Genomic DNA, 72,089 nt, shown 5'->3' with positions numbered 1-72,089 from the left:
CTTGATTCTGTGGGGAGCCAACCTATTTAGAGAACCCCGGAATCAGTTGAATCAAAAATCGAATTGAATCATAAATAAAGAGACTTAACAAGAATTTTCATATTGATAGGAACATGGATCGAGGTCATCATGGTAGAAATGTTAACCCCCAACTCGATGAAGAAGAGCTCGACCTGGATGCTCGTAAAACTCTTCATTTTCATAGTTCGCAGCCTGGACCTTTCAAGGGTGAAGGGGAAAACTTGGGCGAGGCTGTGGAGAAGTAGATCGAATCAATGGAAGAATACTTCGATGTCACCGGGTACAATGAGAAGAGCAAAATGGCTCTTGCAAGGCTGAAGATAGTGGAGACAGCTAGAGTGGCATGGAGAAACCACTACAAGACAAACCGTCTCGATCGAAATACCCAAACTTGGACTGATCTCAAAATTTATCTACGGACGAGGTTCTGTCCTCCTGGCTTTTTAGAAACAAAGATGAACAAATTCTTAGAGTTTACCCAGGGGAGTAGAACTATTGAAGCATATCACCAAGCATTTGCTACTTATCATAGCACCACATTTGAAGACAGTCAGGATTAATACATCTGAGATCTTCATTTTTTTAGAATTACACATTTGGTGCCTTGGGATTGAAACATCCAAAGATTATCAGGATTGACACATCTGAGAGATGATTAGTTTTGTGAAAATTACACATCTAGTATCTTGGGATTAACACATCTAAGAGCATGATCCTCTAGGAATTACACGTCTGAGACCCATGTTTGTCTGAGAGATGGGTTCAAGATCTTGGATGACTGTTCTAATGTAAAGCATCCAATGGATGGCATTCACACGTCAACTATTCAAACCTTAATGGAGTTATAATCTTAATAATTTATAATATGCAAACTAATGAGATATATCCTGAAAATGTCTCTAAACAAAGTTTCGGTCTATCCTTCTATTCAGTCTCTCACTAGTTTCTTAATTTGATCACCCTATGTTTTTCCTCAAAAGGTTTCCTCCCCACTCTTATTTCTTAAATTTAGTGTACAAATATCTTGCGTGTGCACCTCCAAGATACAAGCACAATTTCATAGGATGATTGTCTCAACATGTGAGGATATTCAAATCACTTCTATGGCCAGTAGAGATGATTGATTCGTCCTCATATGATAAACAATCACTTGTTTTAATCCCTTGACAGTTTACCTTTGAAAAATAAATCCTAAGAACTAACTTGGCTCTGATACCACTTGTAAGGTTTTCCCCTTCCAAAAATAGGGAAAACACTTAAGATAGTCCACTAAGTCTTATCTTGGAGAAAATTTCCTACTCATCGACACATGACCATGCAGAGATTCAAGGATACGATTCATAGGTAAGACCTAGTTCTATCCCGCAGGGGGAGCGTGGTCTTCTAAAAATCAAATCACCCATAGGGTAATTGATCATAATTTGGGCAACTACTAGTCTTGATTCCTAATAGAGACAACGCTTTTTTCCTCATCCATGTAAGGCATAGTTGCTCTGCTGGCCTAGTCTTCTAGAATAGAATTGCCCAAGAACATATTTATCTAACGTAGGGCTTTCACTTACTATGTTGGAAAGCTACCCGACTAATCGAGTCCACCCATCTGTAGGATGGTGCCATCGCGCCGGGGCATCCCATCCTCCCACTTTCCACCCTACTCATGCATCAATTTGTTTTCTAATTAATCCTACCACACTGTTTGACATAAATAAACGTGTTCCCTAATTACAAGGTTTGTTAAAACAGCCTTTTTACACAATACAATAATACCAAGATAAGATTTATAAAAAAAAAAGTTTATACATGAATCAATTTCATACAAGCCAAACCGGCTCTCTTTTTCTTTTCCTTTATACCGCCGATGATCTAGAATTCGGCCTTCCAGCCTCTATATGCTGGGAAAAACCCTACAGGACCATACAGCTCATCGTTCGACGGCCGGTGGTGAGAGGACTCAAGCTGGCCTGTCACCCTCTCAAGCTCCATCGCTTGATCCTCCCACCCCTCAAAGAGATGTCTGCGCACTAGGGTGGGCTAATTCACCACACTAGCTTGGGCCCTCAGAACTAGGCAGCATCACAATCACTCGCCTCAATCGGCGAACCTCATTCTCCCAATGATATGAGATATACCATAGGCCAACTCCGGGCCTTACTAACGTCTCCACCATCTGGCTATACAAGAACAAGAACGGGCAGCATCAAGGCAGGGAGAGTTGTACTTGTATCTTAATTTAACCAAGATAACAATCCATTTACTCACTAAACCATAGGACTGGAATCCATGTTACCTTCTTAAGAAAATAATCCTTTTCACAAAGATTTTAGCATTTCAACTTGAGATTGCGATAAGACATTCTTTATTAAGGCATATGCAGTTGTTTAAAAGAATACAAAATTTTAAATAGTAAATCAATCAAATAGATCACTATTAACAATTAATAGAGAAGCCGGGGCCATACCTCGACCCCTAAGAATGATATATAATTGAAAAACAAAATATGTATATACCTTATAGAAATTTATCGTTTATCGTTGCCTTTGCTCGTTAACAAGAGCTTTAGAACTTGACATATGAGAATAGAGTCTTCTAATACCTTGTCTTACGATTGAAATCATCCAATCATCCCCAAGCTTTATCTCCTCTTACTCGTACTGTGACTCTTCTCTCTTTCTAAGGTCTATGGCAAAATAGCCTTCTCTTACAAGGCTACGCCATACTATTCTTTCTCTAAAAGAAAAGCTATGGAGTTTTGGTCTCTTCCTCCGAAAGACCATAGCAATCTAACCTTCTCTTCTAAGATATTAGATAAGAATGAAGGGATATATACATCTCAAGCTCTAGGATTACCTTGAGGCTACTTGCTGCCTTCTTACAGTTTTCCCTGTGTAGACACCCTGATAGAATCAGCAAATTATTTCGGCTATAACTCTCTGATAAAAACTCAGAATATGGTCATATAACCAATCAAAAGAACCGGAAGCCATCTATTCTACAAGCTCACGTTGATAGAATAGGCAAAAATGTCTATATATAGCCACAAACGTGCCATCTTTAGAAACGTGTTGCTTTTCCACATTTTTAGTATGCATGGAGTCTAAATATGTAAAAGTACTCTAAATATGACCTCTTATCACCTAAATTTGAATTTCTATTTTTGGAGATACTTATCTCTTATAATAGAATTATTCTTGTCTTCTTATTTCTTTTAGGATTTTTAGAGCTAATATTTTTATTCTAACACTTTCCTAATGTTTCTAGTCTTATTGTCTCACTCTTCTCTAAGTACACTCTCTTTCCTTATTGAAACCTATATTAAAAGAGACACATACATACATGGCTTGGGAGGGACCTTACAAAGGGCCAAAGACATGAATACAATGGCAAAACGACCACCTATGTGGTGCTATCATTGTGCAGGACCTCACTAAGTGGTTGAGTGTCCTATCAAGAAGGGGACGGCGAGTACCTCTGTAGGCACTCTCGCATTAACTCCCTTATGCGTTGGGTGTGGAATTGACCATATATATGAAGATTGTCCGCTAAGACCTGGAACAATGGGGAAGGTTCATGAAGCTAATTGGAGCACCACCATTAACCTGCTGAGTGTGAGAGATGGCTTTATCCACATGGTCCCTCTCAACGTCGTAAACTAGACTACAAAACAGACAAAGATTCACAGCTCATCTGTTGCAGCAAAGGCATCTACCTCACGAGACCAAGGGCAAGCCAAGGTCTTATCCTCAAAGAATGTCCCTGAGCAAACACGAGCAACTAGATGCTCAAAGAAGAAAACCACAAAGATCGGCAAGGGAGATTGCCGAGTAGTTATCCAAAGTGGTTCAAAAGATGGCATGACAACACATGCATCAACCTTCATTAGAAGATGAAGATCTGCTATGCTCAACCACCCAAGCCAAGGAACCTATTGACTCTATCCAGCTCCCAAAAATCTTACCGAATATCCTAACCCCATCGAAGAGAAAGAAAGATTACTGGCAGCCCAAGCATTGGTCAGGGATTGCCAAGCCTAAATAGAAGATGAGCCTTCTACTGCCTACCTTGAGCCTTGTCCATCAGTCTCCAATGTGAGACCTACAGATGAAGCTCAGGTATAATCTAGAGCCCTCCCATACATGTCACCCCCATAGAGGCCAACAGAAGCAATAGAACCCACTACAGCTACCCCCCACTAGGGAGACCAGATAGTTGAATATCTCAAAGATCTAGGGGATGACCACCTTAAGAGAACGGATACAGAAATTCCTATCCATATTTCGTACAGACATAAGAGCTTAAGATTAAGTCAAAGCAACCTTCCTCACAGATCAACCTCCACCCCTAGAGACATTGCTGGTCTCTCTTCCTTCCTTTCCTCTCAGATCTAGATCCTTATCGGCACCTTACTTAAAGGAAGCCCAAGCATATAGAAAGATCTGAAAGATTGGATGGAGAAACGCCTAGGGGTAGGCATGCAAGAATCCATGGAGTTAGATAGCTCTAATGAATCTAAGGAAGATGAACTAGCACCCCCACCATCTAAGTTAATAAGCTTGGACCATATTTTGAAGGAGACAAATTGAATGCAGCTTTGTCAATAACCTTTGATGGCCTCCAGGTCACAGCAATCCTGGATGGGGGAGCAGGAGAAAGCTGTTGAAATATACAAGTGAATGGGTGTGTGCGGGAACAAGCCCTTAGCAGGAGGCTATAAAAGAGAGTTTGTAAATGAGTGAGTAACAGTGAAAAGGTGAGAGGTATCTATTGGGAGAGAATAAAGGGTAGCATGAGAAGTTCTAGGATGTGGAGATATTGTGGGAAAAGTGAAGAGGTGGAGAGAATCAAGCAAAAGAGGTGGAGTGAATCAAGGATGAGCAGATGGGGAGGTGGCACAAATCAAGGAACAAATCAATGGAGCAGATCATGGAAAAACTTGTATAAATTGAGGCATTGGCCTAATGAGTAATTTTGCTAGTTTTTGAGTATTCATGCCTACATTAAGCTATAAGTTAATTGCTCACTAATCTTATCTTAATCATCATCTAATCACTTGCTAATGATGTTGATTCTTGCATTTGATCCACCATAGCTCATCACTTTTCTTGCATTTTAACAAGCATTATTACAAAACAATCTTGGGAAAAATGGGGAGCACCTGCTATGGATAACACCACATTGTTAGTCAAACTCGCCTACGAAGCCACTTGATCTACTTAAGGATTTGACGATAAAGATCCTTGGAACTACGTATCGCCACACTTTTGTTGTGATGAACTTTGGACATCAGCCTGTTTCTTACAATTTCATCCTTGGACGACCATTCATGATGAGAGAATCTAAGATGATCCATAATGTAAGATTCCTCCCTCCAGCTTTTGAGGTGTAAAGGTGTAAGAACCTCCCCTTCTGTTCCTGTAATTATTCCCCTCTCTACAATAGAAGAAAGATCCTCTTTTGGCTTGGAGAGAGAAAATGTCTAGAGAGAGGTAATCCAAAATTGAGATATTTTTAGATATAAAATTCCTCCTAGTGTCTAAAATGGTTTCCCCTGAAATAGAAATTCAAAAAGAACTTTCCAATGTGCAATTGGAATTAATTGAGAATGTGTATAAAGGACCTTAGCCTAAGGATCAAGATTTTCAGAAATTTTTAGATTATGGTCCAATTAAGGTTCCTATGGACCAATACGATTAATCCAAGTGTGGAGATGAGATAAATCCAAAAAATAAAAGAAAATACCCAAAAATGAGTAAATGCTCACATAAGATGAAGAGTTGACTGAGTACAAGGTTTATTAGTTAAAAACTATGAGATATTACTAAAAAAAATGAGATATTTTGGTATAATAATACATTTTTGACACCTTGGTAAGGAGGGAGGGAGACTTTAAGGAGGCACCTATTTCACACATGTGAATGAGTTTTTAATTCCAAAATATTAAGATATTTTTATCTCTCCTCTCTCCTGGATCAAACCAAATCAAAAAGGGAGCCAAACTGATCCAAATCTTGTCCAAATTCAGCCAACAACTGAAGCTAGAAAATTCTAGAACTTATTTGGACTCAGTTAGTGGCCTCCCTCACCTATAAATAGACCCTAATTCTTTTGTATTTTCATCTTTGAGCTATACCATGCCAATATTACATTAAAATATTCATATTTTCTATTATCCCTTAAAAATCCTCTACTTGTGGAGGGAGTGGAGCTTCTCTCTCTCTTTAACCATCCTTGGAGCTTTCCTCTCAACACACTAACCAATTGATTGGTTGGGGGCTTCTTCTAAGATAGAGAAGCAAGCAAAATCAAGAGGTAAGGTGTAATTTTATGGTTTTTCTCTACTATTCTACTTCTCAACCCCTCTCAAGCTTGAGAAGTTTCTAAATTAAGTGTAAATCAAGATTTTCTTAAGAGTTGTAATGAATAATTAAGAAAAGTTTACATTTATGCTTAATTAGGATGCTTTTTATGTTTATCTCTCTCTCCCCAAAAGAATGGTCATTCCTATGACAAATTCTCTATTCAAATGATGCTTCTCATTGATAAATGCTCAATTCACAAATCAAACTCTATGCTTGTGAAGCTAGAGGTTAAGAAAGTGGCTTTTATACTTTTATGCTTCTAAAATTATGATAATTTTATGATTTGAATCCATAAATTAGATTTAAGTTTAGAAGATAGTTATACTATCATAATTATATTACTAAGTTTATTCTTTTCAAAAATATTATAATTATCAGTAATGGCAGCGGAGCTATGGCAAAAATTTTAAGAAATTGACACATAATTCATTCTTATGCATAACGTGAAAAGAGGACTTCCTACCATATTCTAGGATTGAATATCCTAGGTTAAAAGAATGATTTTCATCACATTCAATGAAAAACTAATTTTTAAAGTTTATGCATAATTAAATAATTAAGAAAAGAGAAAACTATGGTAATTTTATTTAAATAATAAAAGATAAATTCCCATGATATTTGGAATTCAATCATTTAAATGGAAAAAGTGAAATTCTTAGTATATTGGAATTAATGGATATTTTATTTTAGATAAATTTATTTTATGCATGAAAAATTTTAAATGATAAAAGAAGAATTTCCATGACATTTGGAATTCAATCATTTAAATGGGAAAAATGGAATTCTTAGCATATTGAAATTAATGGATATTTTATTTAAATTTAAAGAGAAATTTTAGATAAATTTATTTTATGATAAAAGAGGAATTCCCATGACATTTGGAATGTAATTAATTAAATGCAAAAAGAGGAATTCCCATGATAATTGAGATCCAAGAAATTAAACGGAAAAAGAAAAATTTTTAGTATAATTCAATTTATGAATTTATCAAAAGTGGAATTTTGAGCACTATTGAGAAATATGGGAGAATTGATTTTTGTAAATCCCATGAATTCTTTTACTCAAAAGTAGAATATTGAATATATTCACTTGAGAAATTTGTGAAAGAATATGAAAATATCCATCGAGAAAAAGTACCTTTACCGAGGCCAAGCAATTGTCTAAGATTTAGAAAAAGTCTCATCATCGGTATCAAAGTAGAAAAAGCTACTAAAAATAAATGAGATGTGATAGGATGTGAATGGATGTGATAAGATGTGAATGAAATGTGATACGATGTGAATGGATGTGATAAGATATGAATGAGATGTGATAGGATGTGAATGGATGTGATAAGATGAGAATGAGATGTGAGGATATGTGAAAGGATGAGATGTGAGGATATGTGAAAGGATGTGGATGATGTGAATGTAGAGATGAGAATGAGATGTAAGGATATGTGAAAGGACGTGATATAAATGGATGTGGATGTGAATGAAGAGGTGAGAATTAGATGTGAGGATATGTGAAATGATGTGATGTGATGTAAATAGATGTGAATGTGGATGTGAAAGGATGTGATGTAATGTAAATAGATGTGGATGCGGATGTGAAAGGATGTGATGTGATGTAAATAGATGTGGATGTGGATGTGAAAGGATGTGATGTGATGTAAAGGGATGTGGATGTGAATGTGATGAGATGTGGATGAAATGTGATGTGATGTGAATATATGTGGATGTGAATGTGAATGTATGGATGGATGTGGATAGACGTGCATGTGGATGACTGGATGGATGTGGATGAATGAGATGGAATGTGTATGGATGTGATGAGATATGGATGTGATGTAATGTGGATAGAATGTATGTGATAGGATGGGAATGCAATGAATGTGATTGATGTGAATAGATGCAATGAGATGTGATATGGATGTGATGTGATGTAATGTGAGTCGGGATAGATGTGAATGGATGAGATGTGGATGTGGATGTGATGTGATGTGATGTGAATGGGATAAATGTGAATGGATGAGATGTGATGTGAATGTGAAGTGAAGTGATGTGAATCGGGATAAATGTGAATGGATGAGATGTGAGTGAATGTGATGTAATGTGATGTGAATCGGGATAAATGTGAATGGATGAGATGTGATATGAATGTGATGTGATGTGATGTGAATCGGGATAGATGTGAATGGATGAGATGTGGTGTGAATGGATGTGATGTGATGTGAATCGGGATAAATGTGAATGGAAGTGATGTGATGTGATGTGGATTGGGGTAGATGTGAATGGATGAGATGAGATGTGAATGGATGTGATATGACATGATATGGATATGGGTAGATGAGAATGGATGAGATGAGATGTGAATGGATGTGATGTGATGTGATGTGGATATGGGTAGATGGAAATGGATGAGATGTGATGAGGATAGATATGGATAGATGTGATGAGATGTAATATGATGTGATTGGATGTAATATGATGTGATTGGATGAGAATGGATGAAGGACGATGGGAATACATATGATTGGAGCAATGTGAATTGATGTAGAAGAATGTGGAATAACGGGAAATGATGTGGAACGATGTGAAAAGATGAGAGTTCATTAGAAACTGTATTTATGACCTGTTTTTAAATGACTGTTTTATGTCAAGAATGCTGGGGAAGCATTTTGACCATCTTGTGAATGCGGTCATGGAGACCTGAGTGATAAAGTTGCAATAGCTAACGGAGAGTCAATGGAGGATGTCTCAGTGTAGCAAGGTCAGCCGAGGTCTTGACCAGCCTCGGTTCGATTTAAATGGTGAGCTTCAGGTATAGTGGATGAGGGACCAAGGAAGCGGCCTATGAGTGAAGCGCTAGGTGACCTGCGAAGGATCCTAGAGGGTGCTGACCATACGGTGCTCGGGCTTTGGGTCGCCGAAGATACCCACGCATGCATCGAGGAAGAAAAATGGAACAAGGAGTTAGAATTGTTTTCTGAACTCGGGCATGGATCTGGTTGATTGACCTTGCTGGATATGTTAGTTGATCTTGCTGATCTTCAACGGAGAGTCCATCTGGATTTTTATAAGTGAATATATTTCAGGGTACTATGAGCTAGGAACTATTGAAAAGGCCCCTGAGTAGACAGGTGGTGAGCGTTCTGGTTGCCAATGATGCCATAGGTACACCAATGAAGGAATGATTGGAAATTAGAATTCAACTGGATATTTTGGAGGATTATGATCAGTGATACTATGGTTTCATTAAAAGATTATTTTAGAGACAGCTGAATCTGTGAAAAAGGCAATTTCATATTGGGTGTGTAAGTGGTGTGACTATCTTGAACTTTGCTTGAAGCGCCGGCTAGGGGGCCTGGGAACTCTTTTCCCTGGTACCCGAGATAAAACATAAACAAATTCCTAAATGGATTCCATCACTACAGTGATTGGGTGGTTGGCTAACCCATGGGACTAGATGGGGTTAGGCTGGACTGATGGATCCCTAAAATGAGACTCAATTCTGTTATGGTGTATGATAGATGAATTAAATCCCGGATAGTCCTTGTTCTACGGCTGTGCCTCTCGATAAGGAAAAAAGCATTGGTCTCTATGATCCAAGTGCAAGTCTTTTCCTTGATCTGACCATGTGACTTATGGGTTCGGTCGGATCAGTTTGGTTAGTTAAGGCTCTTGACTACGTTAGAATAAAAAAGTATCCTGGAGAAATTGCCCGTGCTTTCCGAGAGCGGGGGAAGTTTTTTCGGGTTCGGTTTTGGAAGAACCGAGGGATTAGTGTCTTGTCCGGATATCCGTGGGCAAGGCCCCGAGTGAGAGGCTCTGCCCTGTGCAAGAAGTGCTACTTCCGCTGCTTAGCACCCCCAAATTCGTTGCACGGAGGGGGCAGGGATCTTTCACATGACTGGGATACAGACCACATTTACATTTGAAGAAAGGATCAAACTGTAAAGATCAATCTACGAACATGGAAGGTACACCCAATGAGTGGCAACCATTCGCAGAGGACTCAGTCACAACAACCCGAGCTACTGCAACCCATCTTTGTCAAACATGCCACAAAACACTCGATGATGAAAAGGATAGTGAGGAATGTTCACCTCTTCTGGAGCTAGAAGACTCTAAGAATTAGATGCATATCCTTTCCACCTAGACATTCTACCTAGACGCACTGGCACGAGGTTTGCTATGGCAAACGGGTAGGACTCACATATCTATATATGCTTAGCTTAGCGTACCTACCTAATGTTGCCACCCAAGAACTTGAACAAGCCATTAAAGTGGAACCATCAAGGGACACACGCTCCCACAGGACTCACAAGCCCGATGGATTCCCTGGGCCAGAGCGATATATCTTCCCAAACAATTCAGACACCCATTGGCTGAAGTATGTTGGGGCTTTTGAAGCACATGACCACTTCAACAAAATATGGCAAAAGGAGTTTGCCAATAGCTCCCTTCTGGTTCACAACACGACCACCCCAAAGCCAATGGAACCTGTTGAACCCACAATAACCAGAAAAGCTTTGCCACTTAGCACGCAGAGCTCGCAATAAAAAGTTAGCGCTAGTAGAAAAAGAAGCCAAATGGCTAGTGGAAGAAGAAAGCACTAGGGCAGAAGAGACCAAATAGGTGCCCAAACATTTCAAGACGTTTCAGATAGCCGACAAATTCGTCCAATATGACTCGGCCCAAAGGTCTCACAATGAGGGACCTCTTATGATGGTCCAGCCAAGGTCAAAGAGATAAACCTAGCAGGCCCAGGTGAGGACCTGAGGCCAGTATACATTGGAGAAGACCTCTCTATATAGAGAAAGAGACCAAGCTCATCGCTCTGCTTACAAAATTCTAGGATTGCTTTGCCTGGAAGTACACGGATATGAAAGATGTACCTCCCGAAGTAGTCAAACATGCCATTCTGATGGTTGATGAATCAAGGCCGGTTAAACAAAGGGCATATCCTATGAACCTAAAATATTCCAAGATAGTTTGAGAAGAGATTGACAGGCTCATTGATGCTGGATTCATCTATGAAATAGAACATACGAAATGGGTATCACCCATTGTGATAGTGCCCAAGAATAATAGAAAGGTCAAAGTGTGCGTATACCTCAAAAAGGTCAATGTCACCACCATAAGGGACCATTACCCCTTATCGTTCACAGAACATGTGCTAGAACGAGTGATAGGAAAGGAAGCCTATAGCTTCCTTGATGGATTCTCTAGCTACAACTAGGTGTTGATCGACCCAAAGGATCAACACAAAATTACCACTGAATGGGGCACATATGCATACAGTGTCATGCCCTTCGGTCTGACCAATGCCCCTGGCACCTTCTAGCGTTTACTGTGCACTGCCTACTATAAGGAATATCTTCAAAAATTCCTAGAGGTCTTTATGGATGACCTTTGTGTCGACTCCTCTTGGAAGGCACACCTTGACTGTTTGCATAAGGTGTTAGAAAGATGTAGGCTATATCACATGTCATTAAACCCACTCAAATGTCAATTTTGGGTTAGACATGGAGTGATCCTGGGACACATTGTCTCCAAGTAGGGAATCTTCACAGATGATAGCAAAGTGCAGCTCATCCTTGAGTTGCCCCCCCCAACTTTAAGGGAGTCCAATGTTTCATGGGACATGACGGCTACTATCAGCAATTCATTTTCATGTACGATGATATAGCAAGACCCCTTTATGGACTCTTGATCGTTTTCAAGTGGACAGAGGAATGCCAACATGCTTACAAAATGCTCAAGAAAGCCTTGGCACAAGTGCTCCAATTTTCAGGTCCCCCAACTAGGACATTATCTTTCATGTCCACATTGATGCCTCTACTTTTGTTGTTGGATGTGTGATGGCCCCAATCGGGTGAACATAAGATGGATTTTCCCATCAGCTTTGCCAGCAATGATGCTGAGAGAAATTATACCACAACCGAAAGAGAAGGGTTGGCTATGGTCTACACTATTAAGAAGTTTTGTCATTATCTTTTGGCGACCAAGTTTATTTTCTTTGTGGACCATCAAGCTCTTCTATACTTGGTAAACAAGCCCTGTACAATAGGTAGAATCACCAGGTGGTTGCTTATATTGCTTGAGTTTGACTTCACCATTATAGTGAGGAAAGGGTCACATCATGTTCTCACAGACCACATGTACGGATCCCTAATAGCGAGCTGCCCATGGGAGTAGAAGATGATTTACTAGATGCCACCAACTATGCTTAATTCCTGAATGGGGCAAGGAGGTAGCATACTTTTTAGCCAACGGCTTACGAGTGGACCCCCTCCTAAACAAAGATCGTGCCCGTCACCTAATTAAATAGGCATCTCCCTACCAACTCATTGTAGTAAACTCTAAAGGCAAGGGAAGGACAAGATTCTTAGACGTATTCGTGAAGATGAATATGTCTTTCTTCTAGAATAGGCTCACTCTACCTATGCTGGTGGGCACTTTGTAGCAGATATCATTGCACTCAAGGTCTTAATCGGGTTATGGTGGCCAATCTTAATGGTGGATGCAGTAGAATATGTGAAGCGGTGCGACGAGTGCCAACGTGTGGCAATTTCCCGCTTTAAGGATAGTATGCCCCTGAATCCTGTAGTGTCCTTGGGGCATCGATTTCATTGGACCCATCAGTCCAAGTTGGATACATAACAACAGCTAGATACACCCAAGCTAGATATATAATTGCTGCCACGGACTATTGCACTAAGTGGGTTAAAGCTCGGGCTACTTGTAAAGCTAATGCGCGATCGACTGCCAAATTCCTTTATGAATCAGTCATCACCCGCTTTGGTTGCCCCCTAGAGCTCGCCTCAGCAACAATGGGACACATTTCATTAATGAGGTAATCCAATTCCTCTTACAAGAGTTCCTTGTCACACAACAAGCGACTGGCCAAGCGAAAAGCACGAACAAAGTTTTGTGTGCCATTCTAACCAAGACTGTGGAGGCCATCTGCAATGATTGGGAACAAAAGTTGCTGGCAGCACCTTGGGCTTATAGAATTTCCTACAAGGCAGCAACTAATGCCACCCCCTTCAATTTAACCTATGGTACTGAAGCAGGCATGCCAATGGAGTTCTTGGTCCTCAGCTTATGCATCGCAATACAAGAGAAGCTCATAGGAAATGTCTTAGGATGTTGCCTTATTGAGATTGAAAAGCTCGATGAAACACGCCATCTAGCTATATACAACATGATTGTCGAAAAGCTAAGGCATAAACAATGGTTCGACCACCAGCAGCTAAAAGACAAACAGATGAACAAGGGCGATATGGTCCTCCTCTTTAACATGAAGATGCAAAAAAAGAAGCTCAAGCTCAGAGGCTTAGGACCCTTCCTAGTTACTGAGATAACCCCACAAGGTGTTGTGCACATCGAGACACTTGACGGTGTCAAAATGGCTAGTTATTTCAATGGTAGCAAATTAAAAAGCTACTATGGCCACTTGCACTGAGACCACCTTAAGAGCCATCCATGACAAGAAATAATGCAAAAATAACTAGGAGGATATGAAATAAGCCGCCCAATACTCACACAAACCCTAGAAGAGAACACACAAGGTGAGAGGCTGAAAATTCTTCTTCTTCACACAACAAAAGAGGTCTACAAAGAAGATAAAGTGACTAACACATAGAATAGAGTATATACAAGCGGTCCATAATGTGAACATGCTAAGAGGAGTGGGTAGATGTGGACTAGTCGGTGTAGTCTAGCTATAGAATCTCTTGCAAAGATATGTCGGTGCCAGCTACTAAACCCGCTAGTGATGTGAATATCAAACGGTCATGTAGTGTCAGCTCATGTTGAGCTTGACATCTCAATAGTTTTTGTATATCAATTAGCACCCAGTGTGGAATTTTTAAGTGTCTCAATACTCGAGAGACTCCACGAAGCTCCACCCTGCCCCTCGATTTGATCACCAAACCAAGGGAAAATGCCACAAATGTCAGAGTGTCTCCAACCACTCAAAGATAACCTCAAGGGTAAGCTCACTAGCCAAATGGGCTAATCAATACAAAAACCTCTTTTGGGGTCTTGACCAATAAACACATGTAATTCCTCACCCACATGAGGACCCAAAAAAGTCTCTAGACGATTAGGAATATCTAGGTGATTAGGACCACATCACACCTTTTGCTCTCGCCCATGCATAACACCTACAATTCTCACTAGGACACACCACACAAAGCTTCATCATCGACAGCCATCCAGGTACATCTCTGGATGGGGGGACCATGAAGGAGGCAAGCGCTCTGACTATCAGTGAAGATGGTAGTGGCTAAGGACTCGCCAATACCCAAATCAGCAAATAAGGCACCTGAGCCAAACACACTCAACCGTAGCTGTAAATGCTGCCTTATACTTAGCTTCACAACTAGACGTGTCCACAGTGGGTTGCCTCTTGCTAAGCTATGATATAAATGAATCACAAAGGTAAAAGTAAAAACCACTCATGGGCACTCGTGTGTCATACCCAGCTTTCATAGCCCCTATGGGGGGCCTTCACAGCGAAAACATAATTGTCTATTTACTTAATTTTTTATGCATAACATCCACCCAGAGTGAGTTTGTAAATGCATATAGTTGTGATTTACCCCCCTTGGGATAAAATAACCCAAAGTGCATAGTGTCCTTTAGGTAATGGAACACTTGTTTGACAGACTACCAATGCTTTGTGCCTAGACTATGCATCAATCTACTCAAAGAGACCACATATTGAATGTCAAGCATAGTGCTACACAAAAAGATACGGCATCCAACAACTTCTTGAGATAAGCCAGCATCAAAAGAGTCACAAGCATCTTTAAGACTTAGTCATAAATTTGGCCCCATAGGTGTAGCGATAGGTTTACAGTCTTCAAGATTGAATCTCTTCAACAATGCATCTAAGGTTTACAGTCTTCAAGATTGAATCTCTTCAACAATGCATCTAAGGTTTACAATCTTCAAGATTGAAGATTGAAGATGCATTGTTGAATCTCTTCAACAATGCATCTAAGGTTTACAGTCTTCAAGATTGAATCTCTTCAACAATGCATCTAAGGTTTACAATCTTCAAGATTGAAGATTGAAGATGCATTGTTGAATCTCTTCAACAATGCATCTAAGGTTTACAATCTTCAAGATTGAACCTCTTCAACAATGCATCTATGTATTTCCTCTGCAGCATAATAATGCTATCATTACACTCCCAAGTAGTGCAATGGTCCAAGATCTGACATCTCAAAAGACTTCTCTAAATCACCTATAAAAGCTAAAATATTATCTTCATTAGGGCTTGTGTGAACAGCATGTCATCAATGTATAGCATGATGGCCAATAAAACATCCTTAGTCCCCTTAATATAGAGGGTACCGTCAGTTGGACTGTTGCAAAAAACCATGTATAACCAAGTATGCATATATCTTTTCATACTATGTTGTGGGAGCATGCTTAAGACCATATAAAGCTTTCTTCAATCTGCATACTTTTGATTCCTAAATTTTCTAAATAGAACCACAAGGCTGAGATACATAGATCTCCTCATGAAAATCTCCATTCAAGAAAGTAGTTTTGATATCCAACTAATGTACATTCCAACTTTTATATGTTGCAAATGCAATGATAGTCCACATGATATGTGGGTGCAAAGGTTTCACCATAGTCAATGCCTTTCTCTTGTGCATAACCCTTTGTAACAAGCCTAGCTTTGTATCGCACAACACTGCCATTCACTTTACGTTTGAGCTTGTAAACCCCATTCATACTAATGGCATTGCTAAGAGGCAAGTCTATCAAATCCCATGTATCATTTTTTAGTATCGAATCATACTCAAATTGCATAGCACTCATCTAATTTTTAGATTCCTTTTCTTCATCAAAGGAGACAAGCTCCTCTTCATCACATAGACTGGCAATAAGAGCATAACCTGCATCAACAAGAGATGTATGATGAGAGCCTACACGTGTTTTGCTAGGCAAAGGTGTGGCCAATTTGTTGTCACGTAGTGTTTGCACCAGCCATTTTGGCATACTTTTAAACTCTACAATTCCCCTTATTTCCTGATCAACTACATCATCCACATTTGCCCCATCAATAGGCTGATCTATGGGTTAAAAAACATACTAATTTGTAACCTGTGTGGGCTGATTTTCAACATTCCTTGGATTACCCAAATACTCTATATCAATGTGTCCTACATTGAACAATGGAAGGAGAGTGTCGAATATGTCTTGCGGGCGAATATACATTTTGCCATTTTTTACATGAAAGAAAGGGATGAATTACATCTTCCATAAATACAACATCTCTACTCACAAGAATCCGCTTAGTAGCAAGATGATAGAGACGGTAACCCTTACTTTTTGAGATGTATCCCACAAAAATACTTTTAACACCCTTATTCATCAAGCTTGTTGGCAATGTTTCTCAGGCACAAGTGCATAAGCAAGACGACCAAAAATGCATAAGTGAGCCACGACTTTCTACCATTCCAAGCTTCAAAAGAGGCGTAAAGCCTTTGTAGAACGCCTGTTCAAAACATATGTTGCACACATGACTGCTTCTAGCCAGAAACCATGAGGTAACTCATGACTTTTAACCATACAACGTGCCATCTCCATGAGAGACCTATTTTTACATTCAGCTACACCATTTTGTTGAGGTGTATAGTGCACATTACATTGGTGTTTTATCCCATTATCAGCCATGTATGCATGAAACTCCTTAGACGTATACTCCTCCCTCAATCAGTGTTATGTAGGTTATCAATCTTACATGTAGAAGCATTTTAAACCATAGAAGCAAAGTGCATAAAGCACATAAAAACCTTTGATTTATGTTTCAATGGATATACCTAGGTATGTCCAGAATAATCATCAATGAATGTCACAAGATAGAGGTAGCCCCCAATAGATGGTGTCCTCTTAGAACCACATACATCATTGTGTATAAGTTGCAATTTTTGACAGCTCTAACTAAACCATCTTTGGGAAATAATGTCCACTGCATTTTTCCAAGAATACAGCCCTCACAAACATGTTTGATAGGGGCTTAAAGATGTGGCAGCTCAGACACCAAGCAAATGCAGTAAACTGCTAAAGTTCAAGTGACCAAAGCATGCATGCCACAACTTAGCATCACCCATTACCTTTGTAGCATAAACTATACATATAGCATGCCTTTGTTTTTCATATGTGTCTAGCCTATGAAGGCCATGAGACAAAGTTCCAGAAACAACAATTGTCTTGCCGTCACTATGAACATGAACAATACATCTGTCATCCTCGAACTGAACCACTAAGCTAGCGTTAGTAATGGCAAAGATAGATAACAAGTTGTTCTTGATCCCTGGTACATATAATACATATAAAAACATGATTGTTCCACCATTTGCAGTAGTGAGAACAATTTTACCAACTCCTTTTACAAGATATGAGGAGTTGTTTGCACATGTTACAATGTTTCCCTGTGAAGCATATTCAAGTCATGAGAGAAAACTGTGATGAGAAGTATTGTGCTTACTAGCACCATTGTCAAAATACCGGACATGTACATTTTTAACAACCATGCATACATCCTTATGCAAAGGGTCATAATTGCATTGCACAATGAAAGCCCAATCATCATGTGTATAGTTTGTAGATTCTTTGTTTTCTACATTGGATATTGATAAATTAGCTAAGCCCCATACTTGAGTCTTTCTTTTTGTCCTTCTCTAGTTGTTTCTTGTACTCATTAATGTAGTGACTAGGTTTCTTGCAATGGTTGCATTTTTCCTTTTTCTTTGGCTTGTCGCCTTCCTTATCTGTAGGCTTGCCTGATGACTCTGATTTTGGCTTGTAACTACCCTGAGGAAAGGATTTACCTTTGCCTCTACTATGGTAGCAAAACCCTGATCTTATGTATGCATGGCATATCTGTTTTTCATGGATTTCTCTCCTTACAAGAGCACAAAAACCAACTTCTCAAACTTCAAGGCATTTGGATTGCCTTTCATCTCATGAGTCTGATGGTAGAAGCAAAACCTTGATACGAGTCTGGCAACGCATTCAAGACAATAGGAACCAATGAATTGTCAGGGTAAATTTCATCAACACTGGTCAACTGCTCCTTAAGATCCTTGGATTTTGTAAGGAAACTGTTATGGAGTCTCCCTCATCCATATGCCCTGACTCTAACCTGCTTACGTATATAGGCAACACGTGCTTCATTATGTACCTGGTACAATGCCGCAAGTGCATCCCAAGCATGTTTAGTAATCCTGCACGATCGAATGTGAGGAATCATACTCTTCTTAACTGACAAAGCAAGCAACGCATGTGCATGCACATCTCTTCCATTCCACTTTGTTTGTTCTTGTGTAGGAGGTATGTTATGCTATGGTAATACACCATATGAAACTAAGTCTATGTTTGTAGATGTGCCTGCTACATCATGTTTATCAAAGGAACCAGGATAATATGACAAAACTACTCCAGAATTCGATGAAGAATAGTGCAAATCCGGTCCTCAAAGATGTCTGCAGAAAACTGAAAACTGCACGAATGGCCTCCAAAATACGCCCAAAACAAAAATTAGACCAAAAAAACATGAACATATGTGACTCATCGTGTAAGGTCCCTCCCAAGCCATGTATGTATGTGTCTCTTTTAATATAGAATTCAATAAGGAAAGAGAGTGTAATTAGAGAAAGTGAGACAACAAGTCTAGAAATATTAGGAAAGTGTTAGAATAAAAATATTAGCTCCAAAAATCTTAAAAGAAATAAGAACATAAGAATAGTTCTATTAAGAGATAAGTATCCCCAAAAAATAGAATTTCGAATTTAGGTGATAAGAGGTCATATTTAGAGTACTTTTACACATTTAGAGTCCATGCATACTAAAAATGTGGAAAAACAACACGTTTCTAAAGATGGCACGTTTGTAGCTATATACAGACGTTTTTGCCTATTCTGCCCACGATAGCTTGCAGACCAGATGCCTTCCCGTTCTTTTGACTGGTTATATGACCATATTCTGAGTTTTTATCAGAGAGTTATAGCCGAAACAATTTGCTGTTTCTGTCAAGGTCTCTACACAAAGAAAACTGTGAGAAGGCAGCAAGTAGCCTCAAGGTAATCCTAGAGTTTGAGATGTATATATCCCTTCATTCTTATCTAATATCTTAGAAAAGAAGCTTAGATTGCTATGGTCTTTCGGAGAAAGAGACCAAAACTCCATAGCTTTTCTTTTAGAGAAAGAATAGTATCCCGTAGCCCTGTAAGAGGAGAAGGCTGTTTTGCCATAGACCTTACAAAGAGAGAAGAGTCACAGTATGAGTAAGAGGAGATAAATCTTGGAGATTATTGGATGATTTTAATCAAAATACAAGGTATTAGAAGACTCTATTCTCATATGTCAAGTTCTAAAGCTCTTGTTAATACGAGCAAAGACAACGATAAACGACAAATTTCTATAAGGTATATACATAATTTGTTTTTCAATTATATATCATTCTTAGGGGTTGAGGTATGGCCCCGGCTTCTCTATTGATTGTTACAGTGATCTATTTGATTGATTTACCATTTAAAGTTTATATTCTTTTAAACAACAGCATATGCCTTAATAAAGAATATCTTATCACAATCTCAAATTGAAATGCTAAAATCTGTGTGAGAAAAGGATTGTTTTCTTAAGAAGGTAACATGGATTCTAGTCCTATAGTTTAGTGAGTAAATGGATTGTTATCTTGGTTAAATTAAGGTACAGGTACAACTTCTCCCTGCCTTGACGCTGCCCCGTTCTTGTGCTTGTATAGCCGGATGGCGGAGACATTAGTAAGGCCCGGAGTTGGCCCATGGTATCCCTCATACCATTGGGATAATGAGGTTTGCCGATTGAGGCGAGTGATTATGATGCTGCCTAGTTCTAAGGGCCTAGGCTAGTGCGGTGAATTAGCCCATCCTAGTGCGCAGACATCCCTCCGAGGGGCGGGAGGATCGAGCGATGGAGCCTGAGAGGGCGACAGGCCGGCTTGAGTCCTCGCCAGCGGCCGATGATGAGGTGTATGGTCCCGTAGGGTTTTGCCCAGCATGTAGAGGCTGGAAGGCCGAATTCTAGATCATCAGCGGTATAAAGGAAAAGAATAAGAGAGCCGGTTTAGCTTGTATGAAATTGATTCATGTTTAAACCTTGTTTTTATAAATCTTGTCTTTGGCATGATTGTATTGTAGAAAAAGGCTGTTTTAACAAACCTTGTGAAAAGGGCCTTAATTAAGGAACATATTTATTTATGTCAAACAGTGTGGTAGGATTAATTAGAAAACAAATTGACGCGTGAGTAGGGTGGAAAGTGGGAGGATGGAATGCCCCGACGGCACCATCCTACGGACGGGTGGACCCGATTAGTCGGGTAGCTTTCCAACAGATTAAGTGAAAGCCCTACGCTAGATAAATAGGTTCTCGAGCAACTCTATTCTAGAAGACTAGGCCAGCCGGGCGGCTGTGCCTTGCATGGATGAGGAAAAAAGTGTTGCCTCTAGAAATCAAGTCTTGTAGTTGCCCAATTTATGTGATCAATTACCCTATGGGTGATTTGATTTTAGAAGACCACGCTCCCTCTGCGGGATAGAACTAGGTCTTACCTATGAATCGTATCCTTGAATCTTTGTATGGACAAGGTGTCGATGAGTAGGAAACAAAGCATATGAATCAGATTATAGAGGATATGCTTCGTGCATATGTCTCTGGAAAAGCATCAAATTGAGAAAAATATCTTCCAATGATGGAATTCGCCTATAACAATTTTAAATATACGGCTATTGGTTTTAGTCCGTTCATGCTTATGTATGGGTATCAACCCAGGGCACCTATTGATGTTAGTCTTAAGGACATCGAGCTTGATGCATCGAGGGATTTCTGACCAAAGCTCGAGATTTTATTAAGAGTGCTCAGGATAGGGCATGGTTCTATGTTGATAGAGGACGCTCAATTTGGTCTTTTGAACTAGGAGCATTGGTTTATTTAAAACTTCCTAAAGATTTTCAGACTTTGTCAAAAGAAAAATGCACGAATTTATCTCCTAGATATTGTGGTCCATTTCGATTTATACATCGGATTGGCACGGTTGCGTATGAACTTAAACTACCTCCACATGTTATCATCCAGTCTTTCATATCAATAGATTGAAGGGAAACTAGGAGGTGAGGATAACACAGTTACTCCTCAAGAACTCGTTGAAGTCGAAGAATTATCCTATGTTCCATATGAATCTGATAAGGTACTTGAATTCAGGGAAAGAAAACTTTGTAGTTGACTAATCACTGAGGTTAAAATTAGGTGAAAAGATAGGGAAATAGAGGATTCGACTTGGGAGTCAATTGAGATTGTTCAACGCAGTTCTCCTTCTTTTCGTTGCAAGAGTGCAATGTTTTGAGAGAGGGAATGTATGTTATATGCACATTATGTGTGCATATACTAGGAGGCTAACCCACATTAGGCTTGTGAGCATGGGAGTATGGGAACAAGCTCTAGTGGAGCATGGGTTAGGACTAACCTTAAGGGTTAAGGTTAGGGTCAGGCATCCAAGGGTCACACATGGGAAATGGAGAGTCAAGAGTCACTTGAGGGCCCTCCTATATAATAGGGGCATGGGGCACACTCAAGGGAGGCTAAGGCTATGTTATGATATGATGTTCTCTTGTATAGAGGATTATATCTACTTACCTACCGTTTCACACTATAGCTACATGCTACTGGATTGGAGTTATACCTCTTGATGGTATGGGACATCAAGGTAAAGGTATGATGTACTTCATTATAATTCATGTGTGCATCCCTTGGGCTCAGGGGTGGTCGGGTGGATAAGTTTATGCCTGATTTATGCATGTTTATGCATAACAATTATCTAGAGAGATCTTAGGGTTTTAACAATATCCTTACTATTACTATACTCCTCCCCCCTAAATACATAGCCATACCTCTTCCTTACAAGCTTATGCCTCATTTCAAACCCCCCCCCTCTTGTACACTCACATGATATCATAAGTTTTTTAAGAGTGAATCCCCCGAGAGGCAGCAACACAGGGGTGAGGAGCGTATGCTCTGATACCAAATGTTGGAAATAGGGTTGTAGGAATGCACACACATACACACACACACATAGTGGAGAAGCTCAAGGGAGCACACAATGAGATGATAGATAGATAATGAATATATGATGTGCAAAGAATGATAAGTATACCCCAAGATGGGTGTATACTAGCATGGGGGAAAAAACCTCCTAAAGAGGGAATTCCCCAACTGGTCCTAGTGTGTTCACACACATCACTACCAAATATGGCTACAAGAGATGAGGCACCTTGGCCTCCAATAGCCTCCTCATTATGGGAGGTCTCCATGGAGTCCTCGCTACTTGACGTCTCAACAACGGAGTCTTGTTTCCTCGAACTGTACACACTAAAATGAATGCTCATAGATGATTGGATAGATCCAAAGAGGATCCTTAATGATTAGATGCGCTATCGTCTAGGGAGATGTTGTCACCAACAACTACTTGCCTTGATCTCAAGTGCATGTAATTATATATCAGGAAAAATTCACACTGCACCCACATGGTAATTTTACCCCAGCTTTTGATATGACATGCCCCAAGATGGATGTGGTTAAGTAATCAAGGGTAATTATCCCATTTTCCACCACTTCCGCTAAATTTTAATAGGCATGATTATCAATCACGGTCGTGATCACAGAAGGGGATCACGTAATCTCTAGCATGATTGTTAGTAGTCATGGGCGATGATCACAAAACTGGATTATATCTGCCTTATCACACGACATCTTTGGCGTGATTGCCACAACACATGATCACATATTCTGATCACGACCTTATTTAGATAAGATACGATAGTGCTAATAATTAATTGGTCGATTGTGTTAGAAAATTGAAGTTATTTACTAATCAACTCTAACAACCGTGATTTGTGGGAAATCATAGTCGTTTGTGATGATCATGGGTCACACGTGTGATTCTATAGGAAATAGAATCAAGGTCATGATGTGTAGGTTTTAATTTTCAAAGCAAGTTTGGGGGGTGCAAATTTGAGTATTTCTAGTATGGACCCATGCACTTTGAATTTTATGGAGAATTATGTAGTGGGATCTAATGGCTCCTATTTTTCCAAATTTTTAGTTTTTTTAAGTGCAAAATATGGGACATTTCCTGCATGATCATGGCTTATCTGAGTATTTCTAGCTTATCTAAGTGTTTCTAGTATGGACCCATGCACTTTGAATTTTATGGAGAATTATGCAATGGGATCCAATGGCTCCTATTTTTCCTATTTTTAGTTTTTTTAAAGTACAAAATATGGGACATTTCCTGCATGATCGTGGCATGATTTTGTTGGCCTTGCAATGTAGAAATGCAAATGATAATTTTTGGGTAGTTTTCATAGCTTGTTTTGTACATACAAATCAAGAAAAACAGCCAAAAGTGCAAAAAAAACATGGTTTTCTCTTCTCTTTCCCCTTTATTTTCCAACCTTATTCACTTCTCAACCACACACATTGCTTCAAGAAAGCCATGTTTCTGGAAAAGGGGGTTGAGATGGGTAGTGGGACTAAAAAAGGACTAGTTACTTCCCCGATAGCGACACCAACAATGTTATGGCTTGCACCACTCTTTGTGAAATTGCACAAAAATCAAGTCATGCATTATCGTTGTGGGGGCTTCTGATTCCCAAGCTCGTATCTCCTGAAAACTCCAAGCTCCACTAGTTGGTGCTAGATTCTTCTCTTGCAAATCCCACTCCTAGTTGTCACTGTAAGGAGCTTCATATACACCTCCAAGGGCTCTCCTTCCTCTCACTCTTACTCACTCCCACACAATGGATATGAGGCACATGCACCAAGAATCATGCGTATTACTCTTCTCTCTCTCTCTCTCTCTCTCTCTCTCTCTCTCTCTCTCTCTCATACAAGAGCACATAAAAGCAAGTAGACAACAAGACTCAATTGGCATAAAGGGGGATTGCTCTTGATTATGAGAAAAAGTTACTTGTATACATCTGGCCCTTATTCACACTTGGGCATCCAAATTCTTAAAGTGAGCTTAATCATTGGCTAGCTTTTCTCATAATACAACATTTTATAGTGCCATTCATGACACTTCTTATAAGCCATCTCTCATGTAGAGAAGAGATGTTTAGTTAACCCAAACTAGGCTTCTCCTAGGCTTAACAATTGTTGTAGGCTTTCTCTGGATTTTTGTTGGCCCTGTGGGAGGTTTCATTAAGGGGCCCTTCTACTCAAAGGAATGGTGCTACTAGTCCTCTATTTAGGGGCATCTACTTTGGGTTTTAGTGGTTAGTCATGCTACTATAGGTTCTCTCTGGTTTTTTGTTGGCCATGTGGGAGGTTTCATATGGTGTTACTAGTCCTCTCTTTAGGGGATTGTACTCAAGGCTTTTATGGTTGTTGTTGGTGGTCCTCTCTAATGGTGCGTTGACTCCTTTGTGGAGGGACGTGTAGGGATCTTCTTCTACCACCACTAGATTATCTACTATTGTGCCTTTGAAGAGGTTGATGATTTCCTATGGTAATTTCTCATGGGTACCGTGGGGCTGGATTTAGAGCTACCCTATGGTCTTTGTCAATATGGTGTACTATTTAAAGAGGTTGATGATTTACTATGGTATTGGCTCATGGTACTGTGGGGCTAGATCTAGAGGTACCCTATGGTCTTTGTCAATATGGTGTACTATTTGGTTTCAACATCTAGCTTGTAAAACATATTGATATGTATGTAAACACTTGCTAAAAGGGTTATGGATATCTTAATATAATATTGCCTATTGGTTTGGCCAAAAAATCCATCTATGGATCTTGAAAGTGTACATAAAAGCGATTCCTCACTAACCTAGCCAAAGAACTATAGCCTTGCAAAGGCAATCCTTAAGCCAAGTTATGCTTATGCATTCTGCTCCATGAAAAATCATCACCTGACACCCCCTCTCTCCCCCTCTCTCTCCCCCCCACCCCCCCCACCCCACCCCACCCCACTCCCTGCCCTTCCCCTTCTCTTTCTCTTCCCCTCAAAGCTCTTTTTGGTCAAGGGTTGTTAAATGCTTTCATAATCCTTGAGTGTAACCCTAAGTAGAAGACAAAATCAAACCAATATCATCTGCAACATAAAGGTTATGTGCTAGGGTGGATCCAGCTCCACCAATCTATTCAATAAATTTAGCTACCTCATCAATACACAATTCAAAGAGAGTTTGAGAAAGAGGATAAACTTGTTTAACACCAATGATGAGATAAAAAACATCATAATCCCTTGGGGAGTTCAGGCACGTCTAGTAAATAGATTCGTATAACACCATAACAACCCAAAGCATCTTAGGTGAGAAATCGAGATCTTGAAACCTTGTAAAAAGTTTATTGCATAGGAGAATGTTGGAGGGCTTTTGAATACAAAGCAACAATAGACTTTCTCAGTCATAGTACGTGTTTCCTCTATGATGGTTATGATTGTAAAGATATGATCAAATGTATCAAAGCTGCACCAAAAAATCAACATATCCTTTATCCCATTAGCTCTCATATTAGTGGCTTTAGCCATTGTATGTTATTGGCTCCATCAAGTCTCTAGCTTTATGGATAGAAAAGATGGTGCCTTAACACGCACATGCACACGTGTGTGTGTGTGTGTGAGAGAGAGAGAGAGTTCTTTGTTTTCTCTCTCTCAAGAACTCTCTCTCTCTCTCTCTCTCTCTCTCTCTCTCTCTCTCTCACTAAATAACAAATTTAAAACGTTTTCAATTTTAAACTTATTATTTGACATGACTTTTATTTATTTTACAAAATAGAATTGTTGAAATACTCTCTCTCTCTTTTACCAATTAATACGACTTCCAGATAATCACTCTCTCTTTCTCTCTCTCACGCATACTAGTGTTATTTTAATATATTTTTCATGGCTAAGATTTAAAATATTGTTTGTTACCAACAAGTGTTAGCTTGGTTAGATAGGGTGTTTGGTAACCTAGCATGGTGTTGTAAGTTCGAACCCCATTGCGTTGGCGTGGTACTTTATAAATGAGATATGTATGGTGGTATATTTGTGGGTGTTTTCTTTTTTGCTTGGTTGGAAATTTGAAAGTACAACAGAGTAAGGAAGGAGTTTGAGAAGCCGTAGGTGGAAATCAAGATGATCCATGATTGGGATACGGATCACGTCTACATTCGGAAAAAAGATCGAACGCTAAAAGTGAACCTACGCACTTGGAAGATCCATACCCCCTCTCCAACAAGCGATGGCATCTAGTGTGTGTAAGTAGTGTACTTTCAACGCTTATAAAAAATGGTTTGCAATTTTAGCTCGCTTTTAAATTTTGGGGGGTGTGTGAAACAAGGGAATGAATTCCGCGACCTGCCCGCCCACGGGTTTTTCAAAAAGCCCTCGGATTTTTAAAAAGAAAACCGGCAAAGGTCTTTCAAATGTCTCTCGCTCTTCTTTCTCTCTCGAGCACACACAAGTCAATACATAAATGAGCGTGGATTAAGAAAAGAAAACAGCGGAAAGGTTTCCCTTGTGCAACACACAACACACACAGGTATACTGAAACTTCCTTTGAATTGCCGGCTGTTGATTGTTGTTATGGATTTGAACACTTTGTATACTGGTTTCTTTCTGAAGTCACACGTAGACCCACCATTGCCATATCAGTGAACTCGCTTCCTGCAGATTCATGGTAAGTTTCAGCTGGATTTGTCTTCATGGATCCTCATCCTAGAAGCCCCCTCACAACCCGTTTTTCCCATATATTTGATGCTCTTGCATGATCTATTTTGGCATTCTGAAGGATGCAGAAAATCCATCCGTATCAAATTCACTCTCATCACTTGCCCATTGATCAATGGTATATGCAACCATAAAGATTAGTGTGTTTAGTTTGAACATATGGCCCCCATGATTAGTCACACATCCATGTCTCTTATGATTACGTCATGGTTGCTATCTCCTTCCCAACCTGAAGAACTTTCTGTTGAAGATCCTGCAGCTTGTTAATGTGCTCCCGTATCGTCGATGACTTTGCAGGATTTAGCACCCGCATCTGTACTTCCAAGGAAATCCTCTTCATGGCGATACCTTGTTATAGAGAGAAGCCAAATGCTACCATATACCTCTGGCCAGCGTCATATGCTTGATATGATTGATCACTTGCGGTGTGCAGTTGAGGAAAATGAAAGAACGGACCCTGGCATGGACACGATTTCACAACTGTGCGTGTGTCTCGCGTTCCTTTCGAATCAAGGGTAACTCCCTTTCCTCTAACTCCGGTCGTGGAACCCCAACAACAATGAAATCAGCAAGGTTTTAAGACTGCAGAATAGATTCCATCATTACCTTCCATATGCTGTAGCTGTTCCGGTTCAATTGACGGTCCACTGGGAATGTGGGGAGTGTCGGGATCTTCACGTGCCTCTTAGTCATCTCAAGTAAGTCTGCCATTGCGGGAGGGTGAAAGGGTGGGTGGGTGGGAAATAAGAAGAACTTAAACCTGCAAGTGGTTGTCCAGCAAATCAGCCTGCCTTCCTCTTGCTTCTCCTCTTCCCGAACAGTCCAAAACAGTCCACCAATCAGCAACAAAATAGCCCCCCTCTTGTTCACATAGTTTCCAAGATTTATCAAGAGCCTAGAGCTCTGATACCATGTCAGAATATGCAGCGGAGATGATGACAAAATCTGAGAACACAAGAGCAAGTGCACTGCAGAAAAAATACAGCAATGGAGAAGGAGAGAGAGAGGCGTGTAACTCTGCTATATATACACAAGAAAATCTGGAATACCCAATACAATGAGTGGGGGGCCATGGGGCCATTTTATATGGCCCCACATGTGCAGTCGACCAGCAGTAGTACAACTGACAGCATACTGATGGATACCTGACTACTGCATCTCAAGTAGTCCAGCACATGTGAAGTCGGCCAGTAGCAGAGAGAAGCAGGGAGTAGCACTGGGCAGGAGATGAGGAGAGATAAGAGAGCAGACGTTTGTCGAGCAGACAGAGAGCCTCCTCCTTGCTCACCCAATGCCTGGTAACAGGGATTCTCCAGGCGGAAACATCAGCTACAACAGAAACAATGGTGACCCTTCCTCATCCTCGTAGCAAGCTACGACTGGCACACACTGAGCAGGAGAAAGAAACAGAGGTGCATGTTTGAGATAAGGTGTTCTAAAACCTTTTAGTGTAAATATATTTTTAAAATCTCAAAGGAGTTTTTAGAGGCTGTTCACATGGGTTCTCTAAAATGGGCTTCATCAAACGCTTCCACTCCAATTTGGGTTCTATCCACTTGTGTGATGTCTTCATCAACATACGCTTCTTCAACAACATCAATGAATTTGTCATTAGCAATTTTTTTTTTTGCAAATAATTTACTTGTAACCTTTGTAAATGCAGCCTTTCATGCGCACGCATTAGTGAACAAGTACTATGTGATGTGGAGAGCTAGCTTGGGCTCTCGGACTAACCGAATGAGTGAGTGAAGAGTGAAAGGGCACATGTCTCACCCTGTATATTGCAACCTAACTCCTACCCTAAGTGTAAATTGTCAAACCAAAACCAATATAGTGAGCCTAAGAGAGGCAATTAAGGTAGACTACTTCAGCACATGACTAGGAAGATAGACCTAGTCAATCACATGTATATGGGGGGTAGGGAATCATCACTTGAGGGGGAATGTTGAGAAATAAAAGTGATGAGTGTACATTGTGAGAGCGAGGGGGAGTGTGCACCTCAAAGATATTGAATCAAAGGTTAGATGGTCAAAGGTTAAAGAGAACTGGTGATTGTAAGTGGTGAATGTAAAAGGTGGAAAGGATAGATCCCATATGACTAAGCAATGATGTGTAAAAGGTGCGTCTCTTGGAGATAGATAAGGGTAAGTGTCCCTTGGAAGGTAAAGGCCAAGACGAATCTTGTCTCGTTGGATGTACTTCTCATGGCTATTTAAGAGCCCCAAAGCAATGCAATTGTGTGTGTTTTGGTTAATGCAATATGAGAGCTTGATTAATAATGAGTTGATGACATGATTAGTGTTCTTAATTAAGAGTTAATTGCTCATTAGTTTTCAATCATGATTTTCATTATTCTCTTTGATCCTCCCTAGCTTAGGTAATTTCAAGTAAGGGCCTGTTTTCTCTTCAAAGAGCAAAGAATGTTGTCATGGCTGCTGATTGACATGGCTCAAAGAGCCCTCCCCTTTGTCTTTTTTAAAAGGGAAAGGCTCAATGTCAGATGTTGGGACTGGTGTGGAATTATCCTGACAACCATGTGGCCACTCCCTTGGCTACCTGAGAAATTATTTCTTCGCCCCAGCATGCACCAATGTATTTCTTCATCCCAGCGTACACCAATGTGCACAATTGTGCAAAAGTAATGCACCATAGTGCACATTAGATGACTGTTATGCACATTTGTGCATAATCTGAATGTGAAACTAGGTTTGGAACTTGTTATTGTGGGTTTCAACACAAACAGGCCAACCACAATACTCAGGCCTCCTTTTGAAAAATCTATTAGTTGTTTTCCTCAAGTGGGTGCACAAAAAGTGAGTCAGAGGCTGGCACCTTCTCTGGTATCTGTGCTTGCTAGATGAGATTGTTTTGGGAGGTTCTTTGATCAGGCACTATATTCCAGACAGTTTTTCCTCTCAACTGTTTTCCTTGTGCTGCCTTTGTGTTTCAGGTAGTAGAACTTACACGCCAAGCAGAGCATGGCAAAGAGAGACAAGCAGAAGAGAGAGCCTAGCGTGGTTGGGTATGACTTGGGTTTGCATGCAATCCCCTGTGGCTACTGTAAATCAGACGCAAAGACCAGTGACTCATACTGTAATTGTCTCACTATAAAGCTCTTGGAGGAATTTTCATTTGGTTTGGCTTTGATGACAGTAAATCAACTACTTGAGGCGTTTTGTTTTAAATGCATGTCGTATGACAGATATAATTTTTGTGGCCTTTTGATGGTGGCGGCCCATTACAGATTGTTGTCTAGTCATTGGTGAAATCTAGCCTTAGTTGAATTTGATTCCGATTCTATGATCCATCACCTGCTTCTTAAACACTTGCCATGGTTCTCCCTCCATGCCACTATTTGTGGGCAGATGTGTGCCATCAGGAGTGCTCATGGGCCATGGTCCTGGATCTTAACATCAGTCTGTTCGATGTCTCCTCTCCAGTACGAGAAGGCCTAGACTTCTCCAGTCTAAATACCTGCTTGAGGACCGCGTTTGATTATGAAATGCTCCTCTGTGTGTGCCATGTGGGGTTGGGGGTTTTTCAACCATGAGAGACCACTTCACGGAAATACTTTATGGGTTATTATGTCCTTTCTCTTTCTACAAAGGCTCATTGAGCCACAGGTAGCTCATCCAAAGAGACTCAAAAGGCACTTAGAAATGCTCTCTTGCTCATAAAAGCTAAAGATAAGAGGATTGCCTTACAAGAGTAGAAGTATAGGTGCATGGGAGGAGACTTTAACATGCTTGAGGACCCGGAGCATCGCAGCTAGGGATGCCCGAATCACTGGCGAAGATCCGTTGTGTTAGCTACCAAACACGCCAATGGTGTAATGTGGAAGGGTCACCCAAGCGCATCATGAGTGTCAGCTCATGTTGAGCTTGACATCTCACCACTCCCCTCAAGCTCAATTCCATCTCCAAGACTCCAAGCATGCTGTGGAATTTGCGAAGCTTCTTAGCTCCCAAGGCCTTGGTGAAAATGTCAGCAACTTGCTTCTTTGTGTTGATGTACATGAGATCAATATCTCCTGCCAAGACCCTCTCTCTGATGAAGTGATAGTGAACCTCTGTGTTTGGTCCGCGCTTGAAACACTGAGTTCCTAGCCAACTGTATGCTACTAAGGTTGTCACAATAAATGACAACCTGCTTGTCCACATGCAGGCCCAAATCTCCAAGTTGTGTTAGAAACATGGCGAGCAGAAATTAGACTAAAGCTGAAAACTGAAATCAGAGAAGACAAAAACACGCTGAGATACTTCCATTGATGTGACCCCTTGAATATATAGGGGGAAAGTACAAGAGCTGAGCATGAGTGCATATGGGATAAATCCCTGAGTGCCACATGGCATACACTGAGATGACCAAGACTAAAAAAACCTCCTAGTGAGCATTTAGTAAAAGTACTCCTAGTGAGCACTTAGTTCCAACACCCTCCTTAAGTGATACTAGGAGGACATGAGTGACAAGATGACAGATGACAAAGATAGATAATAAGGCAAGATGAAGAGACTGATGACTGATGACTAAACAGACAGACAAGCCAAGATAAAATGACTAAGACTGAAAGACAGAAACATAAGACAAGATCCTAAGACACCCCTCCTCAAGTGATATCCTCATATGGGTCCACAAGGGTAGGGACAGAAATGGATCATAGACTTAGACATAGACAATCAGCCAGTAGAGTGGTCCCACAGACAAAGAGACTGTCAGATAGACATTAGAGAGTCTGACAACTAGATGATAGATGGGGACATAGACAAAATGCCAAAGACATGTGGGTAACTAATCCACAAAAGATAGGCATATAGACTGATAAACAGAGTGTCAGAGACATGTGACTGTAAGATCACACAAGATAGACACAGAGATAGAGAGACTGACTGATTGTAGATAGACAGAGAGATGGACCTTGATAGATAATCCCTCCTCAAGGGCAATCCTCCTACTAGAGTGGGTAATGCAGGGGTGCCTCTTGGATAGGGACAAAGATAAGTCCATGTAGACAAATAGACATGACATTACCCCATGATCTACATCATTGGTGATCAATGGTGGTAGATAGCATGAAAGCATAGACAAATATGAGAGAGATGGGAAGGTCTTACCATATTTGGTAGTGTCTAATCCCGTACATGAGAGACAGATAGATGAAGGGAAGGTCTTACCTCTTGCATTGACTAACGAGCAAGGGCAGTGTCTATTCCTGTACATTGAAAATGAAAATGACGTTCGAATATGAAAGAAAAATGAAAATTCCTGATTTTGCTGCTTCAGCCTCTGAGCAGGTCTTCCCTCTCTTTCAAAACCATATTTTTGACCGTCTATCTAGAGGGGTAACCCGTGAATGGCTGAGCATGAAGAGGTTGCTGGTCATGAAAGAAAAAAGGGCACTTGGGCCTTGCTGAAAAATTGACAAACCAAGACCACCCATACCTTGAAATCTGAGGGAAATTGAGTAGCCAGCATGAGGACACTTGTTGGGCCTGCTTTCTATAAAGAAGTTGATACAGGGTGACGTGCTTTTGCACCAAAATGTGACCCAAAGAGGAAAACGCAGCAGCAGACTGATTAGATGGGATGTTCCCGGCAGATAATCGATGAGGAAAGGCGTTGCGCAGCCTGAAAACAGTGAAAAACGTGCTGTTGTTGATGAACCGTTTGCAGATTAGGCTTGGCGGGTTGCTTACTGATATGACGAGCTGCAAAAAGATGCGTGGGTTGCTAAGGAAAATCGCCATGAAGAAGAAGGTGCGCACCACCATGTGAACCACGAGCTGCACAAGAAACTGCAGCGTGTCGAAGATGGGGTGCATGGCGAAGATAGGCTAAGAAGGTATGACGAACTGCATGAGAAAAACACTGCCTTGCTGAAGATAAATTGTTGATGCTTGAAGAGATGCCTGAGGGCTACAGAGAAGAAGATGAAGATGAGCTAGGGCTGAAATGGGAGCTAGGTGGAGACTTGCTCTGATACCATGTTAGAAACATGGCGAGCAGAAATTAGACTAAAGCTGAAAACTGAAATCAGAGAAGACAAAAACACGCTGAGATACTTCCATTGATGTGACCCCTTGAATATATAGGGGGAAAGTACAAGAGCTGAGCATGAGTGCATATGGGATAAATCCCTGAGTGCCACATGGCATACACTGAGATGACCAAGACTAAAAAACTCCTAGTGAGCATTTAGTAAAAGTACTCCTAGCATTGCTATTACCTTGGTTGTTTTGGCGATTCAAGTTGTTGGTGTTGGGGTTGTTACCTCTATTTTCCCTAGCTTTAATGCCACACTCATCATCAACATGTCCAAACATTTGAAAATGAGTGCAGCATCTATTCTTTTTGGGAATATTTTGCCAGTAGGGAGTGGGTGTCGAGGCAGGGTTTTTGGGATCAGTGTTGTTGCCTTGGGGTTTGCCTTGATTAGATTACTTGGGTTGTTGTTCTCCTTCCCTTGCTGCCCCTTTTGGGTAGAGGTGGTATTGGAAACAAGGGTCCCCCTCTTGGGTAGAGGAGGAAGAAGATGTCTTCTTGAGGTGAAACTGGTCATGCAACCGAGCGAAGTGTAGGAGTTGGCACTCACACTCATACAAGTTAGGCGTAGGTTCTAAACTAATGGTTTGTGTGACAAAAGTAAAGAAACTGGGTGGCAACTTGTTCAATAAAGTAATAACTTGGTCTTCCTGAGACTTGGCGGAGCCAATGGTGGCATGCTCCGCCTTAAGGTGCCGGTATTCAACAACCTTAACTATCAGGTCATCTCCCTCTTTAATAGAGAATTGTTGGATTTGATGCTCGAGATCAATGCGACGCGTGCGATCACGTGCTGCATCTCTCTGCAAGGTGTGCCCATCTGTCAGATACATAAGCGAACTACTTGTGTTGTGAATGAAACTTCGGTAGAAGGCCTTGCATGAGCTCCACTATGGTAAGGACATTCCTAGCTTCCCAATAGCGGATGACTTCAGAAGGTGCTAGTGAGGGGTGGGGTTTCGGTTCAAATCTCTTGACAAGGTTCCAAGAACCTTGGGAAGTGAAAACCTGTTCCATAAGGTTAGCCCAGGTGGTGTAATTAGACCCATTGAAACGAGTCTTTTTTGTGAAAGCATTTCTGGACATAAAAACATGAAGGAAAGGAGGTGGCGGGTTCCAAGATGGTTGGTATCCATATCCGGAGTGTAGAGGGTTAGGTGGAACTCTAGAATATCCACTAATACCCGGCATAGGTGTAGGACCTGGCGAGGGTACTCCATAAGATGGGATATAAGGTTGGGCACTCGGCACAGGTGGAATACGTGGTTGAGGCACAAATCCTTGAGTAGGCACATAAGCTGGAACTGGGGTAGTGCCTGAGATGGGTTGGTAAACTACCTGATACCCTAGAATGTTGGGTGGCAACACAGTGCCGGGAGGCATAGTGTCTAGAGATCCCTCTGTTGGGTAAAACCCATACACAGGTCCTTGTGGTGGTGCGGTCGATAATGGTTGCATGCCAACACCAGCAGGAAGAAACATGGGTTGGGTGGGAGGGTTTTGTACTTGTGGTTGTGCAATATTCCAAAACACATTAGGAGCAAGAATAAAAGGTGAACCAGAAGAGAAAACAGTGTTACCTCCTTGCACACTAGTAATCTGGGAGCGTACTCTGCTCCTAGACCCTCCTCTATTCAGGTTCACATTACTCTAGGGATCGAGGGTAGTTGTTGATACCATATGCTGAACTTGTGCTGCAGAAGAAGACACCCAGGTAGTATTAGGAACATAAGCACTCAAAGGTACATACAAACTTGACGTGGTCTCCGGTTGAGTTGATGACAATGGATTTCCAGACAACCATGGTGGTACTTGTCCTCCCTGAGAGAAAGTCCCAAACTGAAGTCCAGGTTGTCGGGTGGACTATGCAGCAGGGCTCTCCAGATGAGGCTGGATACTGGGGTCCAGTACTGGCACACTCGCTGTAGGCATGTATCCTAGGCTGATAAGCTTGGACAAGAAGAACGAGATGCCAAAGGTGTAGAGGGTGAGTAGGTATAAACAGGCTGGTCGTCTCCCAATGTAAGACCTCGAACGGGGCTCTCCAATGAGTAAGAAGTCCCATTCTTCGTGTGGTCTAGATCTGAATAAGGAGAATCAACTTCTAGTGAGAAAGGCTGGTCCTCCGGAATCGCGGGTAGACGATCCATGCTGTATACTCTCGAGGTCTTCAATCCCTTTGCTCACAATATCTCTGATACCATGTGAGGGCAAAAGGACTAAAGGACCAGATGTGTGAGAGATAAGAGCAAATCAACACAGCATGAAACGGATGAGTGAGTGTATGTATAATGATGAATGTAATCCAGTACAAGAGGCCCTCTAATGTGAGGTGACTCTGAGTAGTAGACCGACGAAGAAGCAAAGACGAGGTGAAGCACAATCGGTGACGAAGGCCAGAGAAGACAGCAAAGACAGTTTTGAAGATGGACAATGAACTGCAGGAGGTTGCCCAGCTGCTGGTGTTGCAGGGGGTAGAGCTGACAACAGACTTGTATGGCAGAAACGCGGGCTGCTACTGCTGTGTGCAGAGGAAGGAGCCGACGGCAATGAGTTGACGATTCAGGCTGTGCTGCTGATAAGTGATGATGATCAATGAGTTGACGATTCTGGCTGCTGCAGAGGTAGCGCCGGCAGCAGAAGTTTGGTTGATGTTGATTATACGTTGTTTGACCATGTGTGCATAAACGCTGCAGTTGGAGACGACGGGTTGATCCAGTGCCGGCTGGGGGCTTTGGGCATAACACATCACGTGGATTCATTGAGTGAAGGCCATAGAAGCTATCACTCTTGGATCTTGGGCATGTGTGTGTGTGTGCCGGAGCGCTTTGGCTATTTGCTGTGGAGGTTTGAGCTGAAGTTGTAACGGCAGATCAACTTTTGGAATAGAAAGAAATACTGCAAGGGGCGCTAGTGGTTTTGGGGCCAATGTAGTGTCTTGTGTAGGAGTGCTCTAGCTCCATTTCTCTCTCTCTCTTCAAGTTTCAGTTGTTTAAAGTGCTTGTGTGGGGTGAAGTTATTGTTTACCGCCCATCAGTGGTATTGAAGGCCGGTTTCAAGGTTCCGTTGCCGGGACCACGTCAACTTTCTGAAGGGGGCAAGCTCGTGGTTGTTTGCATGCAAGCATGTCAGGCAGAGACGAAGAAGAGATTCGGCAGACATCGATTGATGATGAGTCAAATGAAGCGGTTGGGGAAGAAGACTACCATGTGGAGCAGAGCAAGGAAACTCACATGATGAAGCCCAAGATGAATACTAGGTATTTCAAACTAAGGTGAAAAGCGTAATGGAAGTAATGGCAAAGTTGATCCAGGATCCAAGGTTTACTGATACTTTTAAGGCTTCCACTAAAGCAAAGGAGCGGGAAAACACTCAACCTCACCCGGATCACCCTACTTCTCTTCCACCTCCTTATGGACACCCTTCACACCTTGGTTATTTTGGTGGAAGATCTATGTTCCAATCTATGACGGGACATCCCCCTATGGGTATGTATGGAGGCCATGGGGCACTCTTACAACTAGGTATGATGGGAGGGGCTTATGGAAGCATGAATGGAGGATTTGGAGCTGTGTATGTGATGCAGGGCATGGGAGGTGGAGTGTCCAACATTGGATATGGCATGGGATTTGGTTCCATGGGGAACAACTTTCTTAGACCACACCTGTATGATAATCTTACGTTTCTAGGGAAGGCTAAAGATTATAAGGAAAGAGGAGCCATTGTAAAATTTGATACTTTCAGTGGAGCCAAGGATAGGCTGAGAGCCCTTGCTTTCATTCAGCAGATTGATGCAGTGTTTTCAGGAGGGAACTTCACGGAGGCTTCAAAAGTGCAGAAGGCAGCATCCTTTGAAGGGGAATGCTCTGCAATGGTGGTCAACACTACTACATCAGGGGATAGCTCCTAGTACTTGGGTGTAGTTTAAGTAGATCTTCTCATCTTTATGGTTGACATCGACATTTTAGGTGGATGTTGTAATGCAAGGGCATGTGAAAGTGACAAAATTGAAGAACTACTTGTAACAAACCCACTTAATCAACAATCACAAATAACGAAGGAAAGTAGGATTTAGAGAAAAGAGAAATGAGACCTCACTGAGAGGGGAACAGGCTCCTTCCCCTTTGCAGGAATTTATTGAATCAAACCACGAGCACAAAGTGCCTGAATCTTTACAATAGATGAGAAATGTGTTATCCAAATGAAGGAGTGCTCCAATTTATAGGTTTGAGGCTTCAATGCTCTAGAATGGAAAGAGTGAGCTCCAAATGACAAGTGGCTACTTTAATTGACAAGTGTTGAAGCTAATTTGACAAGTGTAAGGTGAAATGACAAGTGCATGGACACTTATCTCATTCTAGATGCTACATGTCCTATTCTAGATGCCACATGTCTTAATTTAAGAGGTGATTCTTCCATAATCTTCTATGCTAAAAATCAACTCATAAAGAATTTGACAAAGGTGTTTTAGTAACTCTTGATCCTTGTGAAAATCCGAAGGTTTTGACGCGAACAAAATTTCCATCAAAGTTTGCGAAAAATAGCAACTCTTCGAGATTCTAGGAGTTGCATGCTTTAGGTCCAAGAAGGCTTGGTTGTAAAGATTAACCTATTCATAGTTTGTTCAAATGATTTGAGCATTTGGTTTTGCCTTTGAAACCACTCATCACTCATCTGGGCGTTCTAGTCAATTTGACCACTCAAGTGCTAAACCAATCATATGGGCATCTGGTCTATGACCACCCGATTGAAAACTTTGGACGTTCTGGCCAATGGCCACCAATAAATAGAAATGAGCATTCTAGCTTAATTAGCTACTCAAGATATACAAATCATAATTCATGCTCCATGAGCTATCTATTAATTACCAACTCACATATGGAACAGTCTTGAGCAAGACAAATTGTTAGATACCCGTAACGCCGCTACGGGCGTTACCACAGGAGGGGACGGCCTCTGGCTCACCACCCAGCCATAGAGGAAGAATGAGGATTGCCCCTCATCCCCCAGGCTATATAGTGTGTGGCCTGCCGTCCACACTAGCCTGGCCGCCCATGACTCCGCATGGGCGTCCTCTCCCACTGAACCTGAAACCGGCCTGACGAAATCTGACGGGTGGTGAAACAAACACTCGCACATAAAACACTTCAACGCCATTGAAGACCTAGAAAAGGAAAACAAACAGGGGGAGCTAGAGTGCTCCTGCAAACAGTACACGGACACCGATTGGCCCCAAATCGCAGTGGCGCCCCTTGCGGTATTTCTTTAATTGATTATAAGAGCTTTGATTACAATAAGGCTGGGAACTTAGCCGTCATAGTAGAACTCCTGAAGCCTGCAAAGAACCTGCATCATGGCTTCTTGTCCACTCGGCATCCACAAACAAATCCAGCCATTGTTCACATCGAAAGACTCTCTCACATTGAGTCTGCATACAGAAGCTTTCTCCCATGATCAGGACTGCCACAACCATCCATAGCCTCTCACACTATGAACAGCATCACACCCTGACACATCCAGTGCTTCTGCATCACAACACAGACTCCCAAACTATCTCTCAAAAGAGAACTCTCACAGCACAACATACCATACAGTCGACACACCTGTACCAACCTTCTCTACCTTCCAAGGGTACTATCCATCTCTGTCATGGAATTCCCTGTCCCCTGCCCAATCAGTAGCAAGGTTGAACCAAGCATGTGTCCATTCCTGTACCTTCTGCCTGCATGTGACCTATCTCCTGGAGAAACCCAAAAACATGTTTCCTCGAGAAACCTATGACCTGTTTCCACATGAAACCCTTGGGCCTGTTTCCCTTTGAAACTTCTGTCCTGTTTCCATACAGAACCATTCATGGCACCATTCAACAACAGTGCCAACAACAGCATACATCTAGTTACCTGTTCCCTCATGGAACATCTGGCAACATAGAGATGCCCATAACTGTAGGTCCCTCTGTTCCTTTCTAGCAGGAAGAAAACAATCTGCTCCATGAGCATGCAGCCATGCGAGCTTGCATCACTCCCATGCCAAGAAACATAACCAAATGACCGGTACTTGCAGCCAAAAACCCAAGCACATAGCTGAATTTGCAGCCAAACAAAAACAGCCCATAAACAGTCCCCAACCCAAAGCAAAGAGAGACTGAAAGTTCCATCAGTTGAAGGCTATCGACATGATGTCTATGTTCATGGAAAACCAGCCCCTCCTTTCTGTAAAAAACACGGCGTCCTCCAAAAAGCACACACATGGCCTAGCTTTCTATGCGCCGCCTGTACCCTGGTGATGCGCCGCCTGCAACAGTACTCAACCTGCAGCCACGTGTACGAAATAGTGTGCAGCTGCCACCTGAATCAGCTGTCGTACAGCCTCCGTACTGGACTGTACCTGCTGTCTGTACAGGCCTGCAATTACTGCCTGTACCAGCCGCCAGCCCAAAACCTGCACAGTAGGCGCCAGAACCTGCAGCACCCATACCCTGGTCGCCAGCCCCGTCTGTACTTTCAGCCGCCAGTAAACATGCAGCCGCCTATTCCGTACAGTAATCAGCAGCCTGTTCTGTACGACCAGCAGTTCTATAGAGGTACTCTCCACGCAGTGTGGTTCTCTTGTCCTCCACGCAGCCAACATGCACACCCGACTTCTCCTCCCTTCCACGCATGAGAAGTTGCACGCCTCCCAAAAAGCAAGAGAGAGAGGCAAGAGAGAGACGTGGGCCTCCAAAAGTGGAGTAGTCTCTAAAAATTGCCTTGGGGTCTCTCAAGGCTTTAAAACCTTAATATCTTTAATTTTGCCCCACCAAAGGTTATGAAACCTTTTTTTAAATTAAAGTCTCTTTGCCCCCTTCACACTTGGGGTTGTCCACACATGGGCTTACTTTTTGACTCCAACCTGATGCCATTCACACTGTCCACCATGTCCCCGTGCACACCTGCATACTGTCCAGAGAAAAACACAGGGTCGTGACATACCCCCCTCTTGAAAAATAGCAAGCGTCCTCGATTGCACTCAATGGCACAGTAAGGCATCTTATGAGCAAAGACGCCCCATATGGCAAAAACAATGGCCCTCCAATGAATCTGGGTGATAAAACAATCATCCTGCACAATAGGCCACACTATCACACCAAAGTGACAAACACCTCTTGCTTGTTCCTGCAGAACCTGTAGCAAAAGTCTAAAATCAAATGGAAACACGTTAACTGTGTTAGCCAAAAACAAAATCATGCATCATTCTACATATGACACACATATGCATGACACACACATGCATTCGCAAACAATATGCTCCTCAAAATGCTCTACCTACTCCAAAGTAACAGTCTAAGGGTTGCTCGCAAGCCTTACGCCCATGGGCATCCCGCAGGACCCACGACTGATGATACAACATGAGCATATGCAAGCACTCAATGCATCCAAACACTACATCCACTAAGTACTTTCCCACATATGTTTCATGGCCATCCCGCAGGAGTCACACCCAATGGTGCATCCATGACATAATAAAGCATTTGATGTATCATACCAACATACATGCAGCACACGACACAATGCAGAGTTTTCCCAATGTATTCTCAATGATACCAGGATCCAATGGCACCAGAATACAAAAATACCTCTACCTCAAAAAGTGTATGCATACATGCACAAGTAGAGTTCGATCCATATATCCATGAACCAAACCAACTCTAGGACTGCTCGCAAGACTTATGCCCTCCATAGAGTTATCCATAGTTGTAGTTATAGTTCAAGGTGCGCGCGACTGTGAACCATACTCAACCATCATCTCATGTGTCTAGAATACAAGATCATAGAAGTCCCATAAGTAGATGTACTGTCAGCCTCAGTACCTTCGGGTGAATACAAAGATGTCACCAAGCGACTCCTAGATGACAACTGAGCCTGTCTGTAACAAGGGAGCGGAGGTGCTACCCCCCTCTTGAGCATCAGGCAATGCTCCAGACCTATGCTCTGCTGAACCTGAATGAGCCGTAACAAGAGTCGACTCCAACGCAACTCCTGAGGTGAATCTGCTAAGTCACCCTCCTCCATCCACTTCGCATCCATCAGTGAACCTCCTCCATCCACTTCGTATCCATCAGTGAATAGCTCTTGAACTTCACAGGATAGCGACGGGAAACCTTACCCTGTACCTTTCTTTCCTTTATGTGCCAGTATATGCTCAGGAATAAGAACCTCGTCAAGTTCCTCCACTTCCATCTGAGCCTCATCTGATACATCCTCAGGCACCCAAAACCTGCTTGCACTCCACCCAAGTGGTAAGCACAAGTCCCCGATGAAGCATAGTAGATCACCACAAAGAAACTGTCTTTCGAACCCATGAAGCCTCTTTGAAGATACCACCGGTGACAAACTGTCGAAAGCCATAGCCTTCAACGCATCTCCAGCACCATAACACTTCAACTGCTTCTTGTTCCTGGCCGACTACTTCTTGTCCTTGGTGTCCTGTCTCTTGAGCTTCATCCTCTTGCTCTTCACCTCATATAGGCAAAGACACACAATCCTGCACTGTGTCCTGCACTTCCTTTTCACTTTCCTCATGTTGAAGCTTTTGATGTGACAACCACGGGCTCGCCTCCTTGAGAAAGTCGACGATGTCCCGGCCAACGGAACCTTGAAACCGGCCTGACGAAATCTGACGGGCGGTGAAACAAACACTCGCACATAAAACACTTCAACGAAATTGAGGACCTAGAAAAGGAAAACAAACAGGGGGAGCTAGAGTGCTCCTGCAAACAGTACACGGACACCGATTGGCCCCAAATCGCAGTGGCGCCCCTTGCGGTATTTCTTTAATTGATTATAAGATGATTACAATAAGGCTGGAAACTCAGCCGTCATAGTAGAACTCCTGAAGCCTGCAAAGAACCTGCATCATGGCTTCTTGTCCACTCGGCATCCACAAACAAATCCAGCCATTGTTCACATCGAAAGACTCTCTCACATTGAGTCTGCATACAGAAGCTTTCTCCCATGATCAGGACTGCCACAACCATCCATAGCCTCTCACACTATGAACAGCATCACACCCTGACACATCCAGTGCTTCTGCATCACAACACAGACTCCCAAACTCTCTCTCAAAAGAGAACTCGTATCACAGCACAGCATACCATACAGTCGACACACCTGTACCAACCTTCTCTACCTTCCAAGGGTACTATCCATCTCTGTCATGGAATTCCCTGTCCCCTGCCCAATCAGTAGCAAGGTTGAACCAAGCATGTGTCCATTCCTGTACCTTCTGCCTGCATGTGACCTATCTCCTGGAGAAACCCAAAAACATGTTTCCTCGAGAAACCTACGACCTGTTTCCACATGAAACCCTTAGGCTTGTTTCCCTTTGAAACTTCTGTCCTGTTTCCATACAGAACCATCCATGGCACCATTCAACAACAGTGCCAACAACAGCATACATCTAGTTACCTGTTCCCTCATGAAACATCTGGCAACATAGAGATGCCCATAACTGTAGGTCCCTCTGTTCCTTTCTAGCAGGAAGAAAACAATCTGCTCCATGAGCACGCAGCCATGCGAGCTTGCATCACTCCCATGCCAAGAAACATAACCAAATGACCTGTACTTGCAGCCAAAAACCCAAGCACATAGCTGAATTTGCAGCCAAACAAAAACAGCCCATAAACAGTCCCCAACCCAAAGCAAAGAGAGACTGAAAGTTCCATCAGTTGAAGGCCATCGACATGATGTCTATGTTCATGGAAAACCAGCCCCTCCTTTCTGTAAAAAACACGGCGTCCTCCAAAAAGCACACACATGGCCTAGCTTTCTATGCGCCGCCTGTACCCTGGTGATGCGCCGCCTGCAACAGTACTCAACCTGCAGCCACGTGTACGAAATAGTGTGCAGCTGCCACCTGAATCAGCTGTCGTACAGCCTCCGTACTGGATTGTACCTGCTATCCGTACAGGCCTGCAGTTACTGCCTGTACCAGCCGCCAGCCCAAAACCCGCACAGTAGGCGCCAGACCCTGCAGCACCCATACCCTGGTTGCTAGCCCCGTCTGTACTTTCAGCCGCCAGTAAACATGCAGCCACCTATTCCGTACAGTAATCAGCAGCCTGTTCTGTACGACCAGCAGTTCTATAGAGGTACTCTCCATGCAGGTGTGGTTCTCTTGTCCTCCACGCAGCCAACATGCACACCCGACTTCTCCTCCCTTCCACGCATGAGAAGTTGCACGCCTCCCAAAAAGCAAGAGAGAGAGGCAAGAGAGAGACGTGGGCCTCCAAAAGTGGAGTAGTCTCTAAAAATTGCCTTGGGGTCTCTCAAGGCTTTAAAACCTTAATATCTTTAATTTTGCCCCACCAAAGGTTATGAAACCTTTTTTTAAATTAAAGTCTCTTTGCCCCCTTCACACTTGGGGTTGTCCACACATGGGCTTACTTTTTGACTCCAACCTGATGCCATTCACACTGTCCACCATGTCCCCGTGCACACCTGCATACTGTCCAGAGAAAAACACAGAGTCGTGACAGAACCCCGGACATGGCCATCCGGTCTGCCGTCGGTCACAGGCGTTACAGCCTACGTGACATTACCCCCCCCCCCCTTAAGAAGAGTTTTCGTCCTCGAAAACAAACTGGGGAAACCTTTTGGAAATTGCACTACGGCATTCCCAGGTAGCTACCTCCTCATCCCTATCTGTCCATTTAACAAGTACCTCTTGGTACACTTTATGTCGGGTTTGTCTGTCACGATACTGTAGAATCTTTTCAGGTTCATGTGGTATCTTTGGTGGCTCTATCAAGTCCACCAAAATCTCTGGAGAAACTGCGTTCTCTAACTCGTGAATTGATTTCTTCAGTTTACTGACATGGAAGACAGGATGGACTTGAGAACTCTCCGGTAACTCAAGTTTATATGCTACGTCCCCAATCTTCTTAAGGATTTTAAAAGGACCACAATATCTCGGAGAAAGTTTATCACACTTTCCCGTTTTCATGGTTTCTGACTGCGCAGGAACCTTGAGGAATACAAAGTCACCTTCTGCAAAGGTCACCTTTCTACGTCCTTTATCCGCATAAGTTTTAGCGCGATCCTGAGCGCTACGAATGCTCTCACGTGCGGCTCTGAGCATATCATTCATATCTTCAAGGAAATCCTTGACAGATTGAATCTTCTCCTTTTCTAGGCCTACAGCCATCGGAGATCTCGGCTGGAATCCATACATTAACATGAATGGTGTAAATCCAGTCGCTGAGTATTTGGAGCTGTTATAGGCAAACTCCAATAAGGGCAAGTACTCTTCCTAATTAGATTGCTTCTTACTAACATAAGAACGCAACATATCCTCTAGAATTTGGTTAACTCTTTCAGTTTGACCATCAGACTCCGGATGATCTGCCGTACTTATACTCAGAGTAGTATCCAACTTTTTGAAGACTTCCCTCCAAAAATGACTGTTGAACTTTCTATCTCTATCCGACACTATATCTGCGGGCAGGCCATATAGCTTGTAGAGATGTTCAATAAAGAGTTTTGCCAACTCTGGCGTTTTAACAGTTTTCTTCGTGGCAATAAACTTTGCCATTTTAGTTAACCTGTCCACTACCACCCACACCGAGTCATTCCCTCGACTCGTCTTGGGTAAACCAGTAATGAAATCCATGGAAATGCTTTCCCATTTTCCTTGAGGAATCTCCAGCGGATGGAGTAGTCCTCCAACCTTAAGACGTTCATGTTTATTGACCTGGCACTTACTGCATTTCAGCACATAAGTCTGGACGTCCCTAAACAAACTAGGCCAATAAAACTGTCTTTTTACTAGTGCATAGGTCTTTTGAATCCCAGGATGCCCCGCACTTGGACTATCATGACTTTCTTTAAGAATTTGGGCCCGAAAGTCACCAATAATTGGTACACATATTCCACCCTTGTAGAGTAAGTACCTGTCGTCAATGGAGTAATTAGCATATTTCTCCCCCTGACGAAGTTTATCACTCCCCTTTGAAGCCGTGGCAGTCAAAGGTGATGAAGGGCCTACGTCAGAGCTCTCCGGCTCCAAACTATACCTAGAAGACACGGCTAGTCTCTCCGGACTAACTCTCGCTTCCCTTCTCGTTGCACCTTCGGCCAGTCTCTCCGGACTAGCAATACGTGCCAACGAGGGAGGTGGTCGCGTCTGTGAAGAAGTGCGTACGCGTACAGCGCGCAAGACCTCTGTAAAAGATGGATCATGCTCACATAAACCACGTAGTGACTCCAAGAAATCATTCTTGAAGACTGTGAAACTAAGTTCATTAATCTGTGGCATGCGACTAAGTGCATCTGCCACCACGTTATACTTACCTTTCTGGTAACGTATCTGAAGGTCAAACTCTTGTAGAATCTCCGCCCACCGAGCTTTTCTACCCTTCAATTCATTTTGACTTGAAAGCCATTTCAGACTTTCATGGTCCGTTCGGACCTCAAAAGTAGCACCATATAAATAGTGTCTCCACTTTTTCAGTGCATGAACTATCGCTAGTAACTCTCGCTCATAAGCCGAGTAGTTACACTGCGCATGATCTAACTTTTTACTCTCAAATGCAATTGGGCGTCCCCTTTGCATAAGTAAGGCCCCAATGGCCTCATTACTAGCGTTTGTTTCCAAAACAAACGGCTCATTTGGATCGACAATAGTCAAAACAGGTGCAGCTGCTACGGTCACCTTGAGCTTATCAAAGCTTTTCTATTGGGCTTCCCCCCAACTAATGTTTTTAGTTTTTGACCGTAACTGGTCAGTCAATGGGACTGCGATCTTCGCGTAGTCCTTTACATACTGTCGGTAGAATCCCGACATGCCAAGAAAAATTTGCAGTTCCTCGAGATTCTTCGGCGTTGGCCATTTAAGAATAGCCTCTACTTTTTCTGGCTCCATCCGCGTACCATCGGCGGATATAATATGGCCAAGGTAATGAATTTCTGTTTCAAAAAATTCACATTTGCTCTTCTTTGCAAATAGTTTGTGCTTTCGCAATAACTCGAACACTAGACGCAAATGCTCTATGTGTTCTTTCTGTGTCTTACTGTACACAAGAATATCATCTAGGAAAACTACTACGAATTTTCCCAGATATGGACGTAAAATACTGTCCATCAGCGTCATAAACGTCGCTGGAGCATTGGTTAGCCCAAATGGCATAACCAAAAACTTAAAATAAAAACTGTGACTCTACGGCCACCTATGGTGCCATACATGCGCACGATGTCATGCGGACCTACAGTAGGCTGCCACATCGCTGGTGTCACTGAACAAGCGTGATGCTCATCACAATGATACATTGTCACCTCTCTGAACTCTGCGGAACTGAGAGGGAGTCTCTGCACTGTATGCAACTGCCTAGAAGATTTACCATCTTTTTTGGGCTCGTTGCCACTCGTGCTGGCTTTAGGCTTTGGACACTCAGCCTTCGTGTGTCCTATCTCATTGTAATTAAAGCATCGATTTTCCTTTCGCGCTTTAATATACTGCTCTTTCTTTTGGATTTCGCTGTCTCTTTTCTTTCTGGATGGTCGCGGTTTTTTAGACCAATGACCATCCTGTCCTTCCTGGCCCGTCCTATCCCCTTGTTTATCACTACGGAACCCTTTTCTTTTAAGGCCTGACCTCCTCTTTTCACTACCCTCGGCCCTGCTAGAACCACCACACGCACTACGGCGCTTGATGTCATCGAATATCTGCGCATATTTAATTGCCTCTGCTAAGTCTTTAGGCTGTAAGGGCTCTACGTACTCAAGATAATCATCTTTGAGGCCTCTCTTAAAGCCTCGCAATGTTTGGAATGCATCGATTCCCTTTAGCTTGAGTACTATCTCCCTATAGTCTGAGATGTACTGAGTTAGGGATTTGTTCTCCATCGAGCACTTGTCCCATAACTCCCAGCTTCTCTCTGCCTCATTAACAGGCAAAAATTCTTTTCGAAACATCGTTTCAAACCGTCCAAGTGGCAGGACGAGTTGTCAAACTCATCCACCACTTGTACGCTTTGCCGGTTAATGAGAGGCTAGCCTCTATGGGCTGTATACGGCTAGGCTGCTGTCGCAGCGCGTGCAAATCTGACCACTTCGCTAGAAACATATTGACCGAGTCTTTGTTTCTTTCCTTCTCCTCGCCACCAAAACTAGGCGGCTTTAAGTCTTTTAATAACGACGAAGCTGTCGCTACGGACGGCCCCGCAGGCGCATCGGCCTGTACTCCTGCGGCCGTCGGTCACAGGCGTTACAGCCTACGTGACACAAATGATCAATTTGAAGAACAAGGCAGGAGGTTGGTTACATTCTCTCCCCCTTAGAATTTGTCTTGGTTGGCATGGCATAAACCGGATTCCAAGCATTGCAAATTTAGAAGAGTATAATAGGAAGTTTTGGGATGCCCTTTTGCCAATTACTTCAGTTGGTGCGGTGCCATTGGTGGAACAAGTGGAGAAGTTTTGTTGTGGACTACCCAAGGAACTCAGAGACTATTGCATCAAGACCATAGTTGATATTATGTCTGAGATGATAGAGAATGCACAAACAGGGTATGCTTTGCTCACAGGGCAAATATTGGGCTTCAAAAATAGGTCTCTAGAAGGGATCAAAGGAAACAGGGTCTAAAGAAATGTACTAGAGAAAAGAAGCGGAAGTTTTATCACTTCTTGCTAAAAGTCCAAAAGACGGAAGGAGTTGATTGCAAGCAACAAATGTGTCTCTTGTGGAGAAGAGGAACATTGCTTTTATCAATATCCTAAGCGGAACTCTAAGTCTGCGGGAGACTCTAGCACTAAGGAACTGACTTCTACATGCGTGAATGATTCTCGTCAAGCGGGTCAAGGGACATGGTTGACTGACTGACACTCTAAGGTTGAGGAATGACCTACGTAGCTTGTGCCTGATATATCCCGGATTGGGGATTACAATGGAGCCATGGCATACAACAATATTATCTCCTAAAGGGTCCTACTGTTGTACAATGATGCACTGATGATGAGCCATCTTGTCACCATACACTACAGTGCAGAGTGCATGTGGCATTCTCTCCTGCTTGGCTTGGCGGTAGGTTCATGGCTTCCAAGTAGTCCGCCAATAACTGGGGATACTCTTGAAAGAACTCCTCATCTAGCCAAACGGCTTCGTGGGTACCTTGATCTCAGAACTTCGTGTAGAACCGACGGAGTCTTTGATTGGAACCATGCTTCCAGCGATGAAGAAGGATCTACTCGGGCTCAATGACTTCTGCTTCGTCAACCATGTCTGGTTGCTGTTCATCTGAAACATCAAAAACTTACAGTCCAACATATGGTTTTAGCCAAGAAAAATGGAAAACATCATACATCGTCCAACTGTTAGGCAACTTCAACTTCATGGAGACATCACTTAGCTTCTTAACTATAGGAAAAGGTCCAAAACTCCAGAAAGAAGGCTTGGGACAACGTTTGCCTACTTGTTTCAATCTCTGTTTCATTATGCGTAAATAGGCCCAATCTCCTTCCTTGAAGTGGACATCTCGTCTAGACTTATTTTCATGTCTGCTACAAGCTTCCTGGGCTTTGGTCAAGCGGTCTTTAACTGACTCAATAATTTCGGAGAATGCTTCCGTCGTTTTGTTAGCCTCAAGGGATGGAGATATCATTCTCGTCAAAAGAGAAGAGAAACGGCGACCAAAGGCTGCCTCATACGGAGTACGCCCAACACTGGATAAATGAGTATCCCAATGGAAGAAAATGTTTCCATTTGGACTGCTTGTCATGATAGTATGACTTGAGAACATCAAAGACCAACTGGTTATAGATTTTTGTTTGGCCGTCTGTTTGTGGATGGAATGCACTAGTTCCAAAGTATCTGTAACTTGGTCCCAAAGTTCTCAAACAATGCTCTCCAAAAATGTGAGGTGAACTTGGAATCCTTGTGAGATGTAATGGTGCTAGGCAAACCACAAATGGGGTACCAATGCTTGAGAAAAAGGCGGGCTACGTCCTCAACTGTGGGCGTATGCTTACATGGTATAAGCACGGAGAACTTACTAAAGCGATCCACAATGGTAAAACATTGAGTGTTGCGAGATCCGATGGATGCTGGTAAAGGCTCTACAAAGTCCATAGAAATGTCAATGAAAGGTCTATCGGGGATAGACAAAGGTTGAAGTAAACCAGCCTTTTTCATATGTGGAACCTTTACTTTCTGACAAATGTTATAGGCTTGAACATGTGAATAAACATCACATCTCATTTTTGGCCAATAAAAGGACTATTCCAATTTCTCGAGGGTACTGTTGATACCTCTATGGTCTCCAACTAAGGAGTCATGGACATCATGGAGAGGAGTTGCTCGCTTTTCCAGAATGACGCAGAGGCTGTTCTTGTAGAACAACCAACCGTTCTGCACTACGTAATGGTTAGGCTCAAAATTGAGGGCCAAACTGTATTGAGTTCCAAACTCAGGGGAATCGACATACTGATGTTTCATGCTATCCAAGTCTTTTCTAGTAATTTCGAGAATGGTAGATTCTTGCATGGTATGGATGCTGGTCTTTCAACTAAGAGCATTTGCAACTAGGTTATGCTTACCAGGGATGTACTCGATCATTCCTCCGAATTGTTGGAAGATCTGACTTCATATGGCTTGCCGATCACTCCACTGGGCACTTGGTATGGTCTAAAGCCACTTAAGTGCTTAGTGGTCTGTTTTGACTGTGAAAACCCGTCCATAAAGGAAAGGCTAACAATGTTTGAGCGTTGTGATAACTTTCTACTGCAGTAGGCCACGGGTCTATTGTCTTGCTGAAGCACAGCACCTATGGCTACATTGCTGGCATTGGTAATTACCTCGAAAGGTTCATCCCAAGATGCTTACTTTAAAACAGGTGCTTCTGAGGCTACTTTCTGGAGTGTATGGAATGCATTAAGTGCCTTGCCTATAATTGTGACTTTTTGTCTACGGGTTTTCATCCCCTTGAGCAAGTCGGTGAGAGGTGTTGCAAGGTTGGAAAGCTAGTAAACATGCGTATTGTAGGCCTGGCAAAGACCTACGACTGAACGGATCTCTTGGGCGGTCTTAGAAATGTCCCAATTCAAGATCTCTTGAACCTTTGAGGGATCCAATTGAATATTGAAGGAATCGATGATATAGCCCAAGTATTGAACCTCTGTAATGCCAAAGATAGACGTTTTGGCGTTTATGTAGAGCCTATTATCTCGCAAGAGTTGTAAGACTTTCTCCACATTCTTCTCATGCTGCTTTGTAGTGGTTGAGAATATATGTATGTCATCAAGAAATATGAAAACACACTTAGCAATAAGTATTGTGAAAATTTTTGACATCATTTTATTGAAGGTTGCCGGTGCATTGGTAAGCCCAAAGGGCATGACTACGAACTCGTAGTGACCACGCTCTATCCGAAAAGCTGTTTTGGAATGTCAGCTTCGAAAATGTGGACCTGATGGTAACCACTCTTGAGATCAATCTTAGTGAAAAAATTTGCACCGTCTAAACGCTCCAAAATGTACTCAATCCTTGGCATAGAAAACTTATTCTTGATGGTGAGTTTGTTTAATGTCCTGTAATCTACACAGATGTGCAGACTTGTCCTTCTTTTGGACAAATAGGATGGGTGCAACAAATAGTGAGGAGAATGGCCTAACAAATCCTGCTCATAGGAGCTCAGATAACTGTTTTTCTAGCTCGCCCTCTAAAGTTTTGGAAAGACGATAGGGAAACTTACTAGGACGTTCTGTCCCAGGAACCAAATCGATATGATGGTCCTTAGGTCAAGTGGGGGGGAGACTGGGTGGGAGATCGCCTCTAAGCATAATGTCCCGGTGCTGAGACAGGAGTCTGCTTACTACGAGATTGATGAGATAGCTGCTATGGATGAGGTAGAGGTTGTCTGAGCACGAACATAGATCAATGCTCCTTACGCTTCCTTGTGAATAGCTTGTCGGGCCTAGAGATGAGAAATCAAAGAAATACCAAGAACGCTCCTATCTCCACGAATCATGACGGGCTCAGGAAAACCTTTACAAAGAGTAAAAGTGTCTTGCTCCCAATCGGGAATAGGTTCGTACTAGCGAAACCACTGGATTCCTAAAATCATATCACACCCCAAAAGAGGCGAGACAATGAAATCTCATTGGAATGAGGTCTTTTGAACTTGAAAAGGAAATTGCTGTGCCTTTTGAGAAATGTGAGTGCAGATACCAAGTGTAAACTCGTCCACATCCAAATGATAGGGCACTAAAGTATAGCTCATTTTGGTAGCCAATTGGGGAGAGATGGCATCCTCAGAACTGCCCATGTCAAATAGGACTACAAACTGGTAGCCTTGGCAGAGCCATAAGCTCGGATCAGGCTTTTTTGTGCAATATCACTCTCACCCTCTTGTATAGTAGTCAGGAAACGCGTTTCCTATAGGGAAGGAAACTTGGAAACATTTCCGAAACATTTTCCTGTAGGAAACACGTTTTTTTCAAGCAAATCTTTTGACATTTTTTTTGTCCCAAATCTAACGTCAAAATCTGTGCGACTCTTTTGATAAAGTTTTTTATGTAGTGTCATGTATGGTTTTTTTTTTTTTTTGTGGCATGGAATGATGGATGATTGGATCATGGACAGAGGACCATGGTCTATGAATCATGATCATTTGACATTGATGATGGATGATTATATGGTTTTTGTTATTTGTGATTCAAAGACTGTAGGCTTCAAATTGATGTTTCCATGTATTCTATACATTTAGTGTTATTTTTACATATTTTATACAATATAATATATATATTTGAAATTTTGTACATGCAAAAACCTGTAGGTAGGAAACTTTGGGCTGATTTTACGAAACCTGTTTGAAACGCGTTTGAAACTTTTAGGAAACCCGTTTCAAACAACCCCCTAACTACTATGTCCTCTTGCTTAGCATCAAATACCATGGATGCCATAGGATACATAGAAGGTAAAGCTGAACTGCATTAGTGGTAGTAGGCAGGGTTGGAGGAGCAGGAGATGCTGTGGCAATTGTGGAAGAGGCTGCTACAAAGCAAATTGCTGTTGTTAGGGTTTGGTACTAGACTGTGGTTGTTTTGGCTTGTCTCCGTTCATCTACATTTCTTCATTTTGAGCGAGAGTCAAAGCCCAGTCATATGTGCTAGGTTCAAAGTTACGAACTGTAAACCGAATGTTAGGATCCAATCCATGAATGAATTGATCCATCTTGGCCTGCTCAGATAACCCTAGCTGCTAGGCTAAAAGTGATGACCTTACCAGAAAACTAAAGCATGGGTGACCCGTTTTGTTTGAGTCCATAGAACACATGTGCCAGGTTGGTCAAATACTAGGGAGGGAGAAATTTGGTCTTTAGGTCATGGACGAAGGTTTCCAACGAAAAGCTGACATGTGAGGTTTGGTTTGTATGTAAACTAGACCAATGGGGCCACCAAGTGATTGTCTCACCCGTAAGGTGGGGAGCTCCTACGTGGACTTTATCTTGAGGATCCTTTAGCTTTGCCAAAGGAAAATATGCATTAAACTCATGAATAAATTGATTGACAGCTAAATGATCACACATACCATCATACTTAACTAAAATTGGGTTGAGTCTGGATGACGATCGTTGATGTCGTGGGAGTTTGGCTGGTGGAACCTATGGGCGGAGAAACTAAAGAGAGGGTGTGTTGAAATTGTAGATGCATGGTGTCCCTTTTCCGCTTGTTTCGAGTGTCATTCACTTTCGATCGAGCTCTCCCCAAACTGCGAGGTCGGCTTAATGCCGGTCTTCTTTAAGCTTGCATTGAGCTTTCTCATATTCCCGTCTGTCCGCTTTTTCTTGTTGCTTTCTTGCTTCTGCGTCAGCTTTTTCTCCCCGCCGTCTGGCCTCATCCTCTCGTCTTTGTTGTTCCATCTGAAAGAAAAGGGAGATGAAGTCGGAGGTAGCTGATGGAGTGGGTTTTGCTGTGGTAGCCTCCAAGAGTTAGAGACGCTCCATGAGAAGTTGATTTTGTGCTCGGAGTAGAGCTATGGTATCTGTTGTTGGTGGAAGAGCATGGTCTTCTTTGAGGGAGACGTCTTCTTGTTGATGTGTACTCTCCTTTGTAGACATTTTACTGAAGTCGATGGTCGTGCCGGAGCAAAGTATGACCATCCAAGGATGCTAGGATGTGGTGTGTGTGGACAAGCTGAATATAATACCAATGTAACATGGAGCGGAATTATGCATAGATGTAGAATCCTGTCACACAAAGTCTCACACCCCTTCTTTATCCTGAGTTTCGTGAGTCTTTAGCAATCCACTTTATCACTTCACAATTTAAGAGATGAGAGAGAGGGATAGAGCTTTGTACACCTTATTGGGTCCCAAATTACCCACTGAAGGGTCCCCTCCTATTGCTAGAAGTATTTTCTTTATTACTTTGAAGAGAATGACCGACTTGGGATTGTACATGAGCCAAACACAAGACCTTCGGAAGACCAAGAGTTAGGCTGACTGTACACAGCTATAGAAGCACCAATGATGTCCAATCTCAAGGCCAATGCACTCTTCCAAGGGGCTGTAGATTGTGGCTGAGAGATGGGCTGAATTGGGACTGTTCTAGGCTGTGAATATGCAAGATGAATGAATGAATATGCCATGTTTACCTTCACCCAGGAGGATGGAGCAAATGATCAAGAAGGCGTATGCTGAAATCTGCTGTAGGTTGAGAAATGCAAGGGACTGAAGTGCTTCTTCCTTGGCTGATTTATGATGATGTGTTTTCTGCTGCTGAATGCTTTTATGCTTCAAGCGATGATGATCCAATGCCTGAATGCTGAATCGTCGATGGCTGAATGCTAAGATGGATGGAATGATGCAAGAGATTGCTATTTATATGGATCTATGTGGCTGGTCGGCTGGCTATAGAGCCGGCCGACTGTAGCATTAAATGCTACATGACTTGGTAAAGCGTTATATGCTGAATAATGGTAATAATAATGCTAATAATATACTAATAATGCTGAATAAAGTTCTAAAGCTTCTGCAATGGTTTACTTGCACATGGGATGAATGCTATGCAATGAAGAATGCTTTCTAATGCAAACCCTAAAGCTTCTATTGACTTCTACATGCATGAATGATTCTCTTCAAGTGGGTTAGGGGACATGATTGACTGACTGACACTCTAAGGCTGAGGAATGACCTACGTAGCTCGTGCCTAACATATCTCGGATTGGGGATTACAATGGGGCCACGACATACGACAATATCATATCCTAAAGGGTCCTACTACTGTACAATGATGCATTGATGATGAGCCATCTTGTCACCATGCACTACAGTGCAGAGTGCATGTGACAGAGAAGGATGTGATTCAATAGATCCAAATTTGGTGGACATGAAGAGGAGCGGAATTGGAGCAAAGGTATATGGAGTACCCGAGTGCTCCAAGTTCAGCGGGAACATATGTCATGTGTATTAGTTGATCATGGACATGTTTATCCATGCTAGCAGATATATAGGTAGATTTGGACTTGGTTTTGCAGCCCTCTAGGCACCCAAAAGTACCCGGAATATGTGCCCATGGATGGGACACCTTTGGGATGGCCTCTTAGACATTGTTTTGTGGGTTGAAAAGGGAACCGACCTCCATATAGCTTCCCACTTCGAGCCGATAAAAGGAGGCATTAGACTCAATAGTCATCATCAAGCAAAGATCAAGAGGATCCATATACCAGAGATTGCAAGGCAGCAAGGGGCAACATTGGTGGATCAACAAGGGCAACATTGTGTTTTAGCAAGTAGAGGACCGCGAGAATCTTCGATATGCATCATAGGATGACATGCATGATTAGGATCTAGGTTAAGATCTAGGATATTAATTATATATACTCAATTACAGTAGATTAGGTCTCTCTTGTCTTCTATGTGTTTGCATGATGAGTATGGTTAGAGTTGATCCCTTGTGTACTTAATGTTAATCACGTGTTCAAGATTCCGCATGTGACAATGTAGACCTAATCTACTGTCTATTTCTAACATGAATGAATATTTACAATGATTGTTGATGATGCTCATGGTAAGTTGGGTGTGGCCTTATCTTGCTTGCCCACCACTATCTTCAAGCACATGCCTAAACTCAACATGAATGACCCTTAGCCCCTTGCCCTCTATTTATAGTGTATTATGGGCTAGTTGGCTGGCCTTTAGGGTTGGTTGGCTGCCAACCGTAACTTACTAATAATAATATCTAAATATATGAAAAATGTCCACAATTGGCTGCTCATTGGCCACTTGGACCAAATACAATGAAACGGTTGAAATTGACCAAAACTCGGCCATGAACACGTCCTCTAAAGTGGCTAAATGGTAAGGATATATCCATGTCACACCATTGGAAGGTGTGCATGTGACAGCTTGTGTGCTTGTGTGGTGAAGAGCCCTCAAGGGTAGATTAATTGATGATTATCATGGGCCCTTATGCTTTATGCAAGTCATTGGCTGGCCAACTAGTCAACATCCACAAAATAAAATTCAACAATAAAGATCGACCGTCCACATGTAAGCACCTGAGCACTGGCCAACCCAAATCTGTTGTCTGCTGTGTGCGGATGCCTAACCTGCAGGGTGGGTTGCATGCATGTCACACAAGTTTGGGCCCTGTACTGCCTGGCTCCTGTGCGCTGCTGCCTCACCTGCAGGTGGGTTACATCTCATAATAGTAGTCTACAGGAAGTACATTGGCTGTCTTCAAAAAATACAATTTTTTTTATTTTTCTGAGAACCCAAGCTCAATTATACAACAAATTTTGTTTTATTTCTGAGAACCCAAGCTTAATTATACAACGGAGGAAGTACAGTGGCTGTCTTCAAAATATAACTGATCAACACAGGGAGAAGTGCGCTAAGTTGATGGAGATTGCAACTGTGCCTCAAATGCTGACTCTTTCTGCTAGTTCTGGCCTTTGAATAGAGGTCAGCCTGCTTGATCAGGTGTCTGATCAACCTGAAGTGACCTGCCCGACCTCCATTTCAGTTTCCCGATCTGCCCACACGTGTACGACCTGCCAGGCTACCTGTCCACCCTGTATGACGTGGCCGCTGCCGGTGCCCAGTCTGTCCACACGGTGGAGGTGGGTCACATCAAAGCTAGTGATGTGACAGGAAGAGCGAGGACATTCCCTTGTAGAACATAACCAAGGAGTTGTAAGCTGATTTGTGAATATCTACAGTTTTGGTCATTTTTCCGCTCCCAAAGCCATCAGTAAAACAGCCAGTGGAAGCAGTAAACACTGTACTATTTTAATGTAGAAGTATCCTGAGATGACAGCTGTGTGTGGTGCATAGGCTGAGGCAGGGACACAGCGTAGTATGCTTTTGAGAATACATGCAATCAGGCTGAGATCAAAATCTGGCTTCTCAGCATCTTGTTCTGCCACTACATGGATGGACATTGATGGAACTTTAAAAAAATAATAATCAAAACCCTCCCTCAACATCAAATCTTCCTCCTTGAATTAAGCCTAAGCTGTCCATGTCCTTGTCATGCTAAGGCAGGTTGGATACATGGAATGCAAGTTGCAAAGCACAAAAACCGCATAAGAGCGAACTCTTAAACTAACGGTGGATGATGGATAGAAAAGTGCATGTGCAAGATGGGATACATCACACCGTTAGTTTAAGAGTGAACTCTTAAACTAACGGTGGATGATGGATAGAAAAGTGCATGTGCAAGATGGGATACACCACACCATCATTCCCTCAGGGAGAAATCGCATGCATCGTGTGGAGGATATGCTAGAGCATTCCTTATAATAGGTTTTTCTAACATGTATCAAAGAATCTGAGCTTGTGGATGGAAAGATGACTTCTACATGTATGTTGACAGGGCGGCTGGCTCACTCTTTGTCATTCCATGATTATCAAGGTGGTACTTCTTCTCAGGGCAGTATAACTCACGATTTCCTGGGAAGAACACATGGTTGATGTTTTTAAAGTAAATCGTATCCACAACATAATGAAGCTTCTCTGTGTAATTCTTCTCCAGATTTTCTAGATCACGGTTGGAGAAGATCTGGTGTGTTACTGTACAGGCCTGAAATGGAGAAAACCTGCTGCCCAGCATACACGATAAGGCTCAAAGTGGATTCATTCTGCATGTCAAAGGAACAGATTCGTGTAATGCGCCGGATGCAGAGGTTAGTGTGCATGAGTAAGGGGGCTCCTGCAAGGTTTGTAAAGGAGTAAAGAAATGGAGGTGATAGCAAAGCAAACTTACGTGCATGTTTCCCCTTTGAAATTGAATATTTTTACTGTACTGCAGGTATCTAGATGGAACTTACAATGGTCCTACTTCTGCAATGGGAGGAGATATGGAAGTACTTGGTAGACCAGGGATTGAGAGTGATAATGTTTCCATGTCAAAGAGACCTCCAGAGACCAATCACATTGATAAGGATCGTAAAGGAATGTATGGAACATCTTGCTCAAAAGGGGAACCTGTGGCTACAGATGACATTTTAAGAGACATATCTAATGCAGTTGAAGATGCAATTAAATCTTGCTCTTTGTCTGGCCAATATCCTGCTGATCTAGAGGTTCCGAAAGTAGCTTTGCAAAAAGTCAAGCCATCCATGAGAAAACGGATAAAGACTTCAGCCGGGGTAGTCTTTTATACTTGCAGTGTTTCCTTCCTATGTGCTGCTGCATTATCAAAGCACAAATATCTCAACCTAGTTGTTGCCAAGGCTTGCCAACAAGGTGGCAGAGGCCCTGAATTTGAAGGCCAGGGTAATGATATCAGAGAGATTTTACCAGTTATGTTGGCTGAGTTATTTGCTTTGAAGCTGCAGAACAAGGTTGGGGTGCATGGCTTTGAAGTCAAAGCCTGCAAGGGTCACCTCAACTTTGTTCTTAAAAATCAGGCCTGGAAGACAGTAGATGTTTGTCTCAGCAAGAGCGTGGATTTTGATGTTGATCCGTTGTATAGCAATTCAATGAAAAGGGTACCTGTTTTGTCTCCTCGATCTGGATGCGTACAACCAAAACGTGTTCTTGAAGTCCGCATGAGGAGGTCAGCCTTTGATCCAGAAGAGTTTGCTTTGTACAAAAGGTATCAGATAGCTGTTCACCATGACAACCCAGAGGATGTCAACGAGAGCTCATATGTGAGGTTTCTAGTCGATTCTCCTCTAATGTTTGAACCGCCCTCCAAAGCTGGAACTATTTTCTGTGGTTTTGGATCCTTTCACCAACAGTACTTGATTGATGGCCGCCTTGTCGCTGTTGGTGTGGTGGACATTTTACCTTCTTGTCTGTCAAGTGTATACTTGTTTTGGGATCCAGACCTGGCTTTCTTGTCCCTTGGAAAGTACACTGCTTTGCAAGAGATTGAATGGGTGCAAAAGACACACACATCTTGTCCAAGTTTGGAATATTACTACCTCGGCTACTACATACATTCGTGTCCCAAAATGCGCTATAAAGGGGCATATCGTCCATCGGAGCTCCTCTGTCCTGTGAGGTTCCAGTAAGTTTCACCTAAACTCAAGCTGATGGCTTAAGAGTACTAATTTTATGTTACTTAGATACATTAAAAAACACTCAATGTGCATATGCATGTGCATTGTTCAAGCAGGCTTACCTAGTTGATTTGATGCAGGTGGGTACCGCTTGATATGGCCCAACCTCTTCTCAACAAGCAACCCTTTGTCTGCCTCTCAGATTGCTTAGAAGTCGCTACAATGTAGGGATTTTCTACAGGCATTTCCATGGAAGAATATTTGTCTGCTGTCAGGGAAGATAGTGGATCTAATGATGGCAGGGAAGATAGCAGCAGTAAATAATCTGAAGACGCACTGATGATTGTGTGTTAGCCATGGCGGTTAACGCCCCATCTATTAGTTCTAGCCTGTTTGTCAAATTACATTACTTCATATTTGACAGAGGCATGCTATTTTATTACTGTCACAACTGTCATAAGTATACTCAATCATAACAAATCTTAATGTAGGACTCAAGTCTCATGAGGTATTATAATGAATTGAGTCATCAGTGTACCAACCACTTAGTTCATGACAGCCTACTTCATTAAGACTTTTCACACGTGGCGGCGACTGTCCTAATTCTTTTGGGCACCCAAGGTTTCAAACCATATCTTTCACAAAAAGTACATTGACCCCCCCAAAAATGCAAGAACGCTTGGCCCTAGCCATATAAAAATGGGAAAGCATGGTTGTGGATTTTCCAAGGACATGCAAAGGTTATGATTCAATGTAGATGCTTGCAAGCTAACTCAATAAGATGTGACTTTTACAATACCCCAGTGTAGAAGTTGAGTGGTTAGGGGGCTGAGGTTCCAAATGGAGGTAGGTCTCTTTGTAGCCAAAAGAAATGTTGAAAAAAAATGTAATATCCTAAAGAACCAGAGATGGGGAATCCTTTCGAAAAAGAAAGAAAGAAATAAAGGACTCACTACAAGCCTTACACTTGCTAGATGTTTTTTTGAGCACAAAACACTTGCTAGATTGTTTTTTTGGGGTATATATATATATGTACTTCATAATAGATATCATCCAAGGAAGAAAGCTAGAAATAGTAGAAAAAGATCTCAAATTGTCAGGTATCAATAGCCTACATGGTTGTTGATAGTCATGTAGGGATTGATGAAGATTGGCACGAAAGAAAGCAGAAGCATTTAGGGAAGGATGTTGAAACATAATATGATCTCTAGCCTTCCAAATAGTCCAGAGTGCCCAATATCTTATCCAAATCATGAAAGTGTCAAATCCAGCCAAGCAAGATGGAAAAACACCAAAAATCTAGAAGAATTTTCCTCCTTTGAAGGATGAAAAACGTCCTTAGAGATTGCGAGTCAACGCTTGTAAGAAAGTCCTAAACTCTATACAATGCCAAAGAAGATGCAAAATGGACTCTACATGTCATCCACATCTCCACCATTTAGTATTCTTATGCATTCTCCATAAAGTATTAGCATAAACTTTTTTTACCAAATAAGTTGCCAATCATGAATTCTATCCTAATCATCCAAGAGTGGGATAGGTTCAAAAGATGGCAATTTCATAGTAATAGTTTTCCACACTCGCTTGTGATGCAGACCCAAGTTATGTTTCAGATAGGATTGTGGGAAAGTCAACACAAATCGCTCATCTGTTACGACATCCGTCACAATGTTAACCCCAATGGAAGCAAAAAGCAGGCCTTTCATGGTCCCTATATTGTAAGTGGTTGCGAAAACACTGAAGACCAATGAATGCTTTCCAATCAAAGATAATTCCAAGTCAATGCATCTCTATCATGCCACTGAATAGAAGACAAGGCTAATTTCCAATCACAAGGAATGGAAGATTTCCTTCAAATTTACAAAGCATTGCTTCTCAGTGAGAAATGTGCCAATTGCCATAAGCTTTAGTCTTGATGGAAGCACACATGTCTGCAAGCATTATGGCCCATGGTTGTTGAAGTTGAAAAAAAGTGGGAATCATGGTGGCCTTTCTTGCCAAGAGATGATAATGTAGATCAAGTATATTTAGTCCACCATGCATTTTAGGTGTGCAAACCAAAGATCGTCTTAGAAGATGTAGCACTCTAGTATGATGCTTGGTTTTCCACAACAATTCCAAGGCATGAGACATAAAAGTATTAATATCATTTTTATGCCAAATCAACTACAGCAATAAGTAAAATTGCACATAGGCCATAATGATCGATTGAACAATTTTGAGATGTACATGTAAAGGCTATGTAGAAAGCCTCCAATATACTAGCTTGGTCTTCAATTTGTTCAATACCCAATGAATGGCAAGCTACGTAGACATATACCATACCAATGGATATCCCAAATGTCTAACCAAGTGGTCTGGTGAAATAATTTGTCTTGGCCAATAACAATGTATGTCAATCATAAGAAGTTAATGGAAGTAGTTTAGACTTGGAAAAGTTAATATAAAGTTCAGCTGCTTTACCAAATAATTCCAAAGTCCTCGTGATGCACTTGAGATCATTTGGATCATTTTTAGGCATGAAAAAAGAATCATCTGAATAGGCTTGGGCCACAAGATGCAAACCATTGGATAACTGCAGACCATGTAATTGTGCATGTGCAATAAAGACATCCGTATACATCAAAAGTGGATGTGGCAATCGCATCAAGATGTACATATTTTTGCAATGTCCACTTCGATGAGAGATCACGACCCAAAACACACTAGGCATCTTGATATAGCCAAAAAATAGCTTGTTGCATTTTACGACCGAAGTCTGTTCCATCTGAAAGAAAAGGGAGATGAAGTCGGAGGTAGCTGATGGAGTGGGTTTTGCTGTGGTAGCCTCCAAGAGTTGGAGACGCTCCATGAGAAGTTGATTTTGTGCTCGGAGTAGAGCTATGGTATCTGCTGTTGGTGGAAGAGCATGGTCTTCTTTGAGGGAGACGTCTTCTTGTTGATGTGTACTCTCCTTTGTAGACATTTTACTGAAGTCGATGGTTGTGCCGGAGCAAAGTATGACCATCCAAGGATGCTAGGATGTGGTGTGTGTGGACAAGCTGAATATAATACCAATGTAACATGGAGCGGAATTATGCATAGATGTAGAATCCTGTCACACAAAGTCTCACACCCCCTTCTTTATCCTGAGTTTCGTGAGTCTTTAGCAATCCACTTTATCACTTCACAATTTAAGAGATGAGAGAGAGGGATAGAGCTTTGTACACCTTATTGGGTCCCAAATTACCCACTGAAGGGTCCCCTCCTATTGCTAGAAGTATTTTCTTTATTGTACATGAGCCAAACACAAGACCTTCGGAAGACCAAGAGTTAGGCTGACTGTACACAGCTATAGAAGCACCAATGATGTCCAATCTCAAGGGGCTGTAGATTGTGGCTGAGAGATGGGCTGAATTGGGACTGTTCTAGGCCAAGATGAATGAATGAATATGCCATGTTTACCAATGCACTCTTCCAAGGGGCTGTAGATTGTGACTGAGAGATGGGCTGAATTGGGACTGTTCTAGGCCAAGATGAATGAATGAATATGCCATGTTTACCTTCACCCAGGAGGATGGAGCAAATGATCAAGTATCTGCTGTAGGTTGAGAAACGCAAGGGACTGAAGTGCTTCTTCCTTGGCTGATTTATGATGATGTGTTTTCTGCTGCTGAATGCTTTTATGCTTCAATCGATGATGATCCAATGCTTGAATGCTGTCATTGCAGCCATGACCTCAGCTATGTAGTCCCATTGAACTGTATCAAATTCTTTTGCTACATCCACTTGCATAACAGGGACATCCTGAGAAGTATATTTGGCATATTCCATCGCCAAGTATACATTAGATCCATAATTGGTCTTCTAGGGACAAAACCATATTGTTGTGGATGCAAGTCATGAAAAAGAAGTCCGTTAATACGATTTACAAGCATTTTAGTCTCGCCAATTTGTAGATAATTGGCATTAACGTGATTGGTATCGCCAATCATTAAAGGATTCTCATGATGCTTTTTTAGGTACCAAAGTCACAAGGCCTTCTTTCTAGGAAGTAAGCATGCATATTGTCTCCCACGCCGTATTAATTGGCATTAACGTGATTCGTCTCGCCAATCATTAAACGATTCTCATGATGCTTTTTTAGGTACCAAAGTCACAAGACCTTCTTTCTAGGAAGTAAGCATGCATCTTGTCTCCCACGCAGTATTAATCATGGTCAAGATCGAAAGTTTAAGCTCATCCCAAAATGCAACAAAGAAGTCAACCACATCAAACCATCCCAACCAGGTGACTTCTAATGTCCCATGCCATGTAACACATGTGTCAACTCTTCCTCAGTGAAAGGGAGATCATATCTCAAAGCAGATTCACTGTTTACAATGGGATGCACACAATTCAAGAAGATTTTGTGAGCATAATGGACATCAACATCTAGAGCAGATGAACTTTGAAATATGTGCTGATAATGATTGACACATTCAGCTGTGCAAGCTCCATTTCTGTGGATTTCCATGTGTCATCAAACATGCACAATTTTGTGTCTCTACCTATCAGCATGTAAGCTTTTGAAAAATTGTTTCAATGATCAGCCTTTATCTTGGATTTGCTTACATCTCGATTGGAGTTGCCATTTTTGTAGCTTTCTTTGTTGATTCACAAAGACACATGCTTTGGCTTCATACAGCACATTTTGTTGATCTTGCGTAAGAGTTTGAAGATGACTGAGCACCGTGAGCGACTAGATTTGTCGCTTAGCCATTTCAACTCTTTCCCTGGCAATATCACCTGCCATAGTAAACAATGACTATCTGATTCGTAACACAAAATGAAACTCCTATAAACTTGAAAATTCTTACAAAATACATTGCACAATCAAACATTGACCCAATGAATCGTTGTATTCCAATACTGGCTCTAGTTCATGTCGCAAAAGAAAAGCAACACCCAACAAGTGTTTGCTTCCTACATAGAAAATGTCATATCCAGGAAAATGGCCAGTATGGCAACCATACTCATGCTGATTATGTTCTTGCAAACAAACTATTGATATCCCCCTCCCTTTGGTGGTCTCACCACACTAAAGAAGTTCTGAGAAAATGTTGCAGTGGTTTTTTTCCAAGGAGAAATGCCTCTTGCAAATGAGGTGGCGCAATGGATAAAATCAAAATTGCAGAGAAATATAGTTGATGGTGTGTATTGGGCTGCCAGAGTAGTGTGACGTGAAAAATTGATATCTTTCATTGTCAATTTTGGGCATATTTTGATGGTTTCGCAATGGTAATAAGATGGAAGCTTGTCCAAGAAGATTGCGGCGCCCACGATGGAATAACGGCGTGGTGATGCGGCGGCTTGGCGGCTACCCCGATAACAACATTCTATCTTCAAATATAATGGTTTTACTTGATTTAGGGTGCACACATTGTAAATGCCACAAGTATGCTTGATAAATACTTTGGTATGGTAGATAGGCTAGTGATGTGGAAAATAAAAGTGGGCCTTTATGCTCACATGGATTTTTATTGTATTATTAATATGGCATTCACCATAAGGCTACAAGTTGGGGAGTGTGGAAGGCATGTGGAGGAGTGTGTGTAGGTGCATAATTGGAAAAGATTCTTCTAGAATGCCTACATGGAAGAGGAGAATTTCGCCATGTGTAAGTGGGATCTCCACCTACATGCCACTTAGGCTTGGCTATTATCTTATCACACTCTCAAAGTCAAAAAGTCTTCAATTTAATAATCAATAGAAGACTTAGCCTAAGAGGACAATTGATGGTGACATCCACCCTTATGTCACTGAAGGGTTGAAGATTTTTATGTTGTAATTTGTAACAATGGAAGAGAGGGTGATTCTCCACCTATAAAAGGAGCCCTCCTCTCCCTTTCAAATAAAGGAATGAGCCTCCTCAATTGAGCATTTTGTGTCATTGCCATTCTCTTATCTTTCAAACTCCTATTCAAACACTCTCTTTACATGTGAATGTCTCATTTAGCATTACCTCCTCATGCTTAAACCAATTTTGGACCTCTTTGATGATTCATGATAAGTGGGATAAGGAGTTATTATCTTGGCGGGCCTGTGACTTCTCAAGGTAGCCCTTGCCTTATTGCCACCCTCCTTTGGAGGTACCAATGGTTTTAGCGGTAATGAGCACGTGGAAAGACTTTGGGGACCATAGGTAAATCTTTACGATTGTCCGCTAGGCAATGTTAACCCTTACCCTCTAGCTTGAATCATGAAGGAGATGAAAGGCAAGAGGCTATGTAAAAATTGAGGTTTCATGCAAAGAGAGAGAAGTGTAGTTTTTGTGGTCCAATACCCAAATTTCAATCGGTAATTACTCATCACTCGGGTGTTGGTCTCTTAAATTGATCATATGGCTAGGAAGCTCTTTCTATGCTCTTTTCATTCATGTAACTAATTTTTTAATCCCTTACTTCATTGATGATTAGAATTTCTCCCAAAGTTGCTAATTTTTAGGTAAATTTTGACAGTTTTATAGTTTTGTAGTAAAATGCTCATAACTTTTTGCTCGGTTGTCCGTTTTTGAAAGTTTTTATATGGGCGCGAAGCTCTCTTCAAGCTCTACGCATCTATCTAATCCTCTCTTGCACAGCCTATATGGATTTAAAACTGCAATTCTCTGTGTATCTCTGTTTTTATAGAATTTTGGCAGTTTTATAGTCTTGTAGTAAAATGCTCATCACTTTTCCCTCGGTTGCCCGATTTTGAAAGTTTTTATATAGACACGAAGCTCTCTTCAAGCTCTACGCATCTATATAATCCTCTCTTGCATAGCCTATATGGATTTAAAACTGTAACTCTCTGTGTGTCTCTGTTTTTATAGACTTTTGGCCATTATTTCTTCTTAATCATGATTAATTCCTCCTAATCTCTTATCAAAAGGCAAACCCCATGTATCTTATCCTCTTGTAAGTGATTGCTATATTCATTTTCTTTAATATGTTCCGTCCAAATCGCCCAATTCGAACGGATGAACCTTACCAATATTCCCCGTATGTTTCCGTGCACATAATCCTAAGTCGGAAGATTTTCTTCCAACAAAGAATCGCCCTCTTGTTTGGAGCTGCAAGACTGGCAGAAATCCTTACTTCTCCTGAGCCTTTCATCTTTCCTTCCATGAATCATGATCTCACCTTTGATGTGTATATCTTTATCTTAACCTAGGGAGAGAAAGGGAGGTGAGGAGGCTGTGAGGTTTCATACAAGTGTGTTTTGATTCTGAGAAGTGACCGAAGTCCAAACCCCAACTTCGTGTCACATCTTTTGGTGGAGGCGGCGGGCAGGTTTTACTTAGAATTATTCTATTTAAACCTCAAGGTCCCGCATGATCAAAGGAAAGTTATTTTGAAATCATCTTTTGGTGCAAGATGTTCAACATTCCGATGTTCCAAGGATCGGAAGGAGAAGACCCGGGGAGTTATCTCCGAGAGTTTAACCAAGCATGCCGCTTGACGGGTTGGTCTATGAAGGAGAGGGCAGAAATACTTCCAGATTTCTTGGAGGGTGTGGCCTTAACTTGGCATGAGGCTTTGCCAGAGGAGTCCAAGAATGATTGGGAAAGGTTGACCAAAGCAATGAAGGAGAGATTTGGGACAGTGGAGTCGCCAAATGCTTTACTATTGCAATTGGATCAAATTTTCCAAAAGGATGGAGAGTCAGTTTCTGCCTTTTCAGTGAGGTATGAAGCCTTATTCATCAAATATCAACAAGCTGCTTTACATGTTGTTGCTTCTTCTTCTTCACCTTCTATGGAAGATTCAAAGAGTTCTTTAGCAATGGAGCAGCAAGTTTATCAGGGCTTTGGATCCCCGCTTACATGGAAAAGTTCTTAGCAAAGATCCCACTAGTTTTAAAGAGGCCCTTCGTATTGCTTTGAAGAAGGCGGCCACCCTTCATATTGAGTCCACATTCCAATCTTCTCCAAGTGTGCCAACCCCACCCCGAGTAGAGATAGCCTCAACATCTCAGGTACAAGCTCCATCCTTGGATCAAAACATTGCACAACCTATGGCAGAATTTGCTGATTTGAAGTTACACTTAGTCAATGCAAGGCCACCTAGGGTTCCACGAGCTGAGGATAAACCTAGGGATAGAAGTAGTGTCACATGCTATGAATGTCAAGAGAAGGGGCACTATCGCACCGAGTGTCCAAAGTTGAGAAAAAGTGAGAATAAAAGTTTAGCACTTTTAGAGGAAATATGCTCAGAAGAAGAGGAAGCATTGATGCCATTAATGGCAAAAAGGGGTCGTAAAACTAGAAGCCAGGAAGAAGAAGAACAAGAAGATAAATCTGAAGAAGAGGAGAAAAATAAGAAGAAGAAGAAGAAGTCATCTAGGAGAAAAATTGGACAATCTGACTTTCCTCTTGGACAAGGATCTCTTAGTTATGACCTCTTAATAGATCTTAGGGAGAAAACGGCACAAATCACATTTGGGCAGCTTTTGGCACTCTCTCCAAAGCTTAGAAAGGAATGGGGTAAGTTGGCTAGCACAAGGGAATCTAAGAAAAAGAAGAAGAGGGATAATGGGACTCCTATGGTTCAAAAGGTGGATATTGATGTAGGAGATGACGTGCCTGTGATTGATGTCATCATTGAGGGGCAGACAATTTCTAATGCATACATTGATGGAGGTGCATCAATCAATGTCATGAGTGAAAAAACAATGAAAGATGCTGATTTAAAGTTTTCTACCAACTCTCCCTATCGCATCAAACTTGCTGATAATACTAGGGTGAAAACCTTAGGAATTGTCAGGAATTTGGGAGTGGATGTATGTGGTATTTCTGTGCCTACAACTTTTCAGGTCATTCCTACAAAGCCTGATGCTAGGGCTTACCCATTGATATTGGGTAGGCCATGGCTTCGCCAAGTGAAGGCAATTCAAAAGTGGGAGACAGGTGATCTTATTCTACAAGGTGAGAATAAGAAGGTCCACTACAATATCAAGAGTCATCGCAAGAAAGTGGTAAGAGGTGAATCTTCAACTTCCGAAAGTTCAGAGTCAGAGTCATCCGATGAAGAAGAGACAAGTGGTAGCTCCGAGGATTCCATCTCAGAAGGGGAGGTGGAGGGAGTTGCATTTGGTCTTTCCCTAGGAAGGGATCTAGGGGATGTTGAAGACAATGGAGCCTTGGAAGGGGAAGCTTCTTCAACCATGTGCAAGAGAGGAGATGTGGACCTCACTAGTCTTCACCAACAGAATAAACTTCTTCTTGATGAGTCCATAGCAGTGAGAGGGAGAATTACTTAAAAATGTTGGATGGATTTCCTAACCTTTTTGTAAACAGCTACTCACAAGTACGCCAAGTTACCCTAGTAGAGCACAAGATTGATCTCAAGCCCCAAAGTAAGCCAGTGGTATAGCGGCTACGGCGTTTGGGAGTAGTGCAAGCAGAGGTGCTTAAGAAGGAGGTAACTAATTTGCTTGAAGCTGGATTTATTTTTCCAGTGGAGAATTCAGAGTGGATTTCCCCAATTGTAGTCACTCCCAAAAAGGGTGGAAAATGGCGTGTGTGTGTGGACTTTCGCCCTTTGAATGCATGCACAAAGAGGGATTATTATCCTCTACCCTTTCAGGATGAGATTTTGGATCAAGTTGCAGGTCATGAGTTGTATTCAGTGTGTGATGGATGCTCTGGATACTTTCAAATCCGGATTTGTGAAGAAGATCAAAGGAAAACCTCATTCATCACCCCTTGGGGAGTGTATGTCTATAGGGTGATGCCGTTTGGCTTGACCAATGCACCAGCAACTTTTCAACGCTTCATGAGTCAGGTATTTGCACCTTACTTGGGGAAGTTTATAAGGGTCTTTCTGGATGATTTTTGCATTTATTCAAGCCGCGTGGATCACTTGGAAAAGTTAAGGTTGGCCTTGCAAAGTATTGATGATGCAAAAGGGTGTCTTAATCCTGGAAAATGCCGCTTGGCACGAAGGAAGGTGGTTCTCTTGGGACATGTTATCTCAGAAGAAGGCATAGAGATGGATCCTGAGAAGGTGCAGGCAATTGTGGCCCTCCCACCACCTACCAATGTAAGGGAGGTAAGGAGGATTTTGGGTAAAACAAAGTATTACCAACGCTTTGTTGACATGTTCTCTGAAAAGATGTATCCTATAAATCTGTTAACAAAGAAGAATGTTTCTTTCCAATGGGGGCCCGATCAAATTCAATCTTTTTGTTTGCTCAAGGAATGCATGAGTCAAAGTCCAATTGTTCAGCCTCCTAGGTGGGGGGAGGACTTTTATGTGAACCCAAGTGTCTCATCACATTCAGTGGGTGCTATTCTCTTACAAAAGGGAGAGCAAGGGCGTATGCAACCAGTGTATTATGCAAGCCGACAACTCACTGATGTCGAGGAGAGGTATGGTGAAATGGAGAAAGGTGGTTTGTCTCTTGTTTTTGCAGTAAAGAAGTTCAGGTCATACTTGTTACCTCGCCCTTTTTTCTTCCTCACATCTCAACCTTATTTACAATTCTTGGTCCGCAAACCCAATCCTGCAGGAGGGAAGTTTGCAAAGTGGATTTGTGAGCTTCGAGAATTCTCTTTCACTTTTATTACAGAAAACACCACTAGGGCCTCTCTTGCAGATTTGCTTACAAGGAAGGAAGAGGAAGAAGGAACAGGAGCAAAGGAAGAAGTGTCTGAAGATTTGGAGACACCACCAACTGCTTTCACTATGCATTTTGATGGAGCCTTTAGCCCTTCCAGGCAATGTGGGGCCGGGGGGATAGTTTTATTTGATCCAGAAGGAAAAGAGGTATGGGCCAAGGGTAGGGAATTTCCAAAGGCTATATCAAATAATGTGGCTGAGTACAATGCATTAATTTGGGGATTAAAAGATTGCATAAAAGATGAAATCAAAGAGGTAGAGGTTAAAGGGGATTCGCAATTGGTCATCCGACAAATGAAAGGAGAATATAAGGCAAGGAGTCCTAATCTCCAAGAATTGTATAAAAGGGCAATGGAGTTGAAAGAAGCTTTTGAGTTTTGTAAATTTGTGCATGTTAACAGGAAGGATAATCAAAAGGCTGATGAATTGGTTACTAAAACCTTGGCTTCCTTCAAAGTAGCTACTCTTGCATTAATGGATACAGGTTGGCCTGAGCTCCAAGATGTTCAACACTATTTAGATACAGGTTACTTCCCTCCTGGATTGAATCCTCAACAGAAGCAAAGGCTCACAAGGAAAGCTCATCCTTACACAAGTCTAGGGGATGTTCTTTACAAGCAAGGTAAGGATAAGATTCTTAGGAGGGTAGTGAGCCTGGAAGAATCTAAAAGGATTATGGAATTATGTCATGAATGTTCAGGTCACTTTGCCTCAGCCAGCACAACTCGGAGGATCCTTAACACAGGGTATTATTGGCCTCAACTCAGCAAAGATGTCCAGGAGTGGTGCAGAAGCTGTGAAGTATGCCAGGCATATGGGCATATAAGCAATTGGTTCCCGGACCCTTAAACCCTATCCCAGCATATGGTCCATTTGAAAGGTGGGGATTAGATTTTGTGGGCCCACTTCCTCGTTCCTCACATGGGAAGTATTACATATTGGTGGCCACAGATTATGCAACAAGGTGGGCAAAAGCAAAGGCAATGGTCAATAATAAAGCAGTGGCTGTGGCGTCCTTTCTCAGGGAATACATATGTGCCCGATTTGGATGTCCATTAGAAATCCTTACGGATGGGGGGAGGTCTTTCAGGAATGACTTGATTGAAGCTTTGGTGCAGAAATTAAAAATAAAGCATGCTATGTCAACTCCCTATTATCCCCAATGTAATGGTTTAGTAGAAAAAACTAATGGACTGCTTTGTGGATCTTTGTCTAAGCTAGTGGATACTATGAAGAGAAAGTGGGATGTGCATTTGCCAGAGGTCCTATGGGCCTATAGGACAACTCACAAACTCTCTCTTGGTTTCACGCCTTTTCAGTTAGTTTATGGAATGGAGGCTATTTTGCCAATAGAATTGGAAATCACAAGCCTTCGCACATCTTTTGCATGCTTGAATAATGAAGAAGAAACACATGCCCAACGCCTAGCACAACTGGAGATCTTGGATGAGAGGCGACTTCAAGCACTTCAAAATTTGGAGGCTGCACAACAACGGCGCAAGGCAAGACATGACACTCTCACAAAGAAGAAGAAGAAGCCAGAACTCAAGCAAGGAAGCTTAGTCATGAGGTATGATGGCCGTGTGGAGAAACGGCTAGATAAGAAGCTTCTTCGACGATGGGAAGGCCCCTTTAGGATAAAGCAAAAGTTCAAAAATAACACCTATCTTCTAGAGGATGCAAGTGGCCAGGAGGTTCCCGGACGTGCCAATGAATACCGGTTAAAGATATTCTACCCTCGAGCACCATGGCCAGCAGACCCCCCAGACAAGCATGGAGGATCTGCTGGGGGGGGAAAGATGTGACATGAAAAATTGATATCTTTCATTGTCAATTTTGGGCATATTTTGATGGTTTCGCAATGGTAATAAGGTGGAAGCTTGTCCAAGAAGATTGCGGCGCCCACAATGGAATAATGGCGTGGTGATGCGGCGGCTTGGCGGCTACCCCGATAACAACATTCTATCTTCAAATATAATGGTTTTACTTGATTTAGGGTGCACACATTGTAAATGCCACAAGTATGCTTGATAAATACTTTGGTATGGTAGATAGGCTAGTGATGTGGAAAATAAAAGTGGGCCTTTATGCTCACATGGATTTTTATTGTATTATTAATATGGCATTCACCATAAGGCTACAAGTTGGGGAGTGTGGAAGGCACGTGGAGGAGTGTGTGTAGGTGCATAATTGGAAAAGATTCTTCTAGAATGCCTACATGGAAGAGCAGAATTTTGCCATGTGTAAGTGGGATCTCCACCTACATGCCACTTAGGCTTGGCTATTATCTTATCACACTCTCAAAGTCAAAAAGTCTTCAATTTAATAATCAATAGAAGACTTAGCCTAAGAGGACAATTGATGGTGACATCTACCCTTATGTCACTGAAGGGTTGAAGATTTTTATGTTGTAATTTGTAACAATGGAAGAGAGGGTGATTCTCCACCTAGAAAAGGAGCCCTCCTCTCCCTTTCAAATAAAGGAATGAGCCTCCTCAATTGAGCATTTTGTGTCATTGCCATTCTCTTATCTTTCAAACCCCTATTCAAACACTCTCTTTACATGTGAATGTCTCATTTAGCATTAGATCCTCATGCTTAACCCAATTTTGGACCTCTTTGATGATTCATGATAAGTGGGATAAGGAGTTATTATCTTGGCGGGCCTGTGACTTCTCAAGGTAGCCCTTGCCTTATTGCCGCCCTCCTTTGGAGGTACCAATGGTTTTAGCGGTAATGAGCACGTGGAAAGACTTTGGGGACCATAGGTAAATCTTTACGATTGTCCGCTGAGCAATGCTAACCCT

The 72,089-nt window shown here is 42.1% G+C and overlaps 1 protein-coding gene across 2 annotated transcripts; it reads left to right on the top strand.

Annotated features, from left to right (window-relative positions):
- The first annotated feature begins 26,824 nt into the window (after positions 1–26,824).
- LOC147637740 (arginyl-tRNA--protein transferase 1-like) lies at positions 26,825–59,158 on the top strand. 2 transcript variants are annotated; one of them, XM_086799581.1, is made up of 6 exons: positions 26,825–26,952; positions 30,091–30,233; positions 57,028–57,066; positions 57,187–57,337; positions 57,463–58,668; positions 58,801–59,158. In XM_086799581.1, exons 2-6 carry the CDS (start codon positions 30,119–30,121, stop codon positions 58,886–58,888), a joined length of 1,599 nt encoding a protein of 532 aa, XP_086655707.1. In that variant the 5' UTR covers positions 26,825–26,952; positions 30,091–30,118; the 3' UTR covers positions 58,889–59,158. The 2 variants fall into 2 exon arrangements, with proteins under 2 accessions (XP_086655707.1, XP_086655708.1); XM_086799582.1 differs by lacking the exon at positions 30,091–30,233 and having other exon boundaries at positions 26,870–26,952.
- The last annotated feature ends 12,931 nt before the right edge of the window (positions 59,159–72,089 follow it).

Source organism: Cibotium barometz, chromosome 6 (assembly GCF_041138505.1).
Source record: "Cibotium barometz isolate CiBa-2024 chromosome 6, ASM4113850v1, whole genome shotgun sequence".
In the NCBI taxonomy this organism is placed as follows: Eukaryota; Viridiplantae; Streptophyta; class Polypodiopsida; order Cyatheales; family Cibotiaceae; genus Cibotium; species Cibotium barometz.
Note: the sequence above shows the minus strand (reverse complement) of the source record. Positions and strands in the feature narration are given on the sequence as shown.

Excerpts from the sequence above, each read along its gene's own strand:
- LOC147637740 (XM_086799581.1), top strand. The coding sequence starts at position 30,119 with ATGGCAAAGAGAGACAAGCAGAAGAGAGAGCCTAGCGTGGTTGGGTAT. Across the intron at positions 30,234-57,027 it reads AAAGACCAGTGACTCATACT|GGCGGCTGGCTCACTCTTTG; the intron begins GTAATTGTCTCA and ends GTATGTTGACAG. Across the intron at positions 57,338-57,462 it reads GTAATGCGCCGGATGCAGAG|GTATCTAGATGGAACTTACA; the intron begins GTTAGTGTGCAT and ends ACTGTACTGCAG.